Source organism: Schistocerca piceifrons, chromosome 7 (genome assembly GCF_021461385.2).
Source record: "Schistocerca piceifrons isolate TAMUIC-IGC-003096 chromosome 7, iqSchPice1.1, whole genome shotgun sequence".
Taxonomy (NCBI): Eukaryota; Metazoa; Arthropoda; class Insecta; order Orthoptera; family Acrididae; genus Schistocerca; species Schistocerca piceifrons.
In genome coordinates this window covers 292,962,418-293,034,506 of record NC_060144.1, presented here as the reverse complement: position 1 = coordinate 293,034,506, position 72,089 = coordinate 292,962,418, and positions in this window count along the sequence as shown.

Here is a 72,089-nt window from a genome sequence, read left to right as displayed (position 1 = left end):
AGAACGAGTTTTCTACATGTATGTAATCAATAAACTGCACGTGCATTTTCCGACTGTTATAGATAACATCAGAGAGTTCGCATATATCGTTGACGATTAATTTCTCTCTCATGTTTACTATTGTTTTAACAACATTAAAGGAAACCTTACGAAACTTGTGAACTGTATTTTAAAAAATGAAATAAAACTACACACGATAAACTCACGACGAAAGTCCGTTTTAATAAAACTGAGTATTTGTACACAAGCGTGCCTCTATCGTCACGAATTGGTAAAATAGTACTCACTTACATTTTGATTGGGTCTGTGTTTAATTGGTATGCTGTGTCATACTCAAGATGTATGCAAATGTGGCATTTCATAAATAATGTTATGTATTCCTAGAAACCCAAAATTTGCTTGTCAGCAGCGGAGCGAGGCGTTACTTGTTGTACAGCATTGTAAGTTTTTCACCATTGCACTATGAGCCGAACGTTTTTTCTTGCGATTTCCTTATCTATGTTTGATCAGTGTTTGTAGCTCTTTCATAGAAGGGATAAAAAAATAACATTCAGTGATACTGGAACTGCGAACCATAACAGGCGCTTTTTCTGAGGTGAGCACGTTACCACAGAGCTGGCGAAGAAGTATAAGTCTTAGCTTCCTCTTACGAGACTAATAGTCCCTAGAACCAATAAACTGCTATTTGAAGAACGAGATAAGTTGCGATTTCCACGTGCAACGACTTTCCTGGGCTGAAAAAAGTAAATTACAATCTTTTGTACACCTCAAGCGATAATAACTCACATTATTCAATGAAAATGACAGGTAAAATCAAGTGAACTTTGAGGCTTAATTCCGTGCACACCAGGAAGTAACTCGTCGATCACAGATTGCCAAACACACATTGCCAAATATCAGTTACAATACCAGCAGGAAGAAGATGAACCGATGAGATCTTACAGCGGGCTGGTAAGTGAGCATAGCAGGTGTCTCCAAGTCACGGCTGCAACGTCTTGGAATATGTAATGCGTCTCATTCGCATTTCTGTAAGTAGGTTTATGGACTGGAGCTTAGTTACTAATAATACTCAGACCTGACTGCAAACTAAGCATCATAAATCAGTAACTCTCGTAGTTGCTTTTATATTTCTTTCGTAAGTGTACTCAAAAGTAAGAAATTCATTCACAGACGTTTTCGTGCCTCGCCGATAGTCGAGCACAACAAACAAATAAAAATAAAGAATGTGTGTGTGTGTGTGTGTGTGTGTGTGTGTGTGTGTGTGTGTGTGTGTGTGAGACAGAGAGAGAGAGAGAGAGAGAGAGAGAGAGAGAGAGAGAGACAGACAGACAGAGAGAGAGATAAAAATCAAAAAGAATGAGAGAGAGAGTTGAAAATTGTAAAGAAATTGAATCATGGTATGTGAGGAAGTCATTCATTAAAATGGGACGGTCCACATCATTACGTAATATCGTATTCATGATCGATGAAACAAAAATTAATCTAATGTAATCGAATCTAATCTTATCATATTGATGACTGGCCATGAAGAGTCACGAATTACCGAAATATTTGCTAATACCAGTAACCAATTCTAAACTTGAAAATAAAAGACAACAATTATTGTAATAAAATGGGACTTCTGTCAAGACCCTTTCGGCCCTGTTAATTAACCCCGAAATATGTCTGATGTACCTCTATTCTGAAGTAACAAAGTGTGCATGCATTTAAAGATGAAGTGCTTGATGTGAAGTACTGTGACAGAGATACGAACCCAACACGATTCTTTTCTGTCTAGGGAATCCTTTTCACGTTAATATTAAACATCAGCAATTACTCGTAGAATACATGAAAACTAAAGTAGTTGATGAAGACGTAACTTGATAACAAAAACGCGCTGTTTTTCTTCATTTACTTGCGCCTAGAAATGGCTATCGATTTCCGACAAACGAAAAGGCAAGAGATCTTGCCGCCTTCCGATATACGTCGCTGTCAGTTCTTCCATATGATCTGGTCGACATGACCTGTTTCAAGTTGTGTATTAGAGACATTGTTTTAGAAAATCAATTTTTTTCCTTTGCAATAAACAGAAATATTTTCATTCTAAGTATCCAAGTACAAATTTCTCGCAATATTGTTTCAAATTTATTATTCGTTCCTATAATGTAGTAAAGTATTTCACAGTTGCAATACTCCCATCCGACTCATTGACCTTACACATAGTCGCTGACTATAAATTGTAGCGCAGAGTGACACCAGTTTAAGTAACGTAATGTAGCGAAGACTGTTTGCCAGTGCTCTTTCTCACCGGAAAATACGCAATTCACTCATTGGGCTCCGTAAGTACACTGTAACAATAATTTCTGTGTGTATGCAATGCATACAGATTAGAATTTACTGGTGCTCTCTCTTCCACTTCTGTACACAATATGCCTGACCTAAACGGGCCCTTTATCATTACAGGCCCTGGGCAGTGCAACATCATACCGACAACAGTAATTTGCTTACTCTGACAACCTGACTGTTCGTTTTACCTGATTTTGTAATCATTTAAATAAAACAACATGACCTTCCAGTGGGAGACATTTCGTCCCTGTTTTCCTTCTGTGGCCGTGCAGTTCTAGGCGCTTCAGTCCGGAACCGCATGACTGCTACGGTCGCAGGTTCGTATCCTGCCTCGGGCATGGGTGTATGTGATGTGCTTAGGTTAGTTAGGTTTAAGTAGTTCTAAGTTCTAGGGGACTGATGACCTAAGATGTTAAGTCCCATAGTGCTCAGAGACATTTGAACCATTTTTTTTTCCTTCTGTGAAATTATTCAGTAAGCTTTTTGCCTTCCAGCCAGCGAAATTCGGCGGAGTACGGCCGGTAAACGATTCACAAACCACGATTTAGTGCCGTAAGACGATTTCTTTAAACATTGTCGTAGCTGAAGGAATTTAGTTTCGTCTTACATCGTCTCAATCAGCAATGTTCACAGACATCTCAAATAGGGAGAAGCTCATTATCCAGGTACGAAGGTTGTAATTGTATCAGGTTGATCATTTCGTCTGATAGCACTGCGTAAGTATTTTGTCTATGAGGTATCGCAAGTAGTGTTCCTGCAGCTGTGGAAATCATTGGTTGAAAACGAGTTTAACACCAATGGGTACAGTACTGCTAAATAAATTTCGCTTTCCGTCACACTGGTAATAACAGTTTGGTCCAACAATGTTTTAGCGAAAGATTTCATTACCGACCATCTGCCTCTGAATACCGCATGCGTCTGAATTCTCTGGGACCCGTTTACCGCCTACCGGCGGGGGCTGAGGCACTGCATTGTCTCGCCTTCTGCCGACAACATCTGCTCCACTCCACACTCTCGACCATCTAAAATGCTTTAATGTTGTTGAGTGGTGACCCATAAAATCTATCTACGATTTGTTCAAATGGCTCTGAGCATTATCCGACTTAACATCTGTGGTCATCAGTCCCCTTGAACTTAGAACTACTTAAAGCTAACTAACCTAAGGACATCACACACATCCATGCCCAAGGCAGGATTCGAACCTGCGACCGTAGCGGTCACGCGGTTCCAGACTGAAGCGCCTACGATTTGTGTTTCATTCTTGATAGCAAAGGAGGCACAAAACCGGTTTTATTTGATGATTATTTTATTACACTAGAATGCAATACATCAATGTGGCACAGAATTAATTTCGTTGTTTCTGATCCAGTACAGCACAATTAAAGCGTCACATTCTGTTCTTTTTCCTTTTACGGGAGGTTCCTCAAATAATTTATTATTGTCATGGATTCATATGTGTTAGTCAAGGCACAGAGAGTAAATGCAATGCAATGTGTGTGATTTCTTTCTTTGATTCTCTATGGTAAATGGAAGCAAAAGATTGTGTCAATACCTATCAGAACCTGCTCTATAGCTACTCAGGCTAATTGCTTGTTTTGAGGTCTATACCTTAATTAATGGAGAAGTGAACGCTGTTCACAAGTGATATTTAAAATATTCAATTGGATTTAAGGCGACAAAATTGCCCACATTTGAAGCTACCCAGAGAAAAAGTAAGTTGCTAGAGCTGCTGTTAGCGAATGTCTGCAGGCAGTTCCTAATTACTACTGTAGGAATATAGCATAGAGGCCCTATAGTAATCAAGAGGTTCATTTCATTCATACTTATCACCCTGGCATGTGAGTCTTAAGAACAATATTGAAATTCGTATCGCTGATGGTCGATTCGAATTTCTTCGGAGACGCTGGTATTTCTAAGCAGCTTGGCAGTCAGAAAAAAAAGCTTGCATACGCTGGCCCCTACCACGGTTAGAACTGACGACTGATTGAGCCGTTCTAACGCTAGACACGGGCGGCACTAGCGGGCTACGGACACACTGCTGCCTGTACGCCACTCTCATCATGGTATTTGTCTCTCAGCCTCATAACGCATCGAGAAAGATAATAAAAGTTGTCACTTATGTGAAGAATAGCATTTCTTTAGGCAAAAAATTGAATTCTCTGTCTCAGTGTCTTAGATTACATAAGGATTATATAGCACGAGTCATTCAAATGGAAAGGGAATGTCAAGTGAATTTAGCTGGTCAATTCAGTAGCATACGCGGAAGTGATTGCACTGTCACAGTGTTGCCTAATGTTTGTGATGATGTTGCCAATTCTCAGCTGTGCTAGGAACAGCTCTGTAACGGTATGCGAGGAGAATCCCGTGCTCATGACATAGGAGGATATGGTGAGGGGGCGCGGGGTTTGGTTAATACGCAGCGTTTTCTCCTACAGTTGTGTCAAACATTCAGGGTGTATAATCTTCCACCACGATTAGAGTTTCATACAAAATATATACGGATAAAACACTTACCTTGTTACTTTGTGACAAAGTATTATTTCAGTACAATAAAAAGTCTTTGGAAATCACTTATGCCCACCTGTCATAAAAGTAAGATAACAAACACTTTGCTCTTCGAAATAGATTGCACCTATGTACAGTCTTGTGACGTTTAAGTGAATCGTCTTAGCGGCACTAAATCGTTGTTTGTGAATCATTTACCGGCAGTACTCAGCCGCATTTCACTGGTTGGAAGGCAAAAAGCTTACTCACAAATTTCACAGAAAGAAAAGGTGGACGATATGTCTCCCACTGGAGGGTAATGTTGTTTTATTTAAAAGATTACAAAATCAGTCAGGTTGTCAGTATAAGCACATTACTGTTGTCAGTATGATGTTGCACTGCCCACGGCCTGTAAAGATACAGGGCCCGTTTAGGTCAGGCATATTGTATACTGAAGTCGAAGAGAGAGCACCACTAAATTCTAATCCGTATGCATTGCATACACACAGAAATTACTGTTACAGTGTATTTGTGGAGCCCAATGAGTGAATTGCGTATTTTCCGGTGAGAAGGAGCACTGACAGACAGTCTTCGCTACATTATTTTACTTAATCTGGTGTCACTCTGAGGTAGAATTTATGGTCAGCGACTAAGTGTAAGGTCAATGAGTCGGATGCGAGTTTTGCAACTGTGAAATACTTCCCTACATTATAGAAGCGAATATTAAATTTGAACTAATATTGCGAAATTTTTGTACTTGCATAGCTTAGAATGAAAATGTTTCCGTTTATTGCAAAGAAAAACAATAGATTTTCTAAATCATTGTGTGTCACACACAACTTGAAACCGGTCATGTCGACCAAATCATATGGAAGAACTGACAGCGACGTATATCGGAAGGCAGTAAGATCTCTTGCCTTTTGGTTTGGCAGTACTCGATTGCCATTTCTAGGCGCAAGTAAATGAAGAAAGGCAGCGCGGTTTTGTTATCAAGTTACGGCTTCACCAACTACTTTACTTTTAATGTAATCTACGAGTAATTGCTGATGTTTGATATTAACATGAAACGGATTCCCTGGACAGGGAAAGAACCGTGTTTGGTTCGTATCTCTGTCACAGTACTTCACATCATGCACTTCATCTTTAAATGCATGCACACTTTGTTACTTTAGAAAAGAGGTACATCAGACATCTATCGTGGTTAATTAACAAGGACGAAATGGTCTTGACAGAAGTCCCATTTTATTACAAAAATTGTTGTCTTTTATCTTCAACTTTAGATTTGGTTACTGGTATTAGCAAAAATTTCGGTAATTCATGACTCTTCATGGCCAGTCATCAATATGATAAGATTAGATTAGATTACATTAGATTAATTCTTGTTTCATCGATCATGAATACGATATTACGTAATGATGTGGACCGTCCCATTTTAATGAATGACTTCTTCACATACCATGATTCAATTTCTTTACAATTTTCTACCCTCTCTCTCATTCTTTTTGATTTTTATCTCTCTCTCTGTCTCTCTCTCTCTCTCTCTCTGTCTCTCTCTCTCTCTCTCTCTCTCTCTCTCTCACACACACATATTCTTTTTTATTTTTATTTGTTTGTTGTGCTCGACCATCGGCGAGGCACGAAAACGTCTGTGAACGAATTTCTTACTTTTGAGTACACTTACGAAAGAAATATAAAAACAACTACGAGAGTTACTGATTTATGATGCTTAAATTGCAGTCAGTTCTGAGTATTATTAGTAACTAAGCTCCAGTCTATATACCTACTTACAGAAATGCGAATGAGACGCATTACATTTTCCAAGCCGTTGCAGCCGTGACTTGGAGACACCAGCTATGCTCACTTACCAGCCCGCTGTAAGATCTCATCGGTTCATCTTCTTGCTGCTGCTATTGCAACTGAGATTTGGCAATGTGTGTTTGGCAACTCTGTGATCGACGAGTTACTTCCTGGTGTGCACGGAATTAAGCCTCAAAGTTCACTTGATTTCACCTGTCATTTCCATTGAATAATGTGAGTTATTATCGCTTGAGTTGTACAAAAGATTGTAATTTACTTTTTTCAGCCCATGAAAGTCGTTGCACGTGAAAATCGCAACTAATCTCGTTCTTCAAATGCGGTTTACGAGTTCTAGGCACTATTGGTCTCGTAAGGGGAAGCCAAGACTTATACTTCTTCGCCAGCTCTGTGGGAGCGTGCTGACCTGAGAAAAAGCGCCTGTTATGGTGCGCAGTTCCAGTCTCACTGAGTGTAACGTTTTTATCCCTTCTGTGAAAGAGCTGCAAACAGTCTGATCAAACATAGATAAGAAAATTGCAAGAAAATACTTTCGGCTCATAGTGCAATGGTGAAAAACTTACAATGCTGTACAACAAGTAACGCCTCGTTCCGCTGCTGATAAGCAAATTTTGGGTTTCTAGGAATACATAACATTATTTAAGAAATGCCACAGCTGGCCGAAGTGGCCGTGCGGTTAAAGGCGCTGCAGTCTGGAACCGCAAGACCGCTACGGTCGCAGGTTCGAATCCTGCCACGGGCATGGATGTTTGTGATGTCCTTAGGTTAGTTAGGTTTAACTAGTTCTAAGTTCTAGGGGACTAATGACCTCAGCAGTTAAGTCCCATAGTGCTCAGAGCCATTTTTTTTTTGAAATGCCACATTTGCATACATCTTGAGTATGACACAGCATACCAATTAAACACAGACCCAACCAAAATGTAAGTGAGTACTATTTTACCAATTCGTGACGATAGAGGCACGCTTGTGTACAAATACTCAGTTTTATTAAAACAGACTTTCGCCGTAAGGTTATCGTGGGTAGTTTTATTTCATTGTTTTATAATACAGTTCACAATTTTCGTAAGTTTTCCTTTAATATTGTTAAAACAATAGTAAACATGAGAGAGAAATTAATCATCAACGATATATGCGAATTCTTTGATGTTATCTATAACAGTCTGAAAATGCAAATGCAGTTTATTGATTACATGCATGTAGAAAACTTGTTCTGAGTTAAAGCTCCCAAAAAAGGTTTGAAGAAGAATAAAATGACACTAGCAGATGACAGCTAATGTAGAAAACACTTTTCCGACGTGTTTTGGCACGATGCGCTCTATCCATACATAATACAAAAGTTTCGAGATGTAACTACTGTCTGGCTGTCTGTTAAACCTGAAATGAACAAAATGTCACAGAAGTTAGAACTTTTTCCACATACGACTATTTTGGATTGAGAAGTGAAGGGAATTATGTCACAAGTTCCATTAGACTGATAACTTTAGCAGACAGCAGAATTGCGTTTTAAAAAATATAGCAGTGAATGTACCCGAACTCGCGACATCTTATCTACAGTGTGCGATATTTACCATTACACTACTAGCCAACACGCAACTAGAACACCTCCAGAAGTCAACAACAATTCCTCCAGAACTTCTGCATTCCACAGCGCTGTGGGATAATGCATACGGCCAGGTCAATACTTATGACAGACAAACAGTTATACCTTTTCTTTTGCACTGCACGACGTTTTCAAAATACAGATAGCGCAATAGAGTAGCTCAAGCGGAAAGGAACACTTCCTATTAAAATATCTGCATCCTACACTGTTGGCAGTTCTGTGTTGGTGACTGTTACATGATTTTATTTTGGTGATTACAAAATAAAGTTGAATGTATGCACTGGGTAGACGAGGCAGCTAGTTCATGGTGATTCTGTCAACCAAGTTAAAGAATTTACTGAACATGCTGGAAGTTTATTCAGGGAGCCTGTGAGTCAGAATTCTAAGACAGTGTGGCACAACGTCGTTATGATAGAAAAATGAGCCACTGAGAAGAGTATTTGGTGGTCTGTTAGGCTGATGAGACGTTCATAAATCTATGATCTAGGTTCGATTCCAACTTCGGCCAGTGATTTTAGATGGGTACAGACAGATTCCATTCTCTTCTGGCTACACCACGTGAAGAAGATATAATGGCATTGTGGTCTGAAACTCACATTAAAATGAAATTCTTTCTCTACCAAGAAGAAGTTAGGTTGAGCCACAATAAAATCTGGAGCATCGACATGTAGAAACTCTATCACCAGTAACCTTCCTTATACTAGTTAACTATGTCTAGTGACGAAATAAACGCGATGTAGGCTCATAGGACACTTATTCCATCTTTTATCTGAGATTCTGTATGTCAATAAAATTGGTTCTGAACTGGGAATGCAACTCAGACCGCCCTTAACGCGGAATTTGTTCCCTTCGTGACAAAACAACTCGGATACAATTTGTTGTTTGTTCATTACAGCAGATTCCTCTACATCTCCACATGTTGAGCGCGAATGGGTTCGAATCCTGGTCCGGCACTAAATTATTTAATTATGTATTATCAAGGTCTAACATGAGAACACCTATCTGCTGGTGGATAATAATTTCGATTTTTAATGTATTTTCATTCGTTGTCAACACTAACGATATTTGACGTTTTTGACTCCCAGAGAGACACAGAACTATTTGCGAGATCACTGTAAGTTCAAGATGTTATTCCGGTGGGGAAAAATTTGGTAGCTGACGTCTCTTTGCGTGTAGTCAACAACGATATCTGTGGGGCTCTATTCCCAGTCAGCACTGAACTCCTCGTCATATTACTTCTAGTTCAAACATGATAACATATCGCTGCTGGTGAAACAAACCCATATTTAACGTTCGTTTTGTCTAGTCCTGGGAAGGAAGAAATTAAAGTTTTGTCTCGTCATTTCAGTTCAAACGTCTAGCTACTGCCGAGAAAATGCAATATGTCACAGTTGATTGTGCTTCGATATCTATCTTATTAGGTTCTTGGTTCGAATCCCTCTCCAACACAAAGCTTTACCTCACGGCATTTCAAGTAACTTACTTGTTAAGAAGCAATATTTAACATCTCTTGTAGTTCGTTAACTGGGCAATAGGTGCTGGGTGGGAATTCGCGTCCATTAAAATTGTTTGTGCTATGTAATTTAAAGGAGGTATTTGCTAATTGTTACAGTGTAAAATCGAGGTATTTCACTCTCTGTATGCCTAATCAGGAATGACTGTTAGTTTCCGTCAGTCACGAAATCTTTGCTTAGTCTGCATTACCTGGATTTGGATCCATATGCAGAACGAGATGGTTCGTCGTGTCATTTGAAGTTCATACATATTCTCAACTGTCTGCTCGTGAATAACTTAAATTTCTAATGTCATTTTGTGTTAAATAATAAGTACGGTATGTTACTTTGAAGAGAAAATCACGAATACCACGAACTTACTACGTGCATTACCTATCTGACGTAATAATGAGAGTGGTAACATTTCAGGTATGTCATTTATTGTTATAAATGTGATCTTACAAGCCTTAAGAACAGTCTTACCTGTGATAGGGTGTTCTCTGATATTTGTAGTATCGTAGTATTACTTTACAATTAGAGTTATTACGGTACGGAGTAGAGTTTTCTAGTGGTGTCTTGTTGGAACCTTTTTCAATAGTCAAACGACTGTACCGAGAAGCGATTAGAGGACCTGCTAGACAGCTACGTTATGTGGGTTGCATGCGAATCAGGCGGAATGCAATTCAGGTCGTTGGGATACTTTTGAGCATGCCTGTACTGTGGGTGGACGGAAACAAGACAGACAACACGAACGGTTTACTTTTGTGCTGCTGGGCACTATATTCAGTGCAGAGCCAACTCGGACAAGAAACCAAAAGGTATGCAATAACTCCACCGCCGGAGATGGTGGGTGCCTGATATGGAAATACTCGCACAGTATCTCCAAATATCTTCGAGAGTCAGTCAGTGTACTTCTGGTTCACCTTGTATATTCCATCCACCTTTCAGAGCGCCGTTCATTACTTAGAACTGGCACGTCGTTTGACCTCTAATGTGAATACAACTGCTTTTTTCTTCGAAAGGTTTCTTCAGTTTCCCTGTAAGATAAATCTACCTTTCATACAGTAATGCATATTCCTACTGCTTGGCATTTCTCCTATGGCCATTCCGCTTTTTTCTTCTTTAGTTTCGTCAGTCTTGTTGCTTAGAGTCTGTAATACCTTCATTTGACTGGTTGGTATGTTTCCTCCTTCGATCAATTAAATTTAATATATGCTGTGCTATTTAACGATTTCTAGTGTTTTCTCATTTGTGGCTTGCTGTCTTCCTATCTCATCTCCAAAATTCGATACTGGGTATCTTTCGCCAATATCAGTCAGTCTTTGCCTGACTCTCCCTCTGAAACTCTCTATGTGTTACCATCCTACTTAGTCTGCATCTCAGAAGTAATGAATTAGGTTCAGAGTGCCAACCTGCGTATTCAAATATTTTCTGATAAAGTTTTAGTGAACTTTATCCACAGTGGAAGCTTTTGAACTCCGTGACTGTTCTTTTATAGGGTGTAAAAAACTTTCGGCTACCAGTCCCTTTAAAACGTTATTAATTCATCACGTACTGGCTTCGGGCTTGTACCCATCCTCAGGTGTTCATACATTCTTGTACCTGTTAATATTGCTGGAGATCACTGTATAAATACAAAAAAATTATTTGTTGGTGTCTAAACAGATACAAGTGGGACAATTGTTAGTGGCAAGGGAGCATTTGTAGAAAATATATCAGTACTTCCATAAAGATGAAGCATCATTGTTATATTTATGCTTTGGTGACAGTTTTCAACTTCGTTACACACTTATCATTTTCACGTCCATATCTTAGTTTCAAAAATGTTAGCTGCATTTAGCACTATTACGACGTGCACTCGTGAAATACCTGTATTTACATACAGACATGTGGGCTGTGGTCAAACAACTTGGAGGTAGCCGGTGTAAAGATGTTGCTCATACAGAAACATGTAGATTGTGTTGAAAGAACTTCGCCATGGGAAGTGCAAGAATGTTGCACACATAGAAAGTTAATAAGCTATTATAGACTGCGAATATTTTTGATACACTTTTTGTAATTTTTTTGATATATATTTTTGTCGGACAACTGAGATCTAGGCAGTAGAATAATGTTATATATATGAAATTACTAAAAGCTATTACAAATTAAAAAATCACATATTGTTTTGAGCTGCCCCGTTTCTAGAGAATATAGATCTAGGAATTACAATCATGTTACACACATGAAATTTTGGAAGCTCTTACAAATTATGAAAATGATAGTTACAACTTGTGTTTACAAAATGACTTTTACAAATTATGATAATGATACTTGAACTGTTGTATTACTGCTACATCGAATTTCCATTGCATATTACTTTGTTATTATATCAGAGGAAAATGATTTTTGCTTTTGAATATTTCATGACATATGTGAAGATAAGATCTGTTTGCAAGCTCCACTTGTTCGTTGAGAATAAGGTCTGGTGAGTTAAAGCTATGGATATAAATTTCTAGCTCTTCGAGCAGGTTCATTTTCTTTCCTTTGTTCACAGTTTTTAGTATTTGTAGGTTGCCTGTAATTGCTGTGGCCGTATGACCTTGGTCTTTTAGGTGCACTGCAAAGGTGGATTTGTTGTTGTTGTTGTGGTCTTCAGTCCAGAGACTGGTTTGATGCAGCTCTCCATGCTACTCTATCCTTTGCAAGCTTCTTCATCTCCCAGTACCTACTGCAACCTACATCCTTCTGAATCTATTTAATGTATTCATCTCTTGGTCTCCCTCTGCGATTTTTACCCTCCACGCAGCCCTCCAATACTAAATTTCTGATCCCTTGATGCCTCATAATATGCCCTACCAACCGATGCCTTCTTCTAGTCAAGTTGTGCCAGAAATTTCTTTTCTCTCCAATTCTCTTCAATACCTCCTCATTGGTTATGTGCTCTACCCATCTAATCTTCAGCATTTTTCTATAGCACCACATTTCGAAAGCTTCTAATCTCTTCTTGCCTAAACTATTTATCGTCCATGTTTCACTTCCATACATGGCTACACTCCATACAAATACTTTCAGAAACGACTTCCTGACGCTTAAATCTATACGCGATGTCAACAAATTTCTCTTCTTCAGAAATTCTTTCCTTGCCATTTACAATCTACATTTTATATCCTCTCTACTTCGACCATCGTCAGTTATTGTGCTCCCGAAATAGCAATACTCATTTACTACTTTAAGCGTCTCATTTCCTTATCTAATTCCCACAGCATCACCCGATTTAATTCGACTACATTCCATTATTCTCCATTTGCTTCTGTTGATTTTCATCTAATATCCTCCTTTCAAGACCACGTCCATTCCGTTCACCTGCTCTTCCAGGTCCTTTGCTGTCTCTGACAGAATGACAATGCCATCGGCGAACCTCAAAGTTTTTATTTCTTCTCCGTGGATTTTAATTCCTACTCCGAATTTTTCTTTTGTTTCCCTTACCGCTTTCTCAATATACAGATTGAATAACATCGGGGAGAGGCTACAAACCTGTCTCACTCCCTTCCCAAAAACTGCTTCCCTTTCATGTCCCTCGACTCTTATAACTGCCATCTGGTTTCTGTACAAATTGAAAATAGGCCTTCGTTCCCTGTATTTTACCCCTGCCTCCTTCAGAATTTGAAAGAGAGTATTCCAGTCAACATTATCAAAAACTTTCTCTAAGTCTACAAATGCTAGAAATGTATGTTTGCCTCTCCTTAATCAGAAGACCAGAAGTCTTGTTCCTCCTGCCACCGAACTTCACTAAGTCCCACTATATCTAACTTTAACTATCCATTTCCCGTTTTAAATTTTCTAACCAACCTGCCAGATTAAGGGATCTGACATTCCACGCACCAATATGTAGAACGCTAGTTTTCTTTCTCCTGATAACGACCCCCTCCTGAGCAGTCCCCGCCCGGAGATCTGAATGGGGGACTATTTTACCTCCGGAATATTTTACCCAAGAGGACGCCATCATCATTTAACCATACAGTAAACTTGCATGCCCTCGGGAAAAATTACGGCCGTACTTTCCCTTGCTTTCAGTCGTTCGCAGTACCAGCACAGCAAGGCCGTTTTGGTTAGTGTTACAAGGTCAGATCAGTCAATCATCCAGACTGTTGCCCTTAGAACTACTGAAAAGGCTGCTGCCGCTCTTCAGGAACCACACGTTTGTCTGGCCTCTCAACAGATACCCCTCCGTTGTGGTTGCACCTACGGTACGGCTATCTGTATCGCTGAGGCACGCAAGCCTCCCCACCTACGGCCAGGTCCACGGTTCATGGGAGGGAAGGTGGATTTATAAAATTATTTAGCAAGACAGCATCTATATGCTCACGGTATCTTATAGTGAAACTCCTTCCCAATTGGCCTATGTAAAACTGTAGGCAACTGTCCTATAAAAGTTTGTAAATACCTTATTTGTGGTGGCATTTGGTATTCGTCTAACTGTTGTATATGATGTACTGTTGTAGGTTGTTGTTAGTGCTGAAAGAAATTTAAATAGCAGTTTTCCAAAAGAGGTTGGCAAATTGCTATGTAATTTTACCTATAAAATGTGTGTATTCCTTCTTGTGAATCTGATTTAGGAGGTGTGAAACCCTTGCCATGCACCGATTAGCACCAAAACTGCGTTTGCAAGCAAAGATTAATAAATAAAATTGTCCTATATGCCTCACAGTCAACTCAAGAAACAGTCCAGCATAAAGAAAGTTAAAGACATTCTTAGTGTGTTTTATACCTATGAAAACAATTTTTCAATTAAGAATAGCTATGAACTTACTGATAATATCAAAGACTCTACAGAGACATAGGATGAAAAATTTGCTTCAGTGGGTATAGTAAACCTTTACATCAACATTCCTGTACATGACACTATTTATATAATTAAAACCAACGCATTAAAACACAAAAGCTCTCCAAGGCTGAGATATGTAAACTCACTGACCTGATAGAACTAGTGCTATGAAACAAATATTTTACTTTTAATAACAAAATGTATAAACAAGAAGACAGTCTTGCGATGGGCAGTAGTTTGGCAGGAATATTAGCAGATATTTACAGTAATAACACAGAAAATAAATTTCTCAGATCAGATTGTTCAATTGAAAATAAAATAATATACTGCAAAATGTCTCTGGATGATACTATTATCTTCTATAATGGTACAACTGAGGAGACTGAAAATCTACCTAAATGCCTCAGCAGCAAGCACAACACCAGTTTCACTGTAGAACATCAACTAGATAAAGGCATCAATTTTCTTGACCTTACAGTATCTCAGGTAAACAACAAATATGAATTCCAGATCTACAGAAAACCCACTACTAGTTATGTTGTCATTAACAACTCCTCATGACATCCTGTGCAACACAAAGTGGCATTCTTCAGATCCACACATAATCGTATACATAAAATCCCACACAGCTCCCATGATAAACAAAAGGAAATTAACATTAGCAAAGAAATTGCATGTAGAAATTGATACAACACAGATGTAATTGATAAACTTAACAACAAAATCAAAAAGAAACAATGCACACCACCTAAATCGTATTCACAAAAAGGAAAAAGATATGTTTTCTTGCATACCTTTTATAAACAAAATTTCATACCCAATTGCCAACCTCTTATGGAAAACTGCTATTCAAATTTCTTTCTGCACTAACGACAGCACACATCTACAACAGTAAGACAAATAAACAATGTCATCACAAAATAGGTATTTACAACTTTTATGTGACAATTGCATGCGGTTCTGCACAGGCCAAAACTGCAAGGAGTTTCACTATAACCTACCGTGAGCATATGGATGCCGTCTGGCAAAATAACTTTGATAAATCCACCTTTGCAGGGCATCTATAATACAATGGTCACTCATCCACATCCATTACATAAAACCTACAAATACTATAAAGTCAAAAAAGGAAAGAAAATGAATCTGCGCAAAGAGCCAGGCCTTATTCTCACCGAACAAGTGGAGCTTGCAAACAAATCTTATCTTCACGTATGTCATGAAATATTCAAAAGCAAAAATTATTTTCCTCTGATATAATAACAAAGTAATACGGTATGGAAATTCGATGTAGCAGTAATACAACAGTTCAAGTATCATTATCATATTTGTAAAAGTCATTTTGTAATCGCAAGCTGTAACTCTCATTTTCATAATTTGTAATAGCTTTCAAAATTTCATGTGTGTAACATGATTGTAATTCCTAGATCTATGTTCTCTAGCAACGGGGCAGCTCAAAACCATATGTCAATTTTTTATTTGTAATAGCTTTTAGTATTTTCATATATATAACAATATTCTACTTCCTAGATCTCAGTTATCTGACAAAAATATATATCAAAAAACTTTCAAAAAGTGTATCAAAAATATTCGCAGTCTATAATAGCTTATTAACTTTCTATGTGTGCAACATTCTTGCACTTCCCATGGCAAAGTTCTTTCACCATAACCTACATGTTTCTGTATGAGCAACATCTTTACGCCGGCTACTTTCAAGTTGTTTGACCACAGCCCACATGTCTGTATGTAAATACAGGTATTTCACGAGTGCGTGTCGTAATTGCGCTAAGTGCAGCTAAAGTTTATGAAACTAAAATAAGGACGTCAAAATGATAACAAGTGTGTAACTAAGTTGAAAAACTGTCACCACAGCATATAATAATGATGCTTCATATTTATGTAAGTACAGATATATTTTCGACAAATGCTGTCTTGCGGCTTACAATTGTCCCACTTGTATCTTCTTCGTCACCAACAAATATTTTTTTATTTATACAGTGATTTATACCAAAATAAACACGTACGTGAATGTATAAACACCTGAGGATTGTAAAAGCCCGAAACCAGTCATGTGACAAATACACTCCTGGAAATGGAAAAAAGAACACATTGACACCGGTGTGTCAGACCCACCATACTTGCTCCGGACACTGCGAGAGGGCTGTACAAGCAATGATCACACGCACGGCACAGCGGACACACCAGGAACCGCGGTGTTGGCCGTCGAATGGCGCTAGCTGCGCAGCATTTGTGCACCGCCGCCGTCAGTGTCAGCCAGTTTGCCGTGGCATACGGAGCTCCATCGCAGTCTTTAACACTGGTAGCATGCCGCGACAGCGTGGACGTGAACCGTATGTGCAGTTGACGGACTTTGAGCGAGGGCGTATAGTGGGCATGCGGGAGGCCGGGTGGACGTACCGCCGAATTGCTCAACACGTGGGGCGTGAGGTCTCCACAGTACATCGATGTTGTCGCCAGTGGTCGGCGGAAGGTGCACGTGCCCGTCGACCTGGGACCGGACTGCAGCGACGCACGGATGCACGCCAAGACCGTAGGATCCTACGCAGTGCCGTAGGGGACCGCACCGCCACTTCACAGCAAATTAGGGACACTGTTGCTCCTGGGGTATCGGCGAGGACCATTCGGAACCGTCTCCATGAAGCTGGGCTACGGTCCCGCACACCGTTAGGCCGTCTTCCGCTCACGCCCCAACATTGTGCAGCCCGCCTCCAGTGGTGTCGCGACAGGCGTGAATGGAGGGACGAATGGAGACGTGTCGTCTTCAGCGATGAGAGTCGCTTCTGCATTGGTGCCAATGATGGTCGTATGCGTGTTTGGCGCCGTGCAGGTGAGCGCCACAATCAGGACTGCATACGACCGAGGCACACAGGGCCAACACCCGGCATCATGGTGTGGGGAGCGATCTCCTACACTGGCCGTACACCACTGGTGATCGTCGAGGGGACACTGAATAGTGCACGGTACATCCAAACCGTCATCGAACCCATCGTTCTACCATTCCTAGACCGGCAAGGGAACTTGCTGTTCCAACAGGACAATGCACGTCGGCATGTATCCTGTGCCACCCAACGTGCTCTAGAAGGTGTAAGTCAACTACCCTGGTCAGCAAGATCTCCGGATCTGTCCCCCATTGAGCATGTTTGGAACTGGATGAAGCGTCGTCTCACGCGGTCTGCACGTCCAGCACGAACGCTGGTCCAACTGAGGCGCCAGGTGGAAATGGCATGGCAAGCCGTTCCACAGGACTACATCCAGCATCTCTACGATCGTCTCCATGGGTGAATAGTAGCCTGCATTGCTGCGAAAGGTGGATATACACTGTACTAGTGCCGACATTGTGCATGCTCCGTTGCCTGTGTCTACGTGCCTGTGGTTCTGTCAGTGTGATCATGTGATGTATCTGACCCCAGGAATGTGTCAATAAAGTTTCCCCTTCCTGGGACAATGAATTCACGGTGTTCTTATTTCAATTTCCAGGAGTGTAAATAACCTTTCATCGTGACTGGTAGCGGAAATTTCCTACACCCTAGAATTCTAGTGTCGAAATAACCGTCTTAGGGGAATATAATGTACGTTAAAACATTTCAGTGTCTCTTGATCTGTTCCACACGTTCAACGTCTTTCATGACGCTGAAACCAAGGAAAAGCAATGATATAATAGTTACCTGATCAAAATTTTACTTGAAGTCTTACCCTGACATTCCTTTTTAGCAGTCCATATTCTCCTTCCATTTTTCCTTCTCTTGAGAGGCCTGAGTTTCTCGCCGCGAATACAGTAAGCAAATAACTTATGCGACTGCACCCGCGTGAAGTCGTTGACAACTGCGGATATTTCGACAATTTAAAAAATAGAAGTGCTGTTTGACAGGCTCTCCTGGGGCTGCAGAGGAGGTTACGAGGTAAGCATGTCACGTGCTGACTGGCTCACGTCCACGCTAGATTAATATAGCAGCAGGTAGTAGGGCTGCTTTTTTGTTTGCTTAGAGTTTATCCCGGGTGACAACAACTATTGTTCTGGATTAGAAGGACTCCTTTCGAAAGGAGCAATATTTACCTTCTGATTCATTGTATCGCAACATCGGTGCTGCCATCACAAAAAGGTTTGAGAGAAAGATTAATAGCCTCCTGGAGAAAAGTTCCTTGGCACAGGATATTATCAGCACTCTCAGTACTTATTGTGCTCTTCCTCCTAAATAATATGGACTACCGAAGATCCACAAGGTAGAGGTTTCTCTTCGGCTGGTTGTAACGTTGGTGCTGCGATATGTCTTATAGCAAATCACCTAGCTATTCTGTTGAGACTACTAGTTGTCCAGTGTGAGCATCACTTCAAATACTCGGCAAATTTATTCCGTCGATTGGAGGGAATAAGTATCAAAGCCTGTGACAGTCTAGTAAGTTTTGATATGGTCTCTTTCTTCACTCAGTTTCCTCTGTCCGGTTCATTACGGTTAACTGACGTTAGATTTAGTACTGAATTAACAAACCTATTTCAGCAAGTGTGGGCTTTCACTTACCTTTTGTTCAATGACCAGTACAATTAGTAGTATGAAAGACAGATGTAACTGCGATGTAAAGGCCGTTGTCAGTTATTATTGCAATATTTTTGTGGAAGATTCCCAGGAAGGTTCATTGGAATCGGCAGTTTTGCTACCAACGTGATTTTTTAGATGTATAGGCGATACTATTGTTGTGTGGACTCGTGACAGTGAGAATTTGAACTTCTTTTTAGAACACATAAATTCAGGCCCCCCGAATATTCGTTTCACAATGGATTTTAAAAAATGAGGCTGCCATGCCTTCCCTGATGTCCTGATCGGTAGAAGGTCGATAGTAAATTGGGACACGTTTTTTATGGGAAGGCTACTCACACATGCTTCTATCTACAGGATGGCTCAGCGTCAACGGGTATTTATTAGCTTGGTTTACAGGAGGCACGTTATTTCAGACACTGAGAGTTTGTCAACGTAGTTTACCTACCTTGAAGTCACCTGTCGTCAGAATAGATACAACGAAAGATTAGACACGCGTTGCGTTGTGAAAGATGGCAATACCGTGTTGGCACCAACGTCTACTGCCTTTCTTCCTTACCCAGGTACCATTTCCCAGACTGGTCGTATTTTTCGGAAATATGCTGTTAAATATGTTTTCCGACATCCATCTTAGTAGGATCCTTTCAGGTTCTTGGTTGGCGTAGGGTGGGTGTGCAACGTACTCTTTTCAGTTGTGACATTTAATATATTAGCCAGACTATCATTACCATGGAGGACCGGTGTGCTGGGAATTAGTGTCACAAACGCTTACAACAGCCGAGGAAAGCGGCTACTGCAGAACACTCACTTGGAACTCAGTCATTCTACTGAATGTAACAACACGGAGATTCTGGCATGCACTTGCGGCTATTGAGATAGTGTTACTAAGGAAGCAGTCAAAATTAATCCAGTAACCTTGTCAATAGTGATGCAGGTTTTTACTTAAATCTTGCGTGAAATGTTATTTCACTTGTTAAAAAGCAAAGGAACACATGCTACCTCATTAATTGCTTAGTACTTTTCACCAACAGTAACTTCTGCCTTCGGTCATCTTCGGTGTGTGGTTCTGGCAGTGTACACAGTGTATGTGTTTGTGTGTGTGTGAGTGTGTGTGTGTGTGTCTGTTTGTGTGTGTGTGTGTGTGTGTGTGTGTGTGTGTGTGTGTGTGTGTGTGTGTGTGTGCTGTGTGTGTTTGTGTGTGTGTGTGTCTGTGTGTGTTTGTGTGAGTGGGTAGGCGTGTGGGAGGATGAGTTGCGTATTTCGGGAATTGCTTTGAAAACCGAGGTTATAATTTCGCTTGCACAGCGCTTGCTTGCTGCTGTTTTGCCTTGAAAATGGCGGGGTGGTCATGTGTCGAAATATCGGCGATGGTCGACGACGTCACCTCGCAGCAATCCAGTAAATTATCTGAACAGATAAGTGGACGATTACAGTACAAATGTGAGGAGCTTTACAAATATAGTGTTGCAGAAAATTGGTGGAGATTAGGTTTAACAGCGCAACTTGATCTAAAGAAAAAATGACTGTTTGGATACATCTTCAGTTTAGCAATCGAGAGGAACGTAGATGGTTAGAGCGGTCATAGTATGACAGCTGGTCTTTGATTCAAATGGATGTAAACTGCTGTTGCTGTACAGCGATGAAATAACATACACAGGATAGGATAGAGAAGAGAGATTCATATATAAGGTCATACGATTGAAGACCACGACGATAACATCTCAGCGTGCATTTTCCTCAATATTTTAAACATCTGTAGAGCTGTTGTAAATATATACTTGAACAAATAAACGATTACTTAGCGTAAAACTTCGGGCACAGTACCAAAACTCCTGACATGCTACATTATTAGCATCACCGAGAAGAACCAGGTATTTGTCATTATTGCATATTTGTGGCCAAAAAAGAAATAGGAAATGGCTCTGAAACGGAGTAGGAAGAACTAAAAGTGAAATTGGATGTTTTTCTCAAACTGCAAGGAAACTGTGTGTGATGTGATGGTCTTAAACTACTTTAGAATTTCAAATGATGCCACTAGTGGGCGATGCACAGTAAAAACCAAGTCTGTAAATCTAGAAACTCTTCATACATAATGTTACAAGCATTGTTTGTGATAAATCATACTCTACCACAATGAACAATATATTCATCACGTGGGAAAATGAAGACTATAGATATACACTCTAAGACATATTAAACTACGCACCACTATCCGAATGTACAGACAAACCACTGATTACAATTTCAGAAAAATTGGGTGATTTATCCAAGGGAGAGAGAGCTACACAAATTGCGTAAGTCAATAACGCGTTGATCCACCTCTGGCCCTGATGCAAGCATTTATTCGGTTCGGAATTGATTGACGGAGTTAGTGGAGGGCCCAGTGAGAGATATCGTGCTACATTCTGTCCAACTGGCCTGTTACATCATCAAAATCCCGATGCTCTCGACGACACTCTTACAGCACAGCAACAATCTGCACCCAGTGCTGTTTCCTTTCATGGAAGGCCAATTTCTAAAGCTCTTTCTCTTAAACAAATCATCCAAATTTGTTTGAAATAGTAATCATTAGTTTATCCTCACATGTTCATCACAACTACCGATTTCCGTGCCATTCGGATGATTCCTTCATGGTGCTTCGTTTTTTTTGTTTTTTTTTTTCGTTGGATTGTATAAGAGAAAATAGGAAAAACTTTAGTGATGGTAATAGTTAGCTAGACGGTTTCGCTACATATGCGGGTATGGTTTTTTAAGGTCTATGACAGAAATTAATATTATTTGATGATATGTATTAAATATGAGATACTTACACTGGACTGTGACATTGCCAACTGTCTTAAAAGTTAAAGATGTCTGGTGGATCAGCTACATGAATTATACATTGCAGATATTACAATCTTACATGCATGGAATGTTCTGTTTTGGTCTGCAACTGGGTAATTTCAGTTACACTTTACAAAACCAAATTATGGAATTGTTAACACTATGTTAACTATAAGAGCACAATAGTGTGCCCATTGTAGGTAACACAATTCGAAGAGTCGTTTCTTCCAAATCTCAGATTTCGCGGTGGCCAAGTGGTTAACTGCAAGACTACAGACCCACAGGTCTGCGTTTCTACACCAGTTTAGAAGCAAGATTTTCATCTGGCGATTATATCTTCTTTCACTTTTGGCAGTATTTGTTAATGTGCAGTACGCTGAGTTTCATCGTGGACTGGATTCCACGCTACACTTTAGGACGTCAGTAACCGGCTGATTCACTCAGTTCAAAGCTCGGAGACAGACGAGGACATCACATCTCCAACATGCCAAGTAAATCACTGAGGTGTTCAGACCATCCTCCTGGATGATGACAGCTTACGCTGAGACAAACGGAACATTGGCATGCAAGCTCTAACTGGAGTGCTTAAGTGCTCATCGTTAGCAGGCGATGATCGCTCTGTCAGCGGCATTGACTAACAGCACGCGATAGACTGCAGTAGCGTATGAACAGCTGTGTAATCGTGACCCGCGGTGAGGGTCTCGAAGCTTGAAGTGACACGATCCGTCTAAGAAGCGTAAGCGTATTTCAACGACATACTGAGTTAGACTCGACGTTCGAAATTAAATGAGCTTCGCTGCTTATGGATCACAAATCACTTTGTTTCCAAAATATTTTAGCTGCAGTTTCGCCTATGCGGAGTATTAGATCGGAAGTGGGCAAGAGATACCACAGTATAGCCTCACAGCAACTTGCATCAATCTCTGGAGACAGATTAGTTATTCTTAGTTACATAAAAATTGTCTTTTGAAGATTTATTCTCACTCTTATCACTTTCTCATTGATTAGGTATAGTACTTTCACTGATGAACAACTTAAACTTCCCTTCCTTCAGGAAATATTAAAATAATCTGTATTTAATTCAGTCAGTCGTAATATTTAAAAACCAGACATCACTGTAAAATTTCAGTTTTTTGTCGTATTGGCATTTTACTTTTAATTCAGTAGTATCAGATCGGTGAAGTACTCATCCAGTACACATTATTTTAAATTAATCTCTTTCAGTTATTTTTAGGCTTATTCGCCGTAAAGAGACATTTATAGTTTTCAAATAACAATTTCTAAACGGTTTACTTTTCATTTTACTTTTACTTTTACTTTTAATTTAGTAGTATCAGATCGTTGTAGTACTCACCGACTACGCAATTTTTAAATTAATTTCTTTTAGTTATTTTAGGCTTCATTACCTTAAAGAGACATTTCTAGTTTAGAAATAACAATTTATAATCGGTTTACTTTTCATAAGAGCGGGCAACATACGCCATGCATGAAAACGTTAAATCAAGTTAAAACATTATTCTTACTAAACAGGATAGACGGAGGACATCGAAAAGATTCTAAGAACGGCAGCTTGTTTTCTATCATTGCGAAATAGGGTAGAGAGTGTCACGGATATGATACACGAGTCGTCGTGGCAATCATAACATAGCAGTTTTTCATTGCGGCGAGATCTTTTCAAGCAATTTCAACCTTTATCGTTCTCCTCCGAATGCGAAAACATGTTGTTGATACCCATCTAAGTAGGGAGATATAATCGTCGATATAAAATAAGAAAACTCAGCTCCCAAAGAAAAATTAAAGTCTTCATTTCCTCCGCGCACTGTTCGAGTGTGGAACGGTAGAAAAATCGAGTAAAAGTGGTTAGATAAACCCTCTTACAAGCACTTAAGTGTGAAATCCAGAGTAATCATGCTGATGCAGATATATGTGTGAAGCAGACGTGACTGAATCAGTAGTGATACAAAAATTACGTAGGTATTTTGTCGCTTTGAACTTTCACAAACAACTTTGGATTTCTCCAGAAAGTTTGTAACACCTACTTTTGACCTATATTGTATCCGTATCGAAACTTCTGTGTGAATTTGTAGTATTGCTCATCTATGATGTATCTGTCATGGAAGTTCTTTGACTATATATACATGTTTCAGTTGTTTGAAACTTTTTTGTGATGATTAAATTATGCTTGTGGATTTGAATAATAAATGGAACGATTGTTATGTAATGTACTATAAATGACTTGGTCCATAGTCAGGGAACATAAGGTTGAATGAAAAGATGTAGAGAAGCCCCACAGCTACGAAAGTAGCCTGGCGGAGCGGAAAAGGTGTGATAGGCGCACAAGTGGCAACTCGCCCTTTGTGACGCGTAAGGAGTCTGAGATGAGCAGTGCTGTGGTTAACATCTCGCTAGTAGTAGTGGATCATTGTGGCTCATATTTTTTGGAATTTTGAGGACAGAAGAGGGTAAGGGCAGTATTTATGGGCCCCTGATACTGCGTTTGGTGATACCATTATCATGGCATGGTTTTTGGCCCTATAAAAACATTATTTGGACGCCAAGAAGATCAATAATAGGGCGAGGCCAACAGTACTGCCATGATTCCAATCGCCACCATGTTAACAGCCACTGAAAATTATGCCACCAGTGCCACCAGCCTTCCACTAAGTTGTTTATATTGGGCACTCTGTAACTGGACCAGGTATTTGTGAAATTCAGTCGATTTTATAATAATACAGTAATAATAAAATTTTATAATAATAAAAACTATCTTACACCTGTGATTATCCCAGATCACAAACCTGGACAGGAATTTTATCCTAGTGAATTTGATTCCGAGTGTCCTAATTTATTATGAGGAAGTGGCTGAACTAGAATTTAATGTTGAGTTGTCATCTGCACAGCCAATTATATTTTTGATAATGCCAAAAGACTGCATATGAAAGCACATTTGTTATTGAAAGAGTTAGTTTGTTGTGCATTACTTAATCAATAATATTGATAAGAATACTTACCATTTCTCATACATATTGGGGTAGATTTGTTAATGAGCATGGTTCTTCAAACCATGAAAGTACTACGCTAGATATTTAATGAACCAATACAAAGGCTCCTTCAGAGCCAGTGGATTTAGATTTTCAATCTGTTTAGTTGATTCAAACCGACTTGAAGACAGAACTATTTACTCTGTTATCTACTCTAATGCAAATCAGTTAATGCACAGGCATAGAGACCCTGTACTAAGCAATGAAGTAACAGAGTATAATCATTAGCAGAACCCCTGATTTAAATTCAGAATCATTTCGCGTTTTTCGCTATTCAGTATTGGTACTAGTTTCATGTGTGACGGTAATTATTTGTATAAACTATTGCATTTATTTTATTTAAGGTACGTGTTGTTGAGAGGCATATGTTGCTGTTTAATATCTTATTGACCATATGTTTATCTGGCGTACTAGTAATTAGCACATTTATCTGCAAGATTAGGTTACTGTGTTGTAGTATGAATAGATACAAGGAAAGAGTTTAATGTGCGTATGTCGAGGATGATTAGGTTAGCCTTAGCACTACCTTCTCCTTTATCATTTTGCTTTACACAAGAATGTCTAATTAGGCTGGCGACCGGTTTTAATATCTAATGTTACTACTTGCTTCAGTGCTGGGAGAACGTCTGTTCCTGACCAGTCAGTTACTGTTGGTTATTCTCTGCTGGAGTGTTCCTTTGCACACAAAGTTAAATAAGTTAGAACACGTATAGATATAGTAAAAACTGATAGAAGCCGACTTATGGAACGATCAACTTGGATTCTGCAAAAATTGAGGAACACGCGTGATAATACCTACCCTACGACTTCTTTTAGAAGATAGGTTAACGAAAGACAAGCCTACGTTTATAGCATTTGCAGACTTAGAAAACTCTTTTAACAATATCGAATGAAATACTGTGTTGGAAGTTCTGAAGGCAGCGTGGGTAAAAAAACAGGAAGCGAGTGGGTATTTGCAACTATTACAGGAGACAAATGGCAGTTACAAGAGTCGAGGGGTATGAAAGGGAAGCATTGGTTAGGCACAGAGTGAGACAGGGCTCTAGCATGTCCCCCGCGTTATTCGACCTGTACAGTAAGCAAGCAGTGAAGAAAAGAGACAAAGAAAGAAATTGTAGCTAGTATGAATTGAAGTTCAGCGAATACAAATAAGAACTTTGAGGTTTGTCGATGACATTCAAATTCTATCAGAGACAACAAAGGACTTGGAAGTGCTGTTGAAAAGAATGGACAGGGTCTTGAAATTAATATATAAGGTAACAATCAACTCAAGCACAACAGGCATAATGGAATGTAGTCGAGTTAAGTCGGGTGCTGCGGAGGCAATTAAATTAGGAAACGAGACACTAAAAGTAGTGGATTAGTTTTGCTATTTGGGCAGCCTCGTAACTGATGATGGCCGAAATGGACTCGATATAAAACGTATAATGGCAAAGGCTAGAACAGCGTTACATCTTTCCAGTAGGTATTTCTCTGGAGTGTAGGTATGTATGGAAGTGAAACATGGACAATAAACAATTTAGACAAAAAGGGAATAGAAACTTTTGAAATTTGGTGCTACAGACGTATTCTGAAGATTACTTGGGTTGAACGCGTAACGAATGAGGAGGTGTTGAACAGAACTGGGGAGACAAGAAATTTGCAGAACAATTTCACTACAAGAAGGGCTCGGTTGATAGAACACATTCTGAAACATCAAAGGATCGCCGGTATAGAATTTCAGGGAAGTGTATGTTTGTCTTGGTGGGAAGGGGGGAGGGTATGAAAATCTTAGAGGGAGGCCAGAAGATGAATAATGTAAACTGACTGAGAAGGATGTAGGCTGCAGTAGTTTTTCACGGATAAAGAGGCTTGCACGTGGTAGAGCAGCATGGGGAGCTGCGTAAAACCAGTCTTCGCACTGAAGACCACAACAACAACATATTAATGATTTTACTTTTGTGTAGAGAGACAGTCATATAAAACTTTTGAAAACATATATCCGCCACTTGACTGTACAACAGGTTTAATTTCACATTCAAATATTACTGTGCTTACGTGAATAACATAAATCTATCTACATCTACATCTGTATCCCGAAAGCCACTTGCGGTGTGTGGTGGAGGGTACTTAGTATAACACTGTCACTTGCCCCTTTTGTTGTTGCATTTACTAAAAGTTCGCAGGAGAAACGACTGCCGGTAAGCCTCGGTGTGGGCTCGAATCTCTATACTTTTATCTTGAAGGTTTTTTCGCGATACATACGTAGGAAGAAGTAAAGTATTTGTTGACTCTTCTAAAAACGTACGCTCTCAGAACTTTAACAGTAGACCAAACGGTGACGCAGAACGCCTCGTCATTGGAGTTAGATGACCATTTGCGGGATGCTTTCGCTCTAGCTAAAACTACTTGTAAACAAATGTGCTGCTCTTCTCTGTATCCTATCTATCTCTATCAGTACCACCTAGTGAGGATCCCATACTGACGAGCAATATTCAGTAATGGTTGAATTAGGCTTTTGTGAACTACCTCTTTTGCTGCTGGACTAGATTTCCTGAGGGCTCTTCCTACGAATACCAGTGTGGCATCAGTGTTTCTTGCGATACGTTTTATGTGGACAGACCACTTTCAGTGCCTCATTAAGCATTCTCCTAGATATTTTATTGCAATAACTGCTTCCAGTGATTGTTCTGCAATCGTTCAATCATGCAATAGTAAATCTTTCTGTCTATGTCTACATTCGTTTATGCTGAGTAGATTCTCACGCCCAGCTCCAAGGGGTTTATTCTATGCAGTTCGTCCCTGCATTATGCTACAATTTTCTAGCATTGCGACTCGTCTGCATGCAACAGCATCACCCGTGCAAAGCCTCTAGTGATGACTAATATATCGGTGAAAAGTAATGGACCTATAATACACCCTCTGGTACGTCCGAAGTCACTTTTACGACTGAAGACTTCTTTTCATTGAGAATGACGTGCTGTGTTCTATTTGCTACAAACTCTTCAGTCCAGTCACACGGTTGGTCTGACATTCCGTAAGCTCATATTTTGTTCGTTAGGCAGCAGCATGGAACTGTATGGAGTACCTTACGTATGTTAAAGAACATTGCATCTATATGATCGCTAGTATCTACCGCCTCCTGGGTCTCGTGGATGTACAGAGCGAGTTGGGCCTTACAAGATCGTTGTTTTCGGAACCCAAGTTGATTCCTACAGACGAGATATTCCGTCTTCAGAGATGTCATAATAAGAAACCGTCAATCATGTTCCAAAATTCTACAACAGACCGACGTCAGAGATACAGGCCTGTAGTCCTGCGTGTCCGTTAGACGACCTTTCTAGAAACGGGAATGACCTGAGATTTTCTCCAATCATCAGGAACACTTCGCTCTTCCAAAGACATGCTGTGCACTGCTACTAGAAGACGGGCAAGTTCTTTTGCATAATCCATGTAGATTTCAGCTGCTTTACTATCCTTTCGTCATTCATTTCGATATGAGTCATTTTGTTCTTCGTACAACGATTTAAAGGAGCACTATAGCGTGGTCTTCCTCTGTGAAACAGTTGCAGAAAAAGCCATTAAACATCTTGGCTTTTTTGTGTCGTCCTCCATTTCAGTGCCATTATGGCTACCGAGTGCGTGAACAGGTGACTTCGATCCGTCAACTGATTTAATGCAAAACCAAAACTTCTTACGACACTCTATAAAGCTGATAGGCAGAGCTTTAATTTCTAATTCGCAGACTGTTTCATAGGTAGTTCTCCTTGCGTTAATTTTGGCGTCTTTTAATTGTTGTACTTCTGTGAGGCTTTGGCTGGTTTTATTTCAGCAGTGAAGCTCTCTTTGCTTTCTTAGAAGACGTCGAAGTTGGCTTTCGATCCACGACAAGTGCTATCCATAACTCAAAACTTCGTTTGCTACATGCTGTACCTGTCTAAAGCGTATACTCTGTCTAAATCATGCTCTTAAACTCTATGTATTGATACATAGCGTTGTTAGTGATGAAGATGAAATTTTAATGTTGACGCTCATCTAAGACCTTCACAAGTTAGTTCTCTGATTAACTGCTCAATGTAATTTTCCGATAAGGCATTCAAAACAATTTTAGGACGAATTTTGTAAAAGATGAGGGAATGTTGCCAAGCAAAACACTATTAGAGAGAAGAATAAAATTTTTGAGCTCTCTGGAAAGACATCCAGGTACAGAGCATCTGCCAAAAACGAAATCATTGCGTAACGAGTGTAAACATTCGCGTGTCCGGAACACAAAGAAGCAAGGAGCACATTGCCAGAGACTGAGAGGGAGAGAGAGAGTTAGGAACGCCCGATTCCGCACAATGGCATTATTGCAAAGGAGGAATAACGATATTATGTTAATGAGGTAGTGTGGAGTAATTACACGCACAGTTCACCTTTAGAACTGGGGCTGAGTTTTACGGAGCATATGGAACTATTACTACACGTTGATGAGGGGTGCTGTGCATTTCTCCGGCTTGAATTTCTGGATGAACATCGTGCTCTCGTATGATCGAGCTTAGTGGAACTTTGTTTCCATGGGAGGAGACAGCTGCTAGCGAAACAGTGTCGAAGGGTGCACCTGTCATAAACGTGCTGCCAGAGAAACTGTGTACGAGTGCAATAGAGATTAATTCGTGTTGTTGTTGTGGCCTTCAGTCCTGACACTGGTTTGATGCAGCTCTCGATGCTACTCTATCCTGTGCAAGCTTCTTCATCTCCCAGTGCCTACTGCAGCCTACATCCTTCTAAATCTGCTTAGTGTATTCATCTCTTGGTCTCTCTCTATGATTTTTACCCTCCACACTGCCCTCCAATGCTAAATTGGTGATCCCTCGATGTCTCAGAACATGTCCTACCAACCGATCCCTTCTTCTAGTCATGTTGTGCCACAAGCTCCTCTTCTCCCCAATTCTATTCAATGCCTCCTCATTAGTTACGTGATCTACCCATCTAATCTTCAGCATTCTTCTGTAGCACCACATTTCAAAAGCTTCTATTCTCTTCTTGTCTAAGCTATTTTTCGGCCACGTTTCACTTCCATACATGGCTACACTCCATACAAATACTTTCAGAAACGACTTCCTGACATTTAAATCTATACTCGATGTTAACAAATTTTTCTTCTTCAGAAACGCTTTCCTTCCCATTGCCAGTCTACATTTTATATCCTCTCTACTTCGACCATCATCAGTTATATTGCTCCCCAAATAGCAAAACTCCTATTCTACTTTAAGGGTCTCATTTCCTAATCTAATTCCCTCAACATCAACCGACTTAATTCGACTACATTCCATTATCCTCGTTTTGCTTTTGTTGATGTTCACCTTATACCCTCCTTTCAAGACACTGTCCATTCCGTTCAACTGCTCTTCCAAGTCCTTTGCTGTCTCTGACAGAATTATAATGTCATCGGCAAACCTCAAAGTTTTTATTTCTTCTCCGTGGATTTTAATACCTACTCCGAATTTTTCTTTTGTTTCCTTTATTGCTTGCTCAATATAAAGATTGAATAACATCGGGGATAGGCTACAACCCTGTCTCACTCCCTTCCCAACCACTGCCTCCCTTGCATACCCCTCGCCTCTTATAACTGCCATCTGGTTTCTGTACAAATTGTAAATAGCCTTTCGCTCTCTTTATTTTACCCTTCCCTGTAAGATAAGTCGTAGGATCAGTATTGCCTCACATGTTCCAACATTTCTATGGTATGCAAACTGATCTTCCCAGAGGTCGGCTTCTATCAGTTTTACATTCGTCTGTAAATAATTCGCGTTAGTATTTTGCAGCTGTGACTTATTAAACTAATAGTTCCGTAAATTTCACATCTGTCAACACCTGCTTTCTTTGGGATTGGGATTATTATATTCGTCTTGAAGTCTGTCTCATACATCTTGCTCACCAGATCTTAGAGTTTTGTCAGGACTGGCTCTCCCAGGGCCGTCAGTAGTTCCAATGGAATGTTGTCTACTCCCGGGGCCTTGTTTCGACTCAGGTCTTTCAGTGCTCTGTCAAATTCTTCGCGCTATATCATATCTCCCAATTCCTCTTCATCTACATCCTCTTCCATTTCCATTAAATTGTCATCAAGTACATCGCCCTTGTATAGACCTTCTATATACTCCTTCCACCTTTCTGCTTTCCCTTCTTTGCTTAGAACTGGGCTTCCATCAAAGCTCTTGTTACTCATGCAGGTGGTTCTCCTTTCTCCAAACGTCTCTTTCATGTTCCTGTAGGCAGTTTTTATCTTACCCCTAGTGAGATAAGTTTCTACATCCTTAGATTTGTCCTCTAGCCATCCCTGCTTAGCCATTTTGCACTTCCTGTCGATATCATTTTTGTGACGTTTGTATTCCTTTTTGCCTGCTACATTTACTGCATTTTTATATTTTCTCCTTTCACCAATTAAATTCAATATTTCTTCTGTTACCCAAGGGTATCTACTAGCCCTCGTCTGTCTACGTATTTGATCCTCTGCTGCCTTCACTATTTCATCCCTCAAAGCTACCCATTCTTCTCCTACTGTATTTCTTTCCCCCATTCCTGTCAATTGTTCCCTTATGCTCTCCCTGAAACTCTGTACAACCTCTGGTACCTTAAGTTTATCCAGGTCCCATCTCCTTAAATTCCCACCTTTTTGCAGTTTCTTCAGTTTTAATCTATAGTTCATAACCAATAGATTGTGGTCAGAGTTTACACCTGCGCCTGGAAATGTCTTACAATTTAAAATCTGGTTCCAAAATCTCTGTCTTACCATTATATATTCTATCTGAAACCTTTTAGTATGTCCAGGGTTCTTCCATGTATACAACCTTCTTTCATGATTCTTGAACCAAGAATTAGCTATGATTAAGTTATGCTCTGCGCAAAATTCTACCAGGCGGCTTCCTCTTTCATTTCTTAGCCCCAATCCATATTCACCTACTATGTTTCCTTCTCTCCCTTCTCCTACTGACGAATTCCAGTCACCCATGACTATTAAATTTTCGTCTCCCTTCACTACCAGAATAATTTCTTTTATCTCATCATACATTTCATCAATTTCTTCGTCATCTGCAGAGCTAGTTGGCATATAAACTTGTACTACTGTAGTAGAAGTGGGCTTCGTGTCTGTCTTGGCCACAATGATGCGTTCACTATGGTGTTTGTAGTAGCTTACCCGTACACCTATTTTTTATTCATTATTAAACCTACTCCTGCATTACCCCTATTTGATTTTGTATTTACAACCCTGTATTCACCTGACCAGAAGTCTTGTTCCTCCTGCCACCGAACTTCACTAATTCCCACAATATCTAACTTTAACCTATCCATTTCCCTTTTTAAATTTTCTAACCTACCCGCCCGATTAAGGGATCTGACACTCCCCGCTCCGATCCGTAGAACGCCAGTTTTCTTTCTCCTAATAACAACGTCCTCCTGAGTAGTCCCCGCCCGAAGATCCGAATGGGGGACTATTTTTCCTCCGGAATATTTTACCCAAGAGGACGCCATCATCATTTAATCATACAGTAAAGCTGCATGCCCTCGGGAAAAATTACGGCTGTAGTTTCCCCTTGCTTTCAGCCGTTCGCAGTACCAGAACAGCAAGGCCATTTTGGTTAGTGTTACAAGGCCAGATCAGTCAATCATCCAGACTGTTGCCCCTGCAACTACTGAAAAGGCTGCTGCCCCTCTTCAGGAACCACACGTTTGTCTGGCCTCTCAACAGATATCCCCCCGTTGTGGTTGCACCTACGGTACGGCTATCTGTATCATTGAGACACGCAAGCCTCCCCACCAACGGCAAAGTCCATGGTTCATAGGGGGGATTAATTCGTGGGATAACATAATAAAAGGTACTGGAAAATTGATCTGGGTCAGAGTAGGTATGTTTGTACAAAGCAAACTGTTGTGCAGGGTAGAACCATTGGACTACGACAAGGAATTAAGTAGGTCAAACTGTATGGTGTGCTGGAGTGTAGTAAGTGTTATGGATAGAGATGGAGAATGGTTCCTATGAGTTGTGACATTTTTGTTAAGGACAAGGTTAGTCTACCAAAGAGCCTAATAATACCAAGTTCTAGTGTCCCAGAGGGAGATGATATTGATCATCATAGTCACAAGCATATCGTTAGCAATTCTGCACTACATGAGATTCACAGATTTGTTTGGACTGATGCGGCAGGTGCTAGTGACATAAAAGAAAAAATAACACAAGGTGTCGACAGAAAACAACACACCAGTGTATAATACATCATACAGGGTCTGGAACATATAGAAACATTGACGCAGGTATTCATTGACCAACAGTCATCTAATGGAACCAATGAACGTAGTGGCAGTCCCTATATGACAAACATGCTCCAATAAAGACCAGAAAAGTAAAAAGGCAACCTGCACCGTGGCTGACTGATGAACTAAAACAGCTCATGAATCTCAGAGATGCTGCACATCGAGCATACAAGATACACCCTACACCTGAAAATCATGCTGTATACAAGCAGAAACGAAACAAAGTCAGTCAAGCGGTGAGAAACGCTAAGCTCAGACATGCCCGTACATTAGCTGACAATAGATGTAGACCAGCTATCCTGTGGGAAAATCTCCGTAGTCTCGGTTTAGGCAAAATAAAAGTTGCAGAAAATCACATGGTCCCAGCTGAAGAACTTAACCGATTCTTCACATTACCTACAACCAAAATTGAACCGCAAAAAAAACAGAGAATCATTGATTACTTCATGGGGATGAACGACTGTAGCAAAGAAAAATTCTATCTACAGCACGTCACTTGCAGTACTGTCAAGAAAGCCATAATACGGATTAGATCAGCATCTACTGGACATGATAGTATCACTATCCAGATGGTAAAACTTATTATTGACCAACTACTGCCCTCTATAACAGACGTTTTCAACGATTCATAAATCACAAGTGTTTTCCCTGAGGCCTGGAAACTGGGACAAATTAAGCCACTGCCTAAAAAGGACATCGCCACAGCACCCTCTGACTACCGCTCCATCTGCCTTCTTCCTGCACTATCAAAGGCCTTAGAATATATAGTTCATGACCAGCTCACCAACTACCTAACTACTAACAACCTACTAGACGAATAGCAATCAGGTTTCTGTAAACATCGAAACACAACATCCGCTCTGATAAAGGTGACAGATGACCAGAAATTTGCCATGGACAGACAAGAAGCGACTATCATTTGCTTCTTAGATTTCAGCAAAGCGTTTGATACTGTCGACTTCGACATCTTACTGGCCAAACTTAGCGGTCTAGATTTCTCACCAAGTGCAGTGCAATGGTTTCGCTCATACATGACGTCTCGTCAGCAACGCGTCCTGTCTGGGAATATAAAACCACAATGGCGGCAGGTAGTGTTAGGCGTTCCCCAAGGCTCAGTGTCAGGTCCTATACTCTTCTCTCTGTATGTCAATGATGTGTCATCGGTTCTGACCTATTGCAAATAACATATGTATGCTGATGACCTTCAGTTGTATCTAAGTGCGAAACCAAGCAATCCCCAGAAAGCTATTGAAAATTTCAATACTGACCTCGATGCACTGTCAAAATGGGCACAGGACATAGGTCTAAAACTAAACCCATCTAAAAGCCAAGCGGTACTTGTTGGTCACTCTAAGCTCATTAGCCAAAATCATCGGGAATCCGTACCACCTCTTATCCTAAATGGAACAAATATTGACTTCTCTCCCTCAGCAAAGAGTTTGGGAGTAATAATAGATGAAAATCTAAATTGGACAGAGCACGTAACTGCAGTATGCAAAAAAGGATCAGCATCCCTTCATGTCCTACGATATTTTAAAAACTCTTCCCTTTCGATCTGAAAAAGAAATTAGTACAAACGCTTATACTCCAAATCATTGACTACAGTGATATTATCCTACAAGGCCTCTCTCAAGAAAATTCCCGACGTCTAGAACTGGTCATGAATGCCTGCGTCCGATATATCTGTGACGTTCGACTTTTTGATCACATTTCGCCAGCATATGCAAAATTGTCCTGGCTGCGTGCAGAAAAACGCAGAGATTTCCATACACTCTGTCTCATCTACTGCCTTATAAATGTACACTGTCCCTCGTATCTCTCCTCGTCCCTAACGCTCATGTCGGAATAACATGACAGAAACACGCGTTCCCATTATAATAAAATCCTCTCCGTTCCACTGCATCGCTCAGTCACCTTCTCCAAGTCCTTTACAGTAGCGGGAACCCGACTGTGGAATAACCTCCCTCGTTAAGTTAGAGAACTTAAAAACATGTCCGACTTCAAAAAACAGGTAATGAAGTATTTACTTAAGCAACAGTAATGCCTTCCTCTGTACATGAATGCACTTCACCTCATTACTTCCCTCTTTCCCCCTCCTTAAATCTCCCTTCCCCAAAACTCGCTATACTAGTAAACATCTACTTTACACGCCAAGATATTATGTACATCTGCACAAACCTTCATTACTATTGCCAATCCTTCTCATGTTTGTCATTATTATTTGATTTTTTGTTACTGTTATTATTATTGCTTTTATCATAATCTGTATGTATAGCACCTGTTGTAAAAATACTGCCAGCATTTACTTTATTAGATCTTAGTCATGTTTATCATTATTATTTGATTTTTTTACTGTTATTATTATTGCTTTATCATAATCTGTATGTATAGCACCTGTTGTAAAAATACTTCCGCGTTTACTTAATTAGGTCTTAGTCACTACTCTTTATTCAAATTGTCACTAGAGTAAGCTAATTTTCTCATTTAAACTATGGTCATGATGTAACTCTGATGTGTGAAATGCTGCATGTGTGGAACACTGGTCCGATGTAAGAGAGGGCCAGATGGCCCTAATCTGATCAGGTTAAATAAAAAAAAAAAAAAATATAGTGTGATCATTGTCACCAAGCCCAGCAGATCATCATTTGACACCAAGAAGTAAAGGTTCTGTCACGATTATCACTACCTCAATGCAAGAACACCTTCGGATATATACTGCGTTCCTAAAATTACGGAAACACTCAAGATTCGGGTCAATGTGGATACTTCAGAACCATGGCTCGGAAGACTGCCTATCACTAATTTGGATTAGTTCGAGAACAGGCTGAAGACAGCCTTTAGTACATCACGGGGCATTAACGGCACTGCAGGATCGGTTTGTGCTGAAGAATGCACTAGCTACATTCCAGAGAATTGGGATGGAGTGCTTCCGCGACTGAAAGCTTAAAAATGTATGGTCTAGCCTTACGAAATAACTAAGCTATGGAAGAACACATGAGACGACTGGAAGAAGTACTTAAAATACTTCAAGCAGCATGTCCGCACTCAGTGCTGGTAAGTGCCAATTTGCTCAAATGAAAGTAAACTATCTCGGACATGTAATTCGTTAGGAATGTGTAAAAAGTACTCACAGCTAATATCAGCGATTCATGACTGTGTCCCACTGCAGACTATAAAACTGGTGCAATTTTTCTTGGACCTCTGTAATTATTATAGATAATTTGTGAGGGATCTTTTTCAAATTACTGAGCCTTTGAACAAATTATCAAACAAAAGAGTGAAATATGAATGAACAGCACAGTGTCGTGATGCATTGTTGCATTTGAGAAATTAATACTTTCATCAACATCAAGAGTTCATCCTATAGTGTGATATGAGCATAGAGGACGTAGTTGTGTTTCAAGTGAAATTGTGGCTGCTATTTATGGTATTACCTTCTTTCGATGTTATTCGAAAGAACAAGCGATTAAGACAGTTACAGATCATGATTTCCGTAAGTGGCTGTTGTGATTAAAAGACCTTTCCAGTAGGTTGACATGGTGGGGCGAGTTTAATTTTCATGTGGTACATAGACCTGGAAAGAAGAACACAAACGAGGACACACAAAGCAGGAAGATTTGAGCTCTCGTAACACTGAGTAAAACTTGTCAGAGAGACAGAAGCCACCCTTAGAAAAGTCCCCTTAGAAAAATTATAAATGACTGTGCTTAAACTGACACACAATATTTTTAACGCAACGCAATCTGACTTTCAATAATCCCTACAAAAGAATGGCCCTGACTAACATTAACCTATACCTTTCACAGATCACTTACCTCACAAAAATCTTCGTTACTCTAACTACTGCAATACAGCAAGCGCCACTACTGCCAGCTAAATAAAAGATTCAAACTACTGAAGGCACTAACTGCTGATAGACATAGTTAGCAAATGAAAGATTTTGATAGAGAACAAGCAATGTATTTATCTTGAGAGTGTTCAAAAGTCATAATATGTGTATCAGTTCATGACATCCAGTCTTACAAATTTATTGTCTCTGATGGGCACACATCCATATCATCCGCTCTCAAAACTCCGCCATTTCTCTCCCCACATCCACCACTGCTGGCAGCTCACCTCCAACTGCGCAACGCTACGCGCTGTTCACATCCAGCTGCCCAACACTACAAAAGCCAACAACAATGCAAACTAGCCACAGACTCCACACAGCACAGCAAGTGATTTTCATACAGAACGCTACGTGGCGTTACCAATATAAAAATCTAAACAGCCTACTTACATAGACTGCCTGGCATTTATGCCGCAGACAGTGTTTCAGACATACAGTCTATTGCTATGCAGAAGCACGAAACGCAGGCAATGCGTTGAGGTTCCGGCTTCTTTTTGAAACGAAGTATTATGACAGTCACGTGACCGTCTGTTGATAGCTGATGACTGACGTAGAACAATAGATTGGTTCATAGCTGAGAAGTTTTCGCGGAGAAGCAGAAAACAAGATGAACAGTATGTGACAGATTGTGTGCCAGGTGCACAAATAGTGGATGTTAGTCTCCGGTATGTTCCATTGCAAATATTGAATATACCGTCGAAAGCTTCTGCAACGCTCAGATTGGATGTCCTTGGACCATTTAATACGAAAGCAGCTGATGGTAATAGTCCACTTTTCCCAGTTTGTAGCAATGGTAGCAATTCTGGTCCAGTGAGCAAGAACAGTGACAAAGGCGATGGTTAACTGGTGGGTGTTAACATTTGGCATTCCTGATACTGTAATTACAGGCCAGGGAACAAATTTTATTTCAGATCTGTTGGAGCAGTGATGTCGCCTGTTTCGTATACAAAAATTTTGCACTAGTTTTCCGTTCACAAGCAACTGGATGTTGCTAGAGGGTTCAACGCAAACTTTCTAAAACACTGAATCGTGAAACAATTAAGAAAGATTAGACAGAAGGTCAAATGGACAAATATAAAACACTCAAACGTGAGGAACGGATGGTGAAAGGCACTGGAAAATTGTCATTACATCGAATGGGTCTGTGAGTTTTAGTGACAAATCCTTTTACACCGAAGGGCAGTTTCCGAGTATCAGAGGCCTTACCAAGTAATACGCATAACATCACTAGTAAATGTGTAGATGCAGCTTCCAACAGAGTCATCTATTATTTCACATCAGCCAAGTCAGACCGCTCAGTGGATCAGTAGATGCTTTGCCACAGATTCCATCACCGCAGGTGGTAGAGATTAAAGTGTCTATGAGGGCAAAGAAGCTGGTAGTTAATAATGACAGGGATACACGCAGCACGCTGCAAGCACTTAGACCACGTGATAAATAAACAATATTTAGATTTTCCAGAATAAGATTTTCCATCTGCAGCGGAGTGTGCGCCGATATGAAACTTCCTGGTAGGTTAAAACTATGTGCCTAACCGAGACTCCAATTCGCGACCTTTGCTTTTCGCGGGTAAATGCTCTACCATCTGAGCTACCCAAGCACGACCCACGCTCCGTCGTGGCTGTGGCTAAGCCATGTCTCCGCAATATCCTTTTTTTCAGGAGTGATAGTCTTGCAGGGTTCGCAGGAGAGCTTCTGTAAAATTTGGAAGGTAGGAAACGAGGCACTGGCGGAAGTAAAGCTGTGAGGACGGGGCGTGAGTCGTGCTTGGGTAGCTCAGATGCTAGCCGGCACGGTAGCTCAGCGTGTTCGGTCAGAGAGCTGGTTGGCCTCCGTGATAAAAAAAAACTGAGTGGAACGATCAAGAAACGAACTTGAATGGCTGTCAGGTGACGTCCGCAACGACCAAACACAACGATGAAGTTTTAATCTGTCAGGAAGTTTCAATATTTAGATTGTTTTGTCTCGATATATATTATTGTCCTGTAGTCTCTGAACTACTGAGGTCCGTCCTGTTGCGTTTTGAAACTTTTTTCCTTGTTTTGTACTGGACAAGTTAAGAGTTCATGTAATTGTATTGTTTGGTAAAGTTTCTCTCATGCACATCCCTTTCTCACATTTTGCATGCCATACACAGGCAACTGAGTTCCACACTACTGCCGTCGCAGCAGTTTCTAACCAGACTGCGCAAAGCGCAACGCGACATTACAACAGTGTTATGGCATATAATAGAACTATATGAAGGCAGTTTGGCGTTGTTTTATCACATATCTCTAGTTGAAGTCCATACTGATGGTGGAAGGTTGAATGCGTCGGTACTTTTTCCGACAGCCGGCTTGAATGCCCACCTTCAATGATGTATTGAACATCATCACTAACTGATGATACCGAGCGAGGTGGGGCAGTGGTTAGACACTGGACTCGCATTCGGGAGGACGACGGTTCAATCCCGCGTCCGGCCATCCTGATTTAGGTTTTCCGTGATTTCCCTAAATCGCTCCAGGCAAATGGCAGGATGGTTCCTCTGGAAGGGCACGGCCGTCTTCCTTCCCCATCCTCCCCTAATTCGATGAGACCGATGACCACGCTGTCTGGTCTCTTTCCCCAACCAACCAACCAACCAACTGATGATATGGGCTGCAGTAGGAAAGCGGATCAGGGTACGAGCCAATGAAGTGCTGAAACAGACAAACATCGTCCGAACAGGCCTTGAAGGTCCAACGGTACCGACCGGCCGCCGTGTTTTTCTCAGCCCGCAGTCGTCACTGGATGTTCATACTGAGAGACATGTGGTCAGCTCATCGCACTCCCAGCCGTTGGCAGTTTTAGTGACCAGTGCCGCTACTTCTCAATGAAGCAGCTCCTCAGTTGGCCTCACAAGGTTTAAGTGCACCTCATTTGCCAACAGCACTCGGTATACCCGGATAGTGACCCATTCAAGTGATAACAAAGCCCGACAGTGCTTAACTCCAGTGATCTGACGGAATCAGTGTTACCGCTACGGCAAGGCCGTTGGCCTAGCGAAGAGAAAACAGTGTCAGAAAGCAAGGAAACTTAGCTTTAATGTCCTTGGGAGAGCTATGGGGCTGTCAGCAACAGAGCAGTACTGTCTGTGCAACTAGAGCGGTCCAGAACGACAAACAGCCATCTGAGGAGCAGCTGTTCGTGGGTAAATTTGCAGCAGCAGTGTCGGAGGGAAGTGCTAACCCCTATATGCATTTTCTGAGAATGAGCGCACATTCGATTAATGCAGCATTGATTTCAGATTTTTTTTCTTTATTTGAGTCATCAGCCCGCCACGAATTCCTTTCCTGCGTCAACCTTTTCATCTCAGGGTAGCACTAGCAACCTATTTATTAAGTCATTTGCTGCCTGTTTTCCAATCTCTGTTCTCCTCTGCAGTTTTTATCCAGTAGAGGTACCTCTAGTATAATAGAAGTTATTCTACGATGTGTTAACAGATGTTCTACCATACTGTCCCTTCTTCTTGTCAGTGTTTTACATATATTCCTTTCCTCGTCAATCTCTGTAGAACGTCCTCTTTCATTACCCTATCAGGCCATCCAATTTTCAACATTTATCTGTAGCATCGCCTCTCAAATGCTTCTTGATGCTTTTCTGTTCCTCTTTTCCCACAGTGCATGTCTCACTGCAATATAAAACTTTGCCCCAAACTTACGTTCCCTGAAATTACTTCCTGAAATTAAGAACTATGGCTGATATTAGCAGTCTTCTCTTGGCTAGGAATGCCAGTCCTAATCACCTTTTTATGTCCTCCTTCCTCCGTCCGACAGGGCTTATTTTGTTGCCTAGATAGCGGAATACCTTAACTTAATCTTCTTGGCGCTAATCAATTCTGGTGTTACGTTTGTCACTGTTCTCATTTCAGCTAATTCTCATTGCTTTCGTCTTTCTTCGATTTACTCACTAGCCTGTTCATTCCATTTAACAAGTACTGTAATTCTTCGTTACTTTCACTGTGGACAGCAAGGTTATCGCTGAATCTTAAGACTGATATCTTTTCTCCTTGAATTTCAGTCCCACTCTTGACCCTTTCTTTTACTTCCGTCATTGCTTCTTCGAAGTATAGATTGAAAAGAATGGGAGAAAAGAAAGAGCAGATTTCAAACATTTATTTCTCAAAAACTACAAATGATAGAAACACAATTCCAACGGTCCTTCACTCAATATGAGTACCAAATGTTACACAACAAATATCAAAACTGTACCTCAATATGAGCACCATTTGTTACACGACAAATATCAAACCGGTATCTCATTTCTTGCCACACACGACGCAACTGGTCTTTAGTTACCGAATTCACGGCCGCAACAATTCGATGTCGTACCTCTTGAAGAGTAGCGGGCATAGGTGGGACATAAACACAGTCCTTTATGTACCCCCACAAATAAAAATCGCAGGGAGTAAGGTCTGGTGACCTGGGAGGCCACAGACGATGACATTGATCTTGTGCTCCTGCTCTTCCAATCCACCGTCCTGGAATGGTGTTATTTAGGTACCGTCGTACAGGTTCAGAGAAGTGTGGTGGGGCGCCATCTTGCATGAAGATGAAGTGATTTGAATCTTCCTGAAGTTGAGGAAATAGCGTTTTCTAACATGTCCAGGTAAATGGTTCCTGTGATAGTTTTCTCCATGAAAAAGAAAGGTCCATAAACTTTGTTTACCGAAATTGCACAAAAGACGTTAACCTTTGGTGAGTCTCTTTCATGTTGAATAACGTCCCTCGGAGTTTCACTCGCCCAAATTCGTACGTTATGCCGATTAACTTTACCAGAAATGTGAAACGTTGATTCATCTGAAAAAATTAATCGTTCGGCAAAATTGTCCTCTTCCATGTCCTGTAGAATTGCAGTTGAAAATTCGAACCTTTTGTTGTGGTCGTCAGGACGCAATGCTTGCAATAACTGCAGTTTGTACGGCTTCATGTGCAGACGGTTACTCAGAACGCGCCATACCGTTGTTTTAGACATGTTTAGTTCGTGACTTGCCCGTGTCGTGGATTTTCTAGGGCTCCTTTCGTAAGCTGCACGGACACGCTCGACATTTTCATCCGATGTGCGTGGACGACCCGTGCTTTTTCGCTTGCAGATGCAACCATCTTCTACGAATCTGTGATGCCACTCATAAATTTGCTTATGACGAGGCGGCTGTTTGTTGAATTGACGGCGGAATGCACGTTGCACACCAACAATGGACTCTAACTTTGCAAATTGCAGCACACAAAATGATCGTTCCTGTGGTGTCGTCGCCATTTTCCTACAAACAAACGCCAGCGCCACTGCGGATTTGCATGGAACTTCTGCGCGGACCATTGAAAAACTTTGAACCTTTCTCTGACAAGAAACGTTTGAATTGTGTTTCTATCATTTGTAGTTTTTGAGAAATAAATGTTTGAAATCTGCTCTTTCTTTTTGAAACGCCCTGTACTACATCGCTGTCTTACAGCCTTTTTTTATCCGTGCACTTCGTTCTTGGTCTTCCTCTCATTTGTTCCCTCTTGGTCCTTCTACATATTGTATATTACTTGTCTTTCCACATAGCTTACCCCTGTTTTTCTGAGGACATCAAACCTATGAATGATTTGATTTTCCGTCAGTCTTGCTTCCTTATCGCCCTTAAAGTCAGAACTCCCTCTCTGGTGCCTCTACCTTTCCTAAAGCGAAACTGATCATCGTCTAACAGGTTCTCAATTTTCTTTTCCTTTCTTCTGATGCTGTTCTTGCGAGCGACTTGGACGCATTGGCTGTTAGACTGATTGTGCGATTATTCTATACTTGGAGTTTGCAATGTTCGGAATTGCGTGGACGATGATTTTCCGATAGTCACATGGTATAACGCCAGACTCATACACTCTAGACACCAACGTGGATATTACTTTTGTTGCCACATACCACAACGATATTAGAAATACCGATGGAATGCTACGTATCCCATCTGCCTTATTTGATCTTAAGTCTTCCTAAACTCTCTTAAATTCTGATTCTAATAATGGATACCCATCTCTTCTAAATCGAATCCTGTTTCTTCTTCTATCGTATCAGACAAATCTTCTTCCCCATAGAGGCCTTCAATGTACTCTTTCCACCTATCCACTCTCTCCTTTGGAATTAACAGCGGAATTTTCGTTGCACTCTTAATGTTACCAGCATTGTTTTTAATTTCACCGATGGTTGTTTTGACTTCCCTATATGTTGAGTCAGTCGTTCCAACAATTATTTCCTTTTCGATTTGTTCACAGTTTACGTGCAACCATTTTTGCTTAGTTTCCCTTAATTTCTTATTTGTTTCATTCCTGAGTGATTTGTGTTTATGTATTCCTGAATTTCTATGAACATTTTTGTATTTTCTTCTTTCATGAATCGACTGAAGTATTTCTTCTGTTACACATCGTTTTTTGCAGTTTCTATCTTCGTGCCTATGTTTTTCTTTCGTTTTTTTGTTACTGACCTTTTTTAGAGAAGTCCATTCCTCTCCAACTAAAGTGTGTACTAAGCTGTTCGTTATCGCAGTACCTATAGCCTCCTAGAATTTCAAGTGTATGTTCTCATACCTTAGCACTTCCATATCGCATATCTTTGGGCACTGTTTTTTCCTGATTAGTCTCTTAAATTTCAGCCTGCTCTTCAACACTGCTGAATTGTGATCGGAATCTGTATCAGATCCTGGGTACGTCTTACAATTCAGTATCCAATTTTGGAGTGTCTGCCAGACAATGGTGTAATCTACCAGAAATATTCCCATATCTCCCGGCGTTTTCCAAGTATACCTCCTCCTCTTGAACGTCCTGAACAGAGTATTCACTGTTGCTACCTGAAATTTATTCCAGAACTCAAATAGTCTTTCCCCTCTCTCATTTATAGTGCGATTCCCATATTCTCCAGAAACCTTCCGTCTACTCCTTCCCCTATAACCACATTCCATTACCCACAGACAATCACATTTTCTCCCTATATGTACTAAATTACTCGTTCAGTATCCTCATATAGTTTCTCTCTCTCTCTCTTCATCTTTGGCTTTCGACGTCGACATGTACACCTGAACAATTGTTTTTGGTGTTGGTTTGCAGTCAATTCTTATGGGAACAACCGTATCGCTGAACAATTCACAGTAACACACTCTCGGCACTGCTTCCCCATTCATAACATATCTTACTCCTGTTATATCATTCTCTCCTGCTGTTGATATTACCTTGAACTTGTTTGATCAGAAATCCTTGTCTTCTTTTAATGTTGTCTGGATTTTTAATGTGAGTGCAAGTAATATTGAGTTATTAAGTGAAATAGTAAATCGATGCATTAGTAAATGTAGAGTAAAGACTCACATGGGAATAGGTGTAATACGTTTAGGAATCATGTGTAAGGTATTACGCTCTGTGGAATTAGCTTTAACTATATGGAAAAAGCAGCCAACGATGGGCAAACTAACGATGAGGCTGGTAACATGTACATTTGTTAGTAAGAGGGAAGATCTAAATGCGCCGGCCGGAGTGGCCGAGCGGTTCTAGGCGCTACAGTCTGGAACCGCGCGACCGCTGCGTCGCAGGTTCGAATCCTGCCTCGGGCATGGATGTGTGTGATGTCCTTAGGGGACTGATGATCTGAGAAGTTTAGTCCCGTAGTGCTCAGAGCCATTTGAACCATTTGCATTTTTGCGTTTTTGAATGCAAAAAATTCCAGGCGAATTTTGTAAAGGATGAGGGAATGTTGCACAGATAAATAGTATTAAAGCTAAGAATAAATATTTTGTGGTCTCTGAAACGACATCCAGTGGTACAAAACCTGCCCAATATGCAATCTTCATCTACACTACATCATCCTCCGCAAGCCAGCTAATGGTGTGTTTCGGTACCACTACCGGATCCCTCCAACCCCGTTTCACTCGAGAATAGTGCGTGCGAAGCCTGACTGTCGGTAAGCCTCTGTATTGGCTCTAATTTGTCGAATTTCCTCCTCGTGATCAATACGCGAGATATACAGGGTGCTACAAAAAGGTACGGCCAAACTTTCAGGAAACATTCCTCACACACAAATAAGGAAAAGATGTTATGTGAACATGTGTCCGGATACGCAAAATTCCATGTTAGAGTTCATTTTAGTTTCGTCAGTATGTACTGTACTTCCTCGATTCACCGCCAGTTGGCCCTATTGAAGGAAGGTAATGTTGACTTCAGTGCTTTTGTTGACATACGACTCATTGCTCTACAGTACTAGCATCAAGCATATCAGTACGTAGCATCAACAGGTTCGTGTTCATCACGAACGTGGTTTTGCAGTCAGTGCAATGTTTAAAAATGCGCAGTTGCCAGATTCCCATTTGATGTATGGATTAGCACGGGGCAATAGCCGTGGCGCGGTACGTTTGTATCGAGACAGATTTACAGAATGAAGGTGTCCCGACAGGAAGACGTTCGAAGCAATTAATCGGCGTCTTAGGGAGCACGGAACATTCCAGCCTATGAATCGCAACTGGGGAAGACCTAGAACGACGAGGACACCTGCAATGGACGAGGCAATTCTTCGTGCAGTTGACGATAACCCTAATGTCAGCGTCAGAGAAGTTGCTGCTGTACAAGGTAAGGTTGACCACGTCACTGTATGGAGAGTGCTATGGGAGAACCAGTTGTTTCCGTACCATGTACAGCGTGTGCAGGCACTATCAGCAGTTGATTGGCCTCCACGGGTACACTTCTGCGAATGGTTCATCCAACAATGTGTCAATCCTCATTTCAGTGCAAATGTTCTCTTTACGGATGAGGCTTCATTCCAACGTTATCAAATTGTAAATTTTCACAATCAACATGTTTGGGCTGACGAGAATCACGTCATCAACACAGATTTTCTGTGAACGTTTGGGCAGGCATTGTTGGTGATGTCTCGATTGGGCCCCATGTTCTTCCACCTACGCTCAATGGAGCACGTTATCATGATTTCATACGGGATACTCTACCTGTGCTGCTATAACATGTGCCTTTACATGTGCGACACAACATGTGGTTCATGCACGATGGAGCTCCTGCACATTTCAGTCGAAGTGTTCTTACGCTTCTCAACAACAGATTCGGTGACAGATGGATAGGTAGAGGCGGACCAATTCCATGGTCTCCACGCCCTCCTGACCTCAACCCTCTTGACTTTCATTTGTGGGTGCATTTGAAAGCTCTTGTCTACGCAACCCCGGTACCAAATGTAGAGACTCTTCGTGCTCGTATTGTGGACGGCTGTGATACAATACGCCATTCTCCAGGGCTGCGTCAGCGCATCAAGGATTCCATGTGACGGAGGGTGGATGCATGTATCCTCTCTAACGGAGGACATTTTGAACATTTCCTGTAACAAAGTGTTTGAAGTTACGCTGGTACGTTCTGTTGCTGTGTGTTTCCATTCCATGAATAATGTGATTTGAAGAGAAGTAATAAAATGAGCTCCAACAATGAAAGTAAGCGTTTCCGGACACATGTCCACATAACATATTTTCTTTCTTTGTGTGTGAGGAATGCTTCCTGAAAGTTTGGCCGTACAGTTTTGTAACACCCTATACGTGGGGGAAGTAATATGCTGTCTGACCCATCCTGAAAAGTGCTGTCCCGAAATTTCAGTTGTAAATCTCTCCTTGATGCGCAACGCCTCTCTTGTACTGTCTGCCAGTGGAGTTTGTTTATCATCTCCGTAACGCTCTCTCGCCAGCTAAACGATTCAGTGACGAAACGCGCCGCTGTTCTCTGTCTCCTCTATCAGTCCTAACTGATAGGGATCTCAGATAGATGAACAATACTCAAGAATCTGGCTGACAGGCGCCTTATAAGCCACTTCTTTCGCTGATGAGTTACATTTCCTTAAGATTCTTCCGATGAATATGAGTGTGGCGTCTGCTTTTCTCAATATCTCTTTTTTATATGGCCATTGCACTTTAGATCGCTCTGGATAGTTACTCCTAGATATTTTACGGCAGACGCTGTCTCCAGCTGTTTGTCATAAGTAGTGTACCTGTAGAGTAGTGGATTTCTTTTCCTATGAATGCGCAATACGTCACATTTATTTACGTTAATGGTCAACCGCCAGAGCCTGCACCATTCATCAATTGTCTTCAGGTCTCCCTGATAATTCTTACTATCTAATGGCGTTGCTACTTAGGTGGAGACAGCTGAACAATCTGCGAATAGCCTTGAAGACCACCAGAAGCTTTCTACTAGGTGATTAATATATATTATAAACAGCAACGGACCTATCACGCTTCCCTGTGGTGTTCCGGATATTACTTTTACATCTGTCGATTTAGTTCCGCTAAGAGCGACGTGTTGAGTTCAACCTGCAAGAAAGTCTTGAATCCAATCGCAGGTCTGCTCCGACACTCCATAAGCTCGTATTTTTTTCATTAAGTGGCAGTGCGGGACGGTGTCAAATGCCTTACTGAAGTCAAGAAACACGGCATCAGCCTGAGCGCCGTTGTCTGTGGATCTGATGGAGGAACAGAGCGAGCTGAGTTTCGCAGGATCTGTGTTTGCGGAATCCATGTTGATCTTTATAGAGGGGCTGTTCATTTTCCAACAACGTCATAATTCTTGAGCATAAAACATGTTCTACAATAGATTGACGACAACGACATAGGTCTATAATTGTGTGGATCTGTCCTACGGCTTTTATTAAAAACGGTAATGACCTGCGCTTTTTTCTAGTCGTTAGGTACCTTTCGTTGCTCAAGCGATCTACGGCAAATTACTACTAGCACGGGCACAAATTCTTTTACATAATCTTTATAGAATCTTATAGGTATCTCATCTGGTCCTGAAGCTTTTCCACTACTAAGCGATTGTAGCTGCTTTTCAATACCGCGATCGGTTATCTGAATATCTGCCATTTCAAAGTTCGCACGACGATTGAAAGGAGGGACAATGTTACTATCTTCCGTGGTGAAACAACTACGGAAGACCGAATTCAGTATTTCAGCTTTCTCTCTATCTTCTGTTTCGGTGCCGGTGTGATTGATGAGAGAATGAACCGATCATTTTGACCCACTTACTGATTTTACATACGACCAAAAAAGAAAAAAAAGGTTCAAATGGCTCTGAGCACTATGGCACTTAACATCTGAGGTCATCAGTCCCCTAGAACTTAGAACTAATTAAACCTAACTAACCTAAGGACATCACACACATCCATGCCCGAGGCAGGATTCGAACCTGCGACTGTAGCAGTCACGCGGTTATACGACCAAAATCTCTTAGGGTTTTTACTCAGGTCGGTTGACAACGTCTTACTTTCGAAATCATTGGACGCTTCTCCCATTGCTCTCCTTACGCTCATTTTCGCTTAGTTCAGCTCTCGTTTGTCAGGTAGGATTTTACTTCTCTTGAATCTGAGATAAAGTGCTCTTTGTTTACGTAGCACTTTTCAACGCGGCCATTATACCATGGTGGATCTCGTACATCCCTTAAAACCTTACTCGGAACATACTTTTCTAGGCCATATTGAACGATGCATTAGAATTTTTTCCATTTTTTCTACACATCTTCGTCCTCATCACTGAATATTTGATGCTGAATGCTGAGATATTCTGAAATTTGTATCCTGTCACGCTTGCTGAGCAAATATATCTTTCTACCTTTCTTAACATTCCTTGTAGGTCACGCCGTCATAGATGCTGTCACACCCTTGTGATCAGTGATACATTCCTCTACATTAACTGCACAGTCCCTAGCCGTTTCGTACTGTGTATAAAATAGACATGAGGTCTCAAAAGGCGCTACTGAGTTTGAAAATATACCAAAGGAGAATAAAGTACAACTAAGAGTTGGTTTGCAGATTTCTCATTGAATATCTCTACACGGAAAATTTACACTGGGGAACCGCCCTACACAAGGATATTCACAATACTTGTGCAAAAACAATAAACTACGATTAATTTTCTAACCAGTAGTCTACACAGTAAGATACACAAGTACAGTTCACTTCTTTGCAGAAGCACGTGAACAAAAAAAAAAGACTAAATTAATATACAGTTTATCACACAATTGCTGCTGCTGCTGCTCTGCTGCGCGTTCTCTCGCTGACAATTGCTGCATTATCAGTATAAATTTCGGGGACGTCGGAATACAAACAAGTGAAGAGCACATTGCCACGGACTGAGAGAGAGAGAGAGAGAGAGAGAGAGAGAGAGAGAGAGAGAGAGAGAGAGATTGTCAGCATCATATGGTTCAGCGCTATCACATCATCGCAATGGAGGGCTAACAGCGTTCTGTTAAGGGGGCAGTATGGGGTAACTGCACGTAAAGACTACTCAAGAACGCCATTCAGGCTGCAATCCTTGCATCATAGGATGACCTGCTACTCTGAAACCAAAAATTAGTCCAACAGAGAACGCAGACATGCTCTACAAACTGAAGCACATTATGCCATCTGTACAGGTGCGTTGCGTCATCGAACGTTATGTAGCCCTCCCTATCCTTCCATTCAGTGCTTAGAATCTGGTCATTCCATCTGCATCACTGAAACCGACGGAAGAAGACCTCTGTTAGTTACAGGATGATCCACTTACATACAAAAAAGTGCTGCCTGTTGCGTCAGTTTGGAGTCTACTTCTACTAGTCTACAGCCATACAGCTTCATCTTTGCAAACTGCCATTCCTGCTGCCTGCTGAGGTGACTGACGAAAGACGAGGGGCGGGCTCATCTGCCATGGATGAAGAACTAATCTGTCCGAGTGCGAGCTGTCTGACTTGGGAGCAGGACGCCTTGTGCCGCCACACCTTGGCAGTGTATGTACCGCTTTATCGCCCTTCGCACCGTCCTCAGCGTTGTTGTTGGGACGTTCATTTACCCACCGTCATGACTACCACAATTAGGTATATGTAGATTTATGGGGCATGCATAAGTGTAGATGTGTGCATCGACAGTGCTGAGGCTTCGGCAGACATCCACAGTAACTCTAGGCTGTGGGGTCCACTGACCACCACAATGCTCTGCACGAGGTCGCAGAACTGACTGTAGGCAAGACCACAGCCTACGACATTCTTTCTTTGCCACTAATCACGTTCCAGCGATTCGGAGGCAGTATAGGTGTTGCGATGTCCAGCTGGGGAGGAGACTGAATCACTGTAAAATTCTCAGCAATAAATTGATGTTAATTTATTGCCGCCTCACTGACGCCACAAGCATGACATTAGCCCTCACCACACCTCTCTGTATGACCATGCTGAACCCTTACAATGTCTCACACACAGAGATTTCCTGCACTATGAATCCCTACTCCGCTACCCCCCCCCCCCCTAATCACTTGTATCTCCCCGTCCATAGCTGGTGCACTTAACTATCTCCTGATATTACAACAAGACCAGGAAATTTACGTGAAATATTCTTCAGATTTTCCATCAAATGTTCAGCTACTGCTGCTCCTGAGGTAAGGGGTTTATAAAAGCATTCGATGGCCATTTTCGATCCACCTTTAAGACTTGTGCTACCCAACTTATATCGCATTCGAAATGTGTACTAATATCACTAATTATCATCGATCTTTTGTTTTGCTATAAACACACCTCTAACACCAGTATGCAGCCTATCTTTGTTGTATACACGCCAAAAGGAATACAGAATTTCATTGCTATTGACATATGATTTTAGCCAGCTTTCTGTTTCTAGTTCTATATAGTCATTGTTACCGTTTTTAAGTGAGAATATTTTCGGGACCTTTCCACAGAAGGTTTCAACATTTAACTAATACCATATTAACTAATACTACGTTAACTAATATTATGTTAACATTTTGCTTCTCCGAACTGCTATGACGACTGTCACCCTGTCTGGAACCAGAAAACATCTTGTAGGACCTGTGAAGAAATTTCCCTTCCCCTAAAGAAACAAACGCGCACGCCGTATGAACTCTAGTACCACAATAGTCAAAAACCCTGTGTGTAGTGCACACCTGATCTTTTAAGAGGAACCCACAATTCTCCACCCAAAATCGAAGGTTGAGATATGTGCATCTGATACCGTCGCAAAATCATCTGAGCCTCTGGTTTAGACATTCCACTTTGATCCAAACCAGAGATCCCCGATCAGATGGTAAATGATGCTGCAAAACGATAGCCCAACATCCACTCAACAGGCAAGCTATCTGGCTTTACCAAATTGGGCAGTCGCTTGTACAAACCAATAAAGGTCTCTGAACTCAGGCAGCCTGTGGCATTCGTCCCCGCATCAGTCACGATTTGCAGCTGAGTTCATTCATTCTCGTAGATCGTCACTGGCAGAGCACCATCCACATCTCAGACGAAACCCCCCGGCAGGCAAACAAACAAAATGAATACTGGACGCCTTCCCCGACCTACTCGCTATTTTCATCTACATCTGTATCTAGATGTATACTCTGCTAACCAGTGAGTAGTGCATGGCAGAAGGTACACATCATCGAACCAGTTATTAGGGTTCTTCCTGTTCCAGTCTGGTATGGTTTGGTTAAATGCCTCTATGCATGCTTAGGCTTTTTCCTGTTCCATTAACATGTAGCTTGGTTAAATGCCTCCATGCATGCTTTAATTAATGTAATATTGTCATCACAATCCCTACGACAGTGGTATATAGGTGGTTGTAGTATAGTCAGTTGTAGAATAATCATAGAGTCAGCATTTAAACACAGATCCTGAAATTTTGTGAGTAGTCTTTCTCGGTATAGTATAAGTCAAGAGTATGCCAGTTTCTTCAACACCTCTGTGACATTCTACCAAGGATAAAACAAAACCTTTTACCATTCATGCTGTCATTCTCCGTATGCGTTCAGTACCCCCAATTAGTCCTATCTGGATACACCGGTCTGAGGGGCTCCAAGTATTAGAGCTCCCTATGACAAGTAGTACCAACCTCTGCTCTTGTCCGGACCTGTCAGGAAGATCGGCCGCAGTTCCAACAGGTGAGGTGTCTCGTGCTGGCTCAGATGTTCTTTCAGCTGCAGGCAGTGATTCAACCTATTTTTAAGCCTCGCAGTATGATGTAAGGGCTAGTTTGTGCCCATTTAATGAGAATATTGTGACCTAATACGTTACTTCATCAATCAAGATGACAATATTGTGACCTAATATGTTACTTCATCAATCAAAATTTTGAAACGAATATTTGTTGTTTTCAATGTGTTCTACCATGTTCCATATATGTTTCACATTTTTCATTTAAACTTAATCCAACAATTTAAATCTCATTAGTAAGTGTCACTTTTTCCAATGAGTGTCCCATTAAATATTTTCAGGAGGAGGAGGAGGAGTTTAGTGTTTAACGTCCCGTCGACAACGAGGTCATTAGAGACGGAGCGCAAGCTCGGGTGAGGGAAGAATGGGGAAGGAAATCGGCCGTGCCCTTTCAAAGGAACCATCCCGGCATTTGCCTGAAGCGATTTAGGAAAATTACGGAAAACCTAAATCAGGATGGCCCGAGACGGGATTGAACCGTCGTCCTCCCGAATGAGAGTCCAGTGTGCTAACCACTGCGCCACCTCGCTCGGTAAATAAATATTTTCAGGTTCAGAAAAAAGATTCAAATGGCTCTAAGCACTATGGGACCCAACATCTGAGGTCATAAGTCCCCTATACATAGATCTACTTAAATCTAACTAACCTACGTACATCACACACACCCATGCCCGAGGCAGGATTCGAACCTTCGACCGTAGCGGTCGCGTGGTTCCAGACTGAAGCGCCTAGAACCGCTCGGCACAGCGACCGGCTTTCCAGGTTCAGGGCCTCATTTACACAGCAATATCTCTTTAAAAAATGTGTCATGACTAAAGTGCATTACAAACAATTTGGTGGTTATAACGTACCCCACGTATCCCCCCTCGCTCCCTCGTTAGCATACAGTACTGAAAGTTCGTGGAAATTGTTAAAAGTGTACTGAAAGACAATTTTAGGTTCTAAATCCTAATTACACTTCAGTACCTCCTGTAAATGTACGTTGTTAATATACCGGGTGATCAAAAAGTCAGTATAAATTTGAAAACTTAACAAACCACGGAATAATGTAGGTATAGAGGTAAAAATTGATACACATGCTTGGAATGATGTGGGGTTTTATTAGAACAAAAAAAACAGAGTTCACAAAATGTCAGACAGATGTCGCTGGACAGCAAAACGTCAGTAACTGCGCATGACAATCGTGTATAAAAGCAGCTGTAATGAGAGAGAGAATCAGATGCGCCAGCAGTCGCAGCATGTTGACGTAACCTGAAAAGGCGCTTTTACTGAAGCTGTATTATCAGAAAAGGGAATGTGCTAGTTCAGCGTTACGATCCTACCGCTATAGGAAGGGGATTCGAACGGGTAAAGGCCCGCTGACAAATGCAGCTGTGGCGAGAATGATTTCGAAGTTCGAAGCCACTGGTTGTTTAGACGATAGACCCCGTAGTGGCCGACCGAGCACAAGGCGTAATGCTGCTGAGACAGTTCAGGAAGAATTGGAGATAATAGCGGGTTATTCTATGGACGGGGAAGTCAGCGCTCGTGCAGTCGCACGTCGCACCGGCATTCCATACACTACTGTTTGGTTAGCACTAAGGCGTACCGTCCGATGCTATCCGTACAAAATCCATCGGCATCATGAACTGTTACCTGGCGATTTAGTGAAGCTGAGGACATTTGCGGAGTAGGCGTTTCAAGAGATGGCGGAAGATGACGATTGGTCGAGTAACGTGTTGTGGACCGACGAAGCTCATTTCATGCTCCCAGGGTCTGTCAACGCCCTGCAGAATTTGGGTTACCGAAAATCCTAGAACTGTCGAGGAAACTCGATTGCAAGATGAGAAAGTCACGGTATGGGTTGGATTTACCACATCCACCGTTATCGGGCCTTTTTTCTTCGAGTAAATACGAGATTCTTGTTTTGTAACTGCTACCTTGACGCGTTAGAGGTACGCCGATATGTTACAGAATCGCATCATCCCCAGCCTGGCTGATAAACACCTGCTGGAAAGTACGATGATTATGCAGGATGGCGCGTGAAAGATCTCTTGCGAGCGTCGTTTGGTGGTGATCGTGTGCTCAGCCGCCACTTTCGTCATGCTTGGCCTCCCAGGTCCCCAGACCTCAGTCCGTGCGATTATTGGCTTTGGGGTTACCTGAAGTCGCAACTGTATCATGATCGACCGACATCCCTAGCGATTCTGAAAGACAACATCCGACGCCAGTGCCTCACCATTAATCCGGACATGCTTTACAGTGCTGTTCACAACATTATTCCTCGACTGCAGCTGCTGTTGAGGAATGATGGTGGACACATTGAGCATTTCCTGTAAAGAACATCGTCTTTGCTTTCTCTTACTTTGTTATGCTAATTATTACTTTTCTGATCAGATGAAGCGCCATCTGTCGGACATTTTTTGAACATTTGTATTTTTTCGGTTCTAATAAAACCCCATGTCATTCCAAGCATATGTGTCAATTTGTACCTCTCTATCTACATTATTCCGTGATTTATTCAGTGTTCATATTTATACTGACTTTTTGATCACCCGGTAAGTCCACAGCTGATTTTTGAAAGTTTTTTCAGTGTGGAAGTAATGTACCCCTATCCCCTCCTCACTCCCAACCACTGCCAGGTAAGACGGACGCATTGGGGAAAATTTATTGGTGTTGCTACAGTTAAGACCTGAAAAGACGTACCAGCTTCCGCTTTATTCCTTGAGATTCGCGAACATGCTACTGTTCTCCATCCAAAGATAAGTGTCAACTTGCCGGGAGATGAGACTCGAAAGATGCAGCGGTGTCAGGGGTCCCAGGCGCTGCTGCAGGCTCCGAGGTGCCGCCCAGGGCAGAACAGCAGCCACAGGCCTGTCGACCGTCACCGACACAGCTTCCAGCTGTTTACAGACAGTAGACAATTCCGCCTGCATCTATACACAGTAGGTTCAGTCCCTGTACATCTCTAATCATTTATTGTGTAAAGTACAGGTAATGTAACACAAACCTAAGAAACTGAACTCATTCAACTCACACAATCGAAAAATATAAAAACTCTTGCAAGAGAAATAAGTAGCACTACCAAAAACAGCTAAAAAATCAACTACTGTTCATTTGCACTCAGAAGTAAATAAGAATACTACGAAACTGAACAATATAAACAATCCTTGCGCAAACGAAAAGCCAGTGAGCCTTCTTTGCTCTGGGGATGGAGTTCCTCTGAATATGTATTTACTTTTTGCAACTTTCACGGAATCAAGTAAATAAAGCGACGCTAGCGATATTTACGGCGGAAAACTACACGGCAAAGCAAAGTCACTGAACGCAAACGATAGCAAATACGGAAACTCTCAGATCAAAAAGAAATAGCATTCCAATAAACAGCTAAACAATCATCTACTGTCCATTTCTACTCAGAAGTACCTAAAAATAGCACGAAAGATAAAGATGAACACAATGTGTATAAACGACAAGCTGCTGCTGCTCTTGAGTCCACTTTCGATTGAAAAGCGCAATGTTTTTATGTGAATGTTTGTAGAAAACATACCTACTTGTTCTTTTGAATCCCATAAATATGTTCAATGAAGAAAGAAGCAAGGCATGCTATCATGTATGGTCTATGTCAATAAAGCAAAACATTTCTGAAATGTTAAAGGAACAGAAGTACATGGAAATGTACCTCCATGCAAAACACAGTTCTCGTTTTATTAGACTGTCAGTGCGATAGCCTTACTGTAGCTAACGTATTTTCTCACGCTGAAATCTTATCTGTCATTTGACATTCATTAGGTGGTAAAGAAAGATGAAATATTTTTGAGAAACATGAAAAAAGTGAAATGTGTGTGAATTCCTAAGGGACCAAATTGATGAGGTCTTCGGTCCCTAGACTTACACACTACTTAAACTAACTTATGTTAAAAACAACAAACGCACCAACTCCCGAGGGAGAACTGGAGCATCCGGCGGGAGGGGCCGCCCAGTCCGTCACATAGCGCCTCAAACCGCGCGGCCACTACGCTCGGCTTGAAAAAATGTTCCATCACTGTGCAGTGCTATAAATATCACCAGTAGGCGGTTCTGATGACGTTAACCAGCATTTAAATTGATGGATTCTATATTATACGGTGCAAATGGCAGCATCCGCACAAATTATAAAAATGGATGTACGTGTGTAAGCATGTATATATATATATGTATGTATGTTCCATATCTCCTTCGAAGCCCCTTGACCAGTTTCAACCAAACCTGATACACATATCATTTACAGCCTGTAAAGAATCTCTTTTTAGTTAAGAATCATGCACCTTGAGAAGGCGTGTGGGTAAAAAATCAGTGTAGCTCACTACGCGAGGATACCCATACTTGAATCATCCAAGAACACTCACTTACTTGCAACAAAATTTACACCTAATTTCAAACCTTTACAAAACTTTTTCTTGCTCACGAACCGACGACAGGAAGAAAATTTATCGCTTAGTACATTTCCCCTGTTCATGCAGTAAAATTGACACATGAAGGAACGTGTTTTAATTTACTTCTTCACTACTTCATATGGTTCAAATGGCTCTGAGCGCTATGGGACTCAACATCTGAGGTCATCAGTCCCCTAGAACCTAGAACTACTTAAACCTAACTAACCTAAGGACATCACACACATCCATGCCCGAGGCAGGATTCGAATCGGTGACAGCAGCGGTCGCGCGGTTCCAGACTGAAGCGCCTAGAACCGCTCGGCCACAACAGCGGGTTCTTTTTCACTACTAAATGTATTCGTAGCATCTACCACTGAATGTACCATATATCAATTTATTAATTCTTTACGACTAAATGTATTCGTAGCAGCCAGCACCGAATGTCCCGAAGGATTTATCATTGTACGACACACAGTTCAGGAGACATAACGTCATCAACAGTGAAATGTGTGAAAAACTTTAGCAAAATGTACGGCGTTTAAATTTATTTCTTTGTTGCTACTAACTCTATTCACAACACTTTTCACAGACAGTATGCATATCTGCCGCTGAATGAACGTACAAAAATATATCGTTCTACGATACATTGTTCAAAAATGGCTCTAAGCACTATAGGACGCAACATCTGAGGTCATCAATCCCCTAGAATTTAGAACTACTTAAACCTAACTAACCTAAGGACATCACACACATCCGTGCCCGAGGCAGGATTCGAACCTGAGACCATAACGGTCGCGCGGTTCCAGACTGAAGAGCCTAGAACCGCTCGGCCACAGCGGCCGGCACGATACATGTTTCAGGAGATATGACATCAATTACTGAATTGCGAGGAGAAACTGCCATATGATGCATGACGTTTTACTTTATTGCTTCTTTGCTACTGACTCTATTTACAACGAATTTCGCAGACTATAGCCACAAATACTAGTGGATGTACCAGCAAAATTACGTCATTGTGCAGCACATTGTTAGGAGATTCAACGTCATAATGAGTGAGCTCCGTGAAAATGAAACTGCAGGGCAGAGTGCGCTAGGCATAGAGCTGAATTATGTGCACAATTTTTGAAGTGATTCCAAGATGTCTCAACGATTGTCTTGCCTTCTTCTTGTCACCATTTCCCGTATATACCTTTCCTTGCCGATTCTACAGAGAACCTCCTCATTACTTAACTCATCAGTCCACCTAATTTTCAACATTCTTCTGTAGCACCACATCTCAAATGCCTCTATTGTCCCCTTTTCTGCTTTCACCACAGTCTCGTTACTATACAATTCTGTGCTCAAAATGGACGTTCTAAGAAATGTCTTACTCATAATGAGACCAATGTTTGATACTAGTAGACGTCTCTTGGCGAGGAAGACGTTTAAATTTGACAGTGCTTTTTATGTCCTCCTTGCTCCGTCCGTCGTGGGTTATTTTGTTACCTAGGTAGCAGAATTCCTCAACTTTATCTACCACGTGATTCGCAGTTATGAAATTAAATTTCTCGTTGTGCTCATACCTGACACTTCCATTACTACTGTCTATCTTCGATTTACACTCAATCCATATTCTGTACTCATTATACTGTTCATTCCACTTAACAAGTTCCGTAATTATTTCAACAGTTCTCGGGTATCCGACCGGGTAGCGCCGTAATTTCACCACAATATTTCGCAAACGTACACGCTGCCATCTTCAGGTTCCTGATGAATGCTGTGTTGTTTCTCTCGGTGCCCCGTATATACTAGCCGATACCCCCTCCACCGTTCCTCCCCTGGTGTCTTCGGTGCAGCCGGCGAGGCGGCTACTGGAGGTGGTGGGGGAAGCGGCGCCTGGGTCTGAACTGGGGTCTGCAGTGTCCCTGCTGCCACCGTCGGAGGCGGTCCTCGATCTCTGGGACCGCATATTTCTCTCCAGGCTGAGTGCATGGTTCCAAGCCTGACAAAGTTCAAGGCCGCTGTCGTTATTAATTCGATCGTCCTGTAGTCGGATTTCGATGGTTTCTTTAGGAATGCAGTCCCAGAAATAGGAAGATTGACAGAGTAATTATTCTTCACATTCACTGAGGGTAGCAATGTCATCAGCAAATATTAAAACTGTTATTTTTCATCTTAGATCTATTCCCACTCTTTAACCTTTGTTTTATTTCAGTCATTGCTTCTTCGACGTGTAGATTAAACAGTGGGGGAGGAAGGCTACGTCCGTGTCTTACACCTTTCTTTATCCGTGCACTTCGTTCTTGGTCTTCCACTCATATAATACCCTTCTGGTTCTTGTACACATTGCATATTACCTGTCCTTCCATATAACGTACCCTTGGTTTTCTAAGTATTTCGAACATCTTGCACAATTTGATATTGTCGAACTTTTTTTCCACGACGACACATCCTATGAAGATGTCTTTCAATCTTGCATCCATTATCAATCGCAACGTCAGAACTGTCTCTCTGATGCATTTCCTTTCCTAAAGGTCCTCAGTTTTCTTTTCCATTCTTCTGTATGTTGTTCTTGTGAACAACTTGGATACATGAGCCTTTAGGCTGATTGTGTCATAATTCTCGTTCTTTGATACTTGGGTATTGTGTGTTTCGATGTTTTTACGAAAGCCTGATGGTATATCAACAGTCTCATACATTCTACCCTTCAAAGGGAAGAATCCTTTTGTTACCACTTACTCCAATGATTTTAGAAACTCTTATCGAATTTATTTGATTATAAGTCTTCTAGAGCGTTGTGCCGCGCGGTCATACAGTGCGATCGCTGCACGTAACACACGGCAACCGCCTTCTCTATCACCGTGTGCCAATGCTCATGTGCCAGCAGCGCGGCATAGTTCAAGGTGCTCACAGTGTGGGCGCCACAAAAGATGCCGCAGTCATACCGCTGGAGTCGACGGAGCCAATCAGGATGCAGTCCCACGTGATTACGTCGCGTTGCCGCGGCCAGGAAGGGGAGGAGTTGTCTGGTGCGCCTCCTGGACGACGGAGCAGGTCGCCTCTCAGTCGCGACGCTGTTACTGTGATACTGTTTACGGGAGATGAACTAGGCTACGGACCTGGACACGAATGATTACGCTGAGTTATGTTTAACATTGTTTTCACAATAAATCTTCTAAGTTGTAATTAATTCAGACTTTCCAACTGGTTATTTGTACCTTGGACACAACATAATGTTCTTCTAAGTTCTGGTAATTCTGGATTCCCAATCTCCTACTTACCAGCTCCTGTTCCTTCTTCTATCACGTTATCAGACAAGTCCTCCCCTGGTAGAGGCCCTCGATGTATGCTTTCCGTCTGTCCTCTGTCTTCTCCGCATTTAACAGTGGAATTCCCATTGTACTCTTAATATTACCGCCCTTCCTTTTAGTTACACCGACGGCTGTATGCAAATACTCGTGAGTTATCTTAAATATGTTTTCAATATATCTGACATGCACGTATTCGGGCAGAGCCACGGGTAAAAAGCTCATCTTAAACCTCTGGAACCATTTCAGTCAAATTTGGTACACATATTAGTTGCTGTCTGTAAAGAGATAGTGTAAGGGTATGAACGGGCAGCCTCCTATTTGGGTGACTGTGAAAGTGCGTGAAGAGATGGAAAGACTAAGTTATAGACAGAAAGTGATGGGTAGTAGTGGGAATAGACAGAGAGAGGGGAGAAGAGGAGACGGACATAGAAAGTAAAGAGGAGAAGGTGGACAGAGACAGGTGGAGGAAGAGACAGGAAGAGAGCTATGGGAGAAGGAGATGTAGAGACAAAGGGCGAGGAGGAAATGGACAGAGAAAGGGAAGACGAGAATATGGACAGAGACAGGGGAGCAGAAGACTGGCAAAGTGAGGATGAGCCGAAGTTGTGATTAGAATGTGGAGGAGGAGATGGATTGAGGGGGAAGAATCAGACAGATTGAGGGGTTAGAGGAGGTGACCGGCAGAGAGACTGGGGTGGGGGGGGGGGGGGTGGAGTGTAAGGATATAGGGGCAGGAGAAGATGGTCAGTGAGTAGGATGTGGAGGTGGTGGACAGAGACGGGGGTGGTGGAGATAGACAGAGAGAGGGGGGGGGGGGGGGGGGTTGGAGGGAACTCTTATGTATCGGTTGTGAATAAATTGTTGCCACTATTTAAGTTTCAACCTATGTACATTACCGTGCAATGCCAGGTACTCAGCTAGTTGTGAAGAAAGGAATGATCTCAACTGCGTAAATCCTGCATAGTGGATATTTAGCTTTAACAAGTATGTAAGTCGTAGTCAATAATGATGGCTTAACCTCCGTTACATGTACCTTTACAACAACAGATTACGTGCTTTGACTGAGGATATTTCCTTCAAGAAACTCTGTCAGTTTGTCACGAATATGCAGTCATAACACAAAGGGAATATACAGCCACTTTTCCAAATTGCTGGTAGGGAGACTTTCGCTGGAACAGTAAACTGCAAGTAAAACTAACAGCAGAATCACCCACAGCGCCAGGTACAGTATTTATTTCTTTTAGTGGTACTACAGTCATTTCCACGTGACATGTATGTCGTCAGCCATTGAGTCGTTGCAGCCGAAAGCGGAACTATGTGCCTATCAGTTCTAGTGCTTCATGGCTTTTGAGCCATGGCGTCATATGTGACACCATGAGTATACGATGCGAATGGTGTAAATGGCCGGCATGGCGACCTGCTATAAAATGTTACCAGTTGTTGCGTGAGTATTTGATCTAAGCTATGCTGTTTATTGCGAATATAGTACGATTTCTGAGGTTGTGGTTAGGAAGGTACATACGAGCGAATGCGGCATGACTTTTTAAGGACTTATTTATTCTTACCAGTGTGACTACTTTAGCTGTACAGCTAAATTTAGGCTGCCGATTCCACGTTTGGTTATTCCTCCTGATTTTTCATCAGGTGTGTTGTGCTACTTGTTTTAGAATTAAATTTTCTTGTATCGTCCGGCGTACTTGAGCTGTATAGGCCAATTGTCCTTATCGGTTACACATTACTTTATTTTTAGTCTTGTTTGGCTACATATTGAACCTCCTTTTTTCGTTTCTTATATTTTTATCATTGCCAACGGCCTTGCCATACTGCTAACACCAGTTCTCGTCAGATCACCGAAGTTAAGCACTGTCGCACTGGGCTAGCACTTTGATGGGTGACCATTTGGTCTGCCGTGTGCTGTTGGTAAGAGGAGCGCACTCAGCCTTTGTGAGGCAAACTGAGGAGCTACTTGATTGACAAGTAGCGGCTCCAGTCTTGTAAACTGACACACAGCCGGAAGAGCGCTGTGCTGACCATATGCCCCTCCATATCCTTGACGCCTGTGGGCTAAGGATGACACGGCAGTCACTGGGTATCACTGGACCTTCCAAAGGCTGTTCGGACGGAGCTCAGATTTTAGTTTTATATTTTGCTATTACTGTGATTCTGAGATTACCTGCCCAGATATCCATGTGTGTTAAAGCGCTAGTTCCGGGGTGGGGAGGTGTGGCGGCTCCAGATCGAATTCGCCTAGTGGATTAATGACGAGGGTCAGTGGCTCTTAGGCGTTTTCCCCACATTCGACTAGGTGAATACCGGGTTGGTACTCAAATCCTGCCTCAGTTCCAAGATTCACAAACATGTAGAAACTACGGTCATTTCTGTATCATTAACACTACACACAGAGAAAGTGGTACTAACCTCACGTCCCAGGTGTGTGTGTGTATGGGGGGAGGGGGGGGACGGTTAGGTGAGGGGAAGGGCATCTGGCCACTTCTTAAAGTAACCAGGTCAAATCTGTTAATAACAATGGCGACCCTGTGCCAATGTGCGACAAAGGTACAAGGAAAAGGTGAAGTCTGTGATTCCGAGAGCCTCACTGCAAATGTTGGCTTCTGTCGTCCCAGAACCCCATTTTCCGCGGTTGTCACGTTAGTTTACAAATTCATTACAATGAATTTCTGTTATATATTATTCATGATTGCATCCCAGCTCCATGGAAATGTTTACGATTATTAGTCACCATTTTCAAATTTTGTGTGTGAGTTGCATATTCGATTCCAGTATGACATCACTCGTCAAAGCTGACAGGAGGATCCGTATGCTAGAATTTACCCTTACATACCACATAAATATGGTAAGTGGCCAAACTGTGTGGGAAGTCACTAGATATTATATTAATTGCGGCGCCCCTCAAGCCTGTGCAGTGCAGTTAACTCCTTATGAAACTTCTTTATTTAATTATGAAACTGAATGTACATTCACTTCGCTTGTCTTCATCATTATAACACTCACCTACAGAATTTTCCATGACAAATTCAGCCCTAAGTTATTCTATTCAATTATGACCCACAATATAAAAAGAAAACGCAATCTGACTATTAATTAACACAAAAGAAAGGCCCAGAATTAGAAGAAATCCAAACAATACCCATACATTTCATATGTCTCACTTAACTATCAGAAAATCTTCATGACTCGAACTACAGCAAATACAAAGTATACAGCCACATAAATAAAAAGATTCTAACTATTGTAGTCTCTAACTACTATTAGGCATGTGGTTACCAAATGAATGATTTTGTTGCAGAGCAAACAATGTATTTAGTAGATTTTTTCCTTAAACCTGAGACAACCAGTTCCAAAAATTATATAATCGCCAATAATTCCATCACAGTCATTTAAAATCCATGTCCAACCAATATCAAACCTCCATGAGGGGCCAATGTCCAGATCGTTGACTTGCACTAACCAACTCTTCTAACCTCCATCACTGCTATTAACTTCTAACTGCGAGTCCTTCCAACCACAGTCTCTAACAGAGGGTGCACAGCACAGTCTGTAATATTAATGCTGTCTATAGCCCCCTGCTCCTCTCAAAAAATTTTACAAAGTGTTTTGGGCAGTGGTCAATATTAATTTGTTAAAACTTTTTATGTTAACAATATCAAATAGATCAGATGCACACAATTAGTAACATATAGTTAGTCAATATAGCAAAAATTCTCCTCACAGTCCCTAAAGACAGTCCTAATAATTTGTCAGAAGGGTAGTCTATGACAGTTTTATGCACGAAGCCTGAGCATTAAAAGAAAACGCACATATAAGTTGTAACGTTCCCTGGCAAACTGACGCTATTAATGAACAAGAGTTTATTTGTACCATATACGCCGCTCTGAGCAAGTTGTATATACCGTAATTATTGAACAAAAAATATTATTGAATTTTGTGTAAAAGACATTTGTTATTATCGTAATATTTTTTGTAGTAATATTCTCTCTGTATTTAGGATAGTAATTTTTCTATATTTATTATGTGATTATGAAATGTGTCAGTATCTGCGATATCAGAGATGTGAAATTTAGCCAGAGGAGAATAATATTGTCAAATTACAAAGAAATGTTAATAGTCAGCAGTAGTATAAAAGAACCATGTACAGCGTATTCTTTGGTCTTCTCTGTGTAGAGCTGAATGCGAGAGGAAGCTATGTCGAAGCGATTTATGAATGGGTGGACTTCTTTTGTCTCTGTCTAGATTTAGCCGCCATTAGAGGAGGCGTTACAAATTAATGTGAGTTCAATTATTGTTTGATCTAAATATATCAGAATTTATCAAAAGTGTGTATTATTAATGTAAATTAGCTTGCCCATGTCATCTGTAAAATTTCTTTAAAGAATTTTCAGCATTTTTAGCGGTGTTGCTGGGCTGTGCCGCGATCGATCGATTTGCAGCGGCGGCACATTTAAAAAATTGTTCCGCTAAAGGAAAAATCAACCAAACCCGTAAATCGGGAACAGATAGATAAAAATTAACAGTGAATTAAGAAATTGTTCTTCTTTTACAGCGATCCTGAGACTGATGGATTTTAAACTAATTATACGTTTGTGCATTCGTAGGCGGATAGTTAATGTTAGGTAACATTGAAATTTAACAATTTTGGTGCTTTCAAATAACTTAAATGTATAGCGAAGTAGGTTTGATCAGTGATCATTAAATGTCGGCTTGGCAATAATTAACCATTTTCTGCTAATAGAGATAATCTTGTGTTCCATAGCTAATGCCGGGATAGAATTCAGTAAATATTTAACAAAAAAAAAAAACCCACTGCATTTAGAAAATGTGTGCCAAGGCCGAATTATGTAAAGGATTTAATTCTCAACTAAATATTCTTAATCAGTTAATATGAGTTCACGTAATTCTTAAATGTACGTAATTCTTTTGAAAGTGAATTTTTTTTTATTACCACACGTAAATAAGAGAGAGGTTCTACAACAAAGTTCGTACTTACAGAAGACAGTTAAAGAGAGGCAAATTAATTAACTAAAAGCAATAATTATTATACTATCTTTAACGAATATAAAAGCAATTTCGTTAAATTGGCGCACAACGTGGGGCCAGAATATGCAGTGGCCACAAAATACCCATGAGATAACTAGGGAATTATTATAGTCGAACTTGGTTGGAGAACATTTAATAATTTTTCCATGTATTGTATGTATTGCATAACCAATATTGTGTGGTAATACCTGTATATGATTTTTTGCATGAGAACACTATATACCAAGAGGCAAGCTGAAGAAGAGAGCTCATTATAGCGAAAAATTAATTACCTACCACAATATCAGGGGGCAGCTGCACCCAAGATAGATCACCAAAAGGTAAAGCTACAGTGTAGTTGTCCTGTGGGTAGTAAAGTAGCCTCAGTGCAGTGTTCTCGGATCATTAGTGGTGTGCTTGTTGTTAGTGTTCCTTTTTTAAAATAACAGGACATTTAAGTAGTTAGTCATCGTAGTATATAATAAGTGTGTTTTAACAAATGACCATTTCTTGTGTGATTATGTCAGTGAAACCTGAGTGTTAGGATATTTAGTTCAGATTTTGTTTCTTTTGTTGACTATGGTTAGGTTGCGTAGTCAGAAAGATATCAACATGGATAATGAACAACAATTAGTAAGTAGTGATACCGAGTTAGAAAGTGGGACACAAAGTAATGTTAGTGGCGTAGTTCAGGAAGTAAAATGTGAGAATCTGGGGGCAGAAGGGCAAGAAATGTTGCCACTGCCAGCCAGTGATTCAGTTGATAGCGGAAATACTGTGCCACCCGCAAGCACTGGACACGGACCAGAGAGTGGTGAGGTTTCAGAAGTGCAATCATTAAGAGTTATGTTCGAGCGCATGCTCAATTTCCAAGCTGAATTTGTACGTATGCAACCAGAACGCGAAAGAGAACGTGATGCTGAACAAGCAGAGCGTGACCAGAGAATGGTTGCTGAATTTGCATGTATGCAAGCAGAACGCGATAGAGAACGTGATGCTAAACAAGCAGAGCGTGATAGAGAACGTGATGCTAAACAAGCAGAGCGTGATCGACGCCTGCATGAGAGAGACTTGCAGTTAATGCAATCTTTGGAAGCTATGCAAAGTGAGATTGTTAGTTTGAAACAAAACTATGAAACCATACCCAAAACGGTGCAAGAACTAAGCGAAAGAGTAGATAGTATCCAAGTGGCTAACGCCAGTATCGTAGGGGAAATCAGTGTACTGACCAACAGGGTGGAACAATTAGAGATTGACACAAATCAAGTAATTGAGCACAAAGTGTCCGAACAAGTGCTCAAAATGGAAAGCGAATTTATAAAGGAAATAGACGAGAAAGTGCACGCCGCGATTGAAGCCAAAGATATGGGCTCAAATGCGGAATTGCAGAACCTGAAAAAGGTGGTACACACTGACATTCCGCTGTGGCAGCGGAATGTCAACCGTCGTCTTCCCGAAATAGAAATCAGCTTGCGGCATGACGACTCACAGGTGTATGTCACGCCAGCCAGGTCCAACAATGATAGGCATATAAATACAGCAGTAAAAAATTGCGACTGCGAGACAGAACAGGCAACCAATGTAAGCGAAACAAATAAATGCCATTCCAAAATAGTGATTGAAGAAAGCCTGATTAGAAACCGACAGTTTCAGATCTTTACAACGGAGAAGAAATCTGTTCACCCTGTAGTGTTTATCAAGGGGTTTAGAAACATTTTGCCTAGCGTTTGGAGTCATACACAGAAAATACAGTTCGTTATGTCTTACATACAAGGAGATGCTGCATGATGGGCAACCGAAGCAGCTGACAGTTGCGATACATATGAGCAATTTGAAAAGGCATTCTTGGCCAAATATTGGTCAACATGTATTCAGGAGAGATTACGGAAGGAGGTATATAATCCAGAGCCGTATTCTCCACGATTAGGCAATTTGCGAAAATATTTTGAGAAGTACAATAATAAGACCCGTTATTGGGACGAGCAGATTTCATCCCGGGATTTGATCAGACTTTTGAAATCACACTTGCCGATACACGTAAAGGAAAACTTATACACGTGCCGGAGAATGACATGCAACATTTCTTGTCTGTTCTGGACTCAATTGACCTGATTGAGGAGGACGTTAAGGCAGCCTCTGAACAGGCTACAAGTAACGGAAACGGTTACAGAAATGGTCGAAATAACACGCCTCCACCCAATAATGGAAACGGCAGAGGTAACAATAGGAGACAAGATTATGTACAAAACGGGAATAGAGGTAGAGACCGGAACGGCAATAGTCCGCCGGTGAATAATGACCGGAAAAGGAGGTCTGATGACCGATATGAAACAGGCCCACCAAGCAATAGTAGATGGAAAAATGCCAGGGGGCCGTGGAACACTAATACCTATAATGATGCAAACCGAACTTGGCCACAGAACCAGAGGCCCAGTACGGACCGGCCAAACAGTGAAGGATATGACAATAACCGACCGCCACCACAAAATGCGCCAATTGCGCAACCGTGGCGGCCGACGCAACACAACTTACACATAGTGGAGGTCAGTGACACAGAGCAGCCACACCCATCCACCTGTAATAATTCAACAAACTAGATTCAGCCGAGATACGCTCTCCATCGTCGGCTGAGGTTTGGAGTGAGAGCAGCCCGACACCGAACAAAACATTGGGAATCTGTATCCTCAGGTATAATGACGGGGTACAGATGGGACATGAATTGATAACTGAACCATCCACGTGCATAAAGGAGCACAAAGACAAAGTACAAGCGATAATAGAGATCAAAATTAACAATATTGATGTGCAAGCGATCGTAGATACAGGTGCTACTGTTAGTGTCATGAGTATGGACTTATTCAAAGTACTGGGGAAAGAAAGGCGTATGCTGACTTTTCCTGTGAACAATTGTAAAGTCACTGGAGCCATAAGTGCACAGCTACAAATAATTAAACTCCAAGTGCGGGTAGAGATGTATATAGGGGAAGAAGCCATAGCGTGCTCATTCCTGGTAGTAAAGGGTTTAAGGGTAGCCTGCATTTTGGGGGTAGATTTTTTGAGAGAAAGGGACGCAGTAATCGACCTTTCTCGGGGAAAATTAAGTTTGATGAACGCTGGTAGGAGGATAGAATTGTCCATGCTCAGATCTGAAGAGGTACCTGTGCCTAATTGTAATGCTATTAACATAAAGTGTAGGAATCAGTGGATACTACATTTAGACAATCATTGTCAAGGACAAAATCTCTATTATCCAGACGTACAAAGTGATCAATTAAAAGCAAATGTGGACGCACTAGTGAACAAAGTATCACAGTCCGAAAATTTGAACTCAATGCAACAGCAGGATTTGGTACAGTTTTTAACTAACTATGCAGATGTATTTTCAGAACGACCAGGAATTGTCAAGGAATATCAGTACAATATCGAGGTGAAGCCTCACAAAACCTACTGTCGAGCCTCATACTCCATTCCTTGGTCCAAGAAGGAAATAGTAGCTAAAGAAATAAGAAAACTGATCGAGTGGGGAATAATAGAACCGTCTTTGTCCCCTTATAGTAGTCCTTTGGTGGCGGTAGCAAAAGCAGACGGACAGGTACGGTTAGTATTAGATGCGAGAGACATAAACGAAATTATTGTACCTGTCAGGACTCATCCGGAAAACTTAGATGAGCAAATTCAAAAATTCCATAGAGTGCAATATTTGACATCTATTGATATGAAAAGTTCATTTTGGCAAATCCTGCTCACACCCGAGTCGAGGAAATATACTGCATTTATATTTGTGGGAAGGAGCTAGCAATTTAGGGTACTACCTTTCGGCTTAAATGTAAGTGCAGGAGTTTTCATAACAGCCCTCGACGCGGTTTTAGGTCCGGATTTGCTGCAAAGGGTAACAGTGTATGTAGACGATCTGGTGATTGCTACTGCCACCTGGGAGGAGCACGTAGAACTACTGAGTAGAGTCTTAGATAGGTTTAAGCAAGCGGGAGTAACAGCGAATCTTGAGAAATCCAAATTTGGACGTAATCAGATTAAATTTCTAGGTCACATAATAACACCACAAGGCATCAAACCTGACAGCAAAAAACTTGACGCAATTCGTGGGTTTCCTAGTCCGAGAACTAAGAGACAACTCAAAGCGTTTATAGGTCTTGCATCCTTTTTTAGACGGTTTGTTCCAAACCAATTAATGAATAACGAATCTTTATTGAGCCTGTTGCGTAAAAATGCGCACTGGGTGTGGACAGAAGAATGTCAACGCGCATTTGACGCTATCAAAAACGCCTTCGTGAATGCAAACATACTGCGACACCCAGACATGACAAAAGATTTTTGCATAGCGACAGATTCGTGTTCATACGGTCTGGGCGCTTGTTTATTTCAGTGGGACAGGAGCAACGACCCCACAACAATCAATGTAATCGGATTTGCCAGCCGCACACTAAACAGCTGTGAGAGAGCATATTCCGCTACCGAATTAGAGGCTCTTGCAGTGGTTTGGGCAGTAAAGAAATTCAACTATTACATCTATGGTAAAGAAGTCAAAGTATTCAGTGACCACCAGGCTCTGAGCTATTTAATGTCTTGCAAATTATACCGTACCCGCTTGCTAAGATGGAGGTTAGCATTGCAGGAATATAAAATTAAGATTATGTACCTAAAAGGACAAGATAATGTTGTAGCTGACGCCTTGTCGAGGCTCCCACTAGGGCAATCCTCAGTGTCAAAGATTTTGGAACAATCGGGGGAATATCGAATACTCTTAGTACAAGATAAGGTACATAGGAGGGACTTTTTACACATGTGTAAGAATATGTCTATATTGCAGGAAACTGATCCGATTTGGCGAGATATCATTAGCAAAATTAAAGAAGGAACCAATCTTAAAAGTGTTCAGAATTTCAAAATAGTAGATAATATTCTGTATTATAAAACAGGTGTGTCAAATGTCCACGGAGTCGTGTGTATACCGCAACAGGCTATCCCAGCTGTAGTGTGGCACAAGCATTTAGCATGGGGTCACGCTGGGATAGGCAAAACAATAAGGATTTTATCCAGATTCTGTTACTTTAAGGGAATAAGCCAGCAGACTCGCACCATTATCAGGACTTGTCCTCTGTGCCAAAAAGCTAAGTTTCAAAATAAGTCCACAAGGTTTGAACTGCATCCTATAGTGCCTCATCGGCCACTTCAGTTAGTATCTATAGACATAGCAGGACCCTACCCACGAGCCAGGGGTGGATTAAAGTACATTTTAGCGGTGTATGACCTTTTCTCTAAATACTTAAAAATATACTGCCTTAAATCAGCCACTGCTCGTGGAATAGTTAAATGGTTAGGGAAAGAATATTTTACACAAGTGGGTAAGCCTGAAGCGATAATATCGGATAATGCTTCCTATTTTACAGGCCATACCTGGGAAAACTATTTACATGAACAAGATATAAAGCACATACTAATATCCCGTTTTCACCCACAAGCAAGTTTAGTAGAGAGAACATTTGGAGAGTTAAATAAATTTTTCAGGTTATACATTGCATATAAGTGCACAAGATGGCCAGATCTGATACCTAAGTTTTTGGAAATTCACAACGCAACCCCGCATGCTTCTACGGGGTATCCACCAAACTAGATTATAATGAATAATAATAGAGTTCTGAATGAGTGGCTGGCACCTTTGCCTAAGGTCCCAGTCATTCCTGAGCCTAAGGAAGAGAAGATAAGAAAAGCAGGGTGCAACCTTACCAGGTGCGCTCAGAAAAGGAAAGAAAAATATAATCGTCATGTGACGAATAACCTAAAATTTAGTGTTGGGGACTTGGTACTCTTACGCAATCATCCTAAGTCCTCGGCATCCTTGAAACAGAATAGCAAGTGGCAATTGGTGTACAATGGACCTTTTAGAGTGGTAAGTGTGCCACATGAGTGTAGCTATCTCTTAGCAGATCCCCACTCAGGGAGAGTACGGGGACTGTATCCGCGTAAGGATGTAAAAATATTCCTACAGTAAAAGACTAATAGTCCTATGTGGACACCATTCTTTTGTAAATGAATGAACATTAATGATGTGTGATCTGTAGACATAATGTACTAGTGTAGAAGTATTTAGTTATAAGAAATGATTGACTTTCTCTTTTGTTTATGAATATTTGTGTTATGTCTTCTTTTAATTAATGTTAGCTTAAACATGCTCTAAATGTCTGCACAGATAACCTGATTAGTGCAATTATTTATAGTGTTAAATCGTGACAGAGATCAGTCAGGAGGAACATTTTAGTAATGATTAGTTTGTGTACTGCATAATATTCTATATGTGTGTCAAACTTGAAATATTTCTTGTACAATCTTTTCTATTATATGTGTATATATGTATATATGTGTAGCTGTCAGATTGACAGATTCGAACCCAGAATAATATCAATAATATGAGGCCCTGAGAACTTTATTATCTAACCAATGTTATCAGAGAGAATAAAGCACCCAGTAGTGACCCGAGGGCACCATGGGAGGCAAACTTATTGCAAATTTAAGTAGCGCAAAGTTACGCACAAAGAAGCTTCAATTGAAGCATGTGCAGAATCAATCAGTAAAAAAGGAGCTAGCCTGATACAGTCCAAGTCAATTTTAGCCCACAGAGACTACACTGTAGGTACGTAGGACCTTGCAAGTGAAGTAAGACATAATTTCAAAGGAGTTATTGAACAATATGCCTGAATCTGGCTGGAATTCACAAATAAAATCTACTCGAACACGAATATAGATGATTTTTGGGCAAACTAATACGAAATTTTAATATTTGTTACCATGTACGCAAATATCACACACCTTGGTAAAGTGTTACGAATGTGCTGTTACAAAAATTGCACAACGGACATTGTAAATAAAAATTAAGGAACTTAAACAAAAGTGCAGTATTGTGTGGCAGAGACAGACAGTGTCTGTTAAACCTGCAGCAATACGTCATGAAGTTGTTGTGTATAAGTAATAAAAACTATATCATCGCCGTGTGTGCAAGTGGACAAGGAACTAGCACGACACGAACAGTGAGCCGACAACGGACGGTGGACCAAGTTAGTGTCAAACGTTAATTCTTTGTGTGTCAAGGGACGCTAGGAAAGCGCATTGACTACAGAGATACATTTTGTCTTAAGGTGAAAACTTGCGTGTGACTAATGACAAGTCATGACATGGTGAAAAATATTGTGTGCCCATAAAACGTGTTACTGTGACAACGAAACATTGAGCAAACCAGACTAATGAAGGCCTACTGAATAATAACTGCCAATAACTGTGTGCGTTTT